At 39.1% G+C, this 72,089-nt stretch overlaps 2 long non-coding RNA genes across 3 annotated transcripts, besides 3 other annotated features; one reads left to right on the forward strand and one right to left on the reverse strand.

Moving 5' to 3' along the window:
- The first annotated feature begins 229 nt into the window (after window positions 1-229).
- On the forward strand, window positions 230-28,482 carry LOC107985408 (uncharacterized). The gene is made up of 4 exons (XR_001737795.1): window positions 230-329; window positions 5,133-5,276; window positions 26,309-26,484; window positions 28,449-28,482. It is a non-coding gene; the product is annotated as an uncharacterized LOC107985408 (long non-coding RNA).
- Window positions 26,203-28,786, reverse strand: LOC105378835 (uncharacterized). Of its 2 annotated transcripts, none has more exons than XR_947567.2 (3): window positions 28,332-28,441; window positions 27,162-27,261; window positions 26,203-26,380 (listed from the first exon to the last, which is right to left on the reverse strand). It is a non-coding gene; the product is annotated as an uncharacterized LOC105378835 (long non-coding RNA). The 2 variants fall into 2 exon arrangements; XR_947566.2 differs by lacking the exon at window positions 26,203-26,380 and adding an exon at window positions 26,624-27,037 and having other exon boundaries at window positions 28,332-28,786.
- Window positions 60,049-61,389: an enhancer, noted in NCBI's record as "VISTA enhancer hs1161". NCBI's record gives its function as "enhancer in: forebrain[6/7]" and the evidence as "EXISTENCE:transgenic organism evidence [ECO:0001131][PMID:17130149]".
- Window positions 60,049-61,522: a biological region, named in NCBI's record as "VISTA enhancer hs1161".
- Window positions 61,021-61,522: an enhancer, noted in NCBI's record as "NANOG hESC enhancer chr1:88026835-88027336 (GRCh37/hg19 assembly coordinates)". NCBI's record gives its function as "activates a minimal SCP1, AML or CMV promoter by ChIP-STARR-seq in naive H9 embryonic stem cells {active_cell/tissue: H9 hESC(naive)}" and the evidence as "EXISTENCE:reporter gene assay evidence [ECO:0000049][PMID:30033119]".

Genomic DNA, 72,089 nt, shown 5'->3' on the forward strand with positions numbered 1-72,089 from the left:
GTTAAATGGTAGCAGCCTGATATATGGCAGGTCCTGTTGCCATAACGAAATAAGATGATATATATAAGTTGCCAGGTACAGGGCCTGGCCCATGTTTGGCACTCAATAAAATTTAATTCCCTTTGATACAATGAATACATCACAAGCATTTCTTGTTTTCATTTTTACTCAGAGTAAAGTTTTCTCAAGGGCAAGGACTAATTTTTTTTTTCAAACTTTTCAGTTTGTGTGAATTAATGTTCCATCCTCTGTATTTTGGGAGGTATTCTGCATATCTCTCAGGAAATCCAGATGGAACTGAGTGCCTGCTGCCCACATCAGCAACCCAGGTAAGGCACTTTTTTGTTGGGTCTTCTTTGTTTCTCTTCTTACTCTCCCTATTCTCTCCAATCCTGGGATCACCTTCCAAATAGACTACAGGTATCCAAACCCTTGTCTCAAGCTCTACTATTGGAGGAACCCAAACTAAGTAAGGAAAAGATTCAAATGACAGAGAAAGACAATAGTGTGCAAAATAGCAGAAGAACTTTCAGAGCTGTCCAAGGCAGCTAAGACAGGAAAATGTCAATGGAATAGGACAAGAATAGAATTCATTCATTCACTTATAAAAAAAAGGTACTTACTGAGCACCTAGTATGTACTGAACATTCTTAGGCCTTACGGATATGGTAGTGATCAAAACTGGCAAGGCATTTATATTGTAGTGAGGGAACATGCAATGAACAAGCAAATCAACATGCAAAATCATATCAGGGAGTGAGAAGAGCTTTGACAGCAAATGGCATAGTAAGAGACTGTGTGCAGGAAAGGTAGCTATTTAAGACAGTGTAATCTATTTAGAGTGAATAAAGGCCTATCTGGGAGGGTGATACTGGAACAGAAACCTGGTCAACATGAGAATGACCCACCTTTTGTCCACTGCCTACCTTCTCCTGAAGTGCAAGCAGAAAAAATCATGTGTGCTAGCCTGGGTATGGATAATAAGACAGGATCAAAATGCTGCTAGTTAGAAAAATGGGATGCACATATTTCTCAGTGTCCATTTTTCCAGGCTGAGTGCTGGGCTACTCCAAAATGGACCTTAGGACCAGACATATGCCTACAGCTCTTGGTAAGGCCTTTCTGTAGGAATACCTGGGGGGATTTCATCATTTTATCCTTCATTAAAAAAAAAACTTTTCTCCTGTCTTTCTTGTTCACGGCATCTTTTTCTTCAGTTTCTCAGATGAAAAGAATGCCTTTATTTATATAAGACTTTATTTATATAAGACTTTATCCCATTTGATTCCCACACAACTTTGTCCATTAAGTATTTTTATTCTTTTTTATAGATGAGGAAACTGGGACTTGGGGGCTTTGCTTGAGAGAGCTGGGACACAAACTGAGTCTCTTGGCTTCAAGTCCATGATTCATTTCAATGCTGAGTCCACTGGCCCCTTAACCAATCTTCATCCTTTCCCTGCCACCCCCATTGATGGCAACAGGATTTTATAAGCTGATGATCTTCACCTACAGGATCCCATTCCTCTGATATTTCATCAGTGGGCACAGGATCAGATCTCAGTAAAACTAGAAGATTAGAACTGGAAAGTCTGAGGATAATTCTATCATGAGATCTTATGTATTTAATGTTCTAACTTAGTCCAAGTGCTGTACTTGATAGTATTTTCTCAGTGCCACGTTAAGATAACAAGGATTTTCTTAAATGTAATATTGAACTTTAAGTATGTACTAAAGTGGCTGATTCTTAATGCTCCTCCTTTTGAGAAAACTTAAGGTAAAATTGAACATAATTGCTCCTGATCCATTTCACTCCACCTAGTGGGCCTTTTGTTCGTTTGCTTTTCTTCCAGGACATCCCACTTGATTCTGAGTCTGTAAGACTCCTTCCCTCAGTGATGGATCCTCACTTCTGGGGGAAATCATAGACAATTTCTTCTGTAGGGCTAACTCTACTATACAGTTTATGATGTCAGGGTGAATACTTCCTTTGGGTTGCTGTCAGAAACTGTAGATTTTTAAAAATTTAAATTTCATTATTCTATGTCAGTATTCCAAAGTATATACAGAAAGCTATTGCACTGTTAAGGAGATGGCACTTAACATTTTGGAAATTCAAGGTGATGAAGGTCCATATAAGACTATCTCTCCTGGTATAAATGTTGACAATGCAGAACATTTTTAAAGGTTCTTTTTGATATACAAAGTGCACCAATGAGTACTTTTTAATTCTTACAATAATTCTGGGCGAGGTAGGTATTTTTCCAATTCCCATTTTATGCTTCAGTAGCCCTTTGTACTTCTCCTTCAAAACACTTTGCTCACTTGTAATTATTTAATAAATTAGTTGTAATTATTTGTTTAATGTGCAGGAGTTACAAAAGGCGAGCTTTAGAACAAGACAGACCTGGTTATGATTCCTGGCTCTGAAAGCTGTATACCCTGTAACCCTAGACAGGTGTTTTCATGCCTCGCTGCCTCTGTTTCTTCCTCTGTAAAATGTGAACGATAACAGTATTGGCCTCATGCTTTTTTCTGAGTTTTAAAAGTAATAATGTGGACAAAGATCAGTGCAGTGCCTGGCATGCTGAACCCATTCCATGACTGTTAGATGTAGTTGTTATGATTTGTATTAATCCATTTTTACACTGCTATAAGGAACTACCTGAGACTGGGTAATTTATAAAGAAAAGGGATTTAATTGACTCACAGTTCCGCATGGCTGGGGAGGCCTCAGGAAACTTACAATCATGGCAGAAGGGGAAGCAAGGCACTTCTTACATGGCGGCAGGAGAGAAAGAGAGAGAGTGAATGGGGAAGTGCCACACACTTCCAAACAACCATATCTTGTGATTAATTAAAAAGTACTCATTGGTGTGCCTTGTATATAAAAAAATATGCACTCACTATCACGAGAACAGCAAGGAGGGAGTCCGCCCCCAACATTCAATCACCTCCCACTAGACCCCTCCCCTGACACATAGGGATTACAATTCAAGATGAGATTTGGGTGGGGACACAGAGTCAAACCATATCATGATTGTTCTATAATAAAGAGATGGCCACATGTGTTTCATCAGGGACAGTGCTAATTAACCAGTTGTCCTGCCATAATTATTAATAGTATTCCAATTGCTTTCAAAAGTATCCTAGTTTGCAAAAAGTATAGAAATGGAGGACAGATTAGTGGTTGCCCAAGATTGGAAAAGGGTAAGGGTAAAGGGTGCAGAGGTGGATGTGGTTTTAAAAGGCAACATGAGAGATCCTTGTAGTGAAGGAACTGTTTAATATCTCCACTGTGGTGGTGGATACCTGAACCTAAACATGAGAAAAATTGCATAAAACCAAACACACACACAAATGAGTACAAGTTAAGTTTGGAAAATCCAAATAAGATTTGTACATTGTATCAATAGGTATATCTTGATTATGATATTGTACTATTGTTTTGCAAGATGGTACTATTCAAGGAAACTGGGTAGAGGATACATGAGATTTCTCTGTATTATTTCTTATAACTCCATGTGAATCTGCAAGGATCTCAGGATTAAGAAAGATAGCCTAGTTTGGAAGATAAACATTATATCCCAGTAGTAATGTCCATTGTCCCACCAGGACCTAACTACCTTCTATAAAAAGAAGTGCTGTTGTTCCCCTCAAGTTCCTTTATTTGGTTTTATTCTTCTTCGCAGTACCTACCTCCACTTGGCAGATTAGATTTATTTTTTCATCTTTCAACAGCTATTTGCTGAATACCTACTAGATGCCAGGCTTGAGATCTAGCAATGAACAAGAGCTCTGTGAAACTTACATTCCAGTAGGAGAAATAAATAATAAACCAAAAATATAATCGATAAATTATTTAATATGCTGGGAAGCAATATGTATAATGGAACAAAGATGTAGAGTGATGGATTAGGGTTCTCCAGAGAAGCAGAACCAACAATTGACTCATGTGATTATGGAGGCTAAGAAGTCTCAAGATCACAGTTAGCAAGTTGGAGATGTAGGAGAGCCCCTGGTATGCTTCTGATTTGAGTCCAAAGGCCTGAGAACCAGGAGAGATGATAGTGTGGTTACAGTTCAAAAGCTGGCAGTCTTGAGGCCCAAGAAGAGCCAGTGTTGCAGTTCAATTCCAAAGGCAGGGAAAGGCCGATATCTCAGCTGAAGCAATCAGGCAGAAGGAGCTCTCTGTTACTCATGGGCAGGTCAGACTTTTGGTTCTATTCAGGCCTTTAAGTGATTGATTGAGGATCATCTACTGGGGAAAGAAATAAGCTTTATTCAGTGTACTGATTCAAATGTTAATCTCATCCAAAACCATGCTCACACACACCCAGCATAATGTTTGACCAAGTATCTGGGCACCTTGTGGTTCAGTCAAATTAACACATATTAACTATCTTAGCAAGATGAAAAGCAATGAATGCAGCATGGTGGTTGAAATTTTAAATAGGGTGGTCATATAGTGTCATTGAAAAAGGAATATTTGAGTGAAGACTTGAAGGGGTGGGAGAATAGGCCATTTATTTGCTTATTGACTGTCTCACTCCATCAGAACGAAAGCTTCATGAAGCCAGAGACTTAATTTTTACCTGTTATATCCCTAGTGCCTGGTGCAGGGTAGGTGCTCAAAAATATTTGTTGGGTGAATGGGTAATGATTGAGGATGGGGATTGGTTTGTGTCTGGTTATATCTCTTGTCCTTGGCACAGTACCTGGCACATCCTAAGCCATCAAAAAGTGTTGGTTATATGATTGTCTTTGAATTCTGATTGTTTATAATATACAATAAACTTCACTGAGGACACCGACTCACTTGCTTTGTTTGATATTGTGGCCCCAGCACCGCAGCACTTAGAACAGTGCCTAGAAAATACATAATAGTTAGTCAATAATTGTTATTGACCAAACGGGCACAGATAAGGAGACTGAGGCTCGGAAATGTTAAATGAGTTGAAAATGGTCTCACAGCCAGGAATAAACAAAGCATGGGGCTTAACTTTGTCTTTTTAATTCTCAAATTACAATATTTCATCTATATCAAACTGCTTTAAAAATTGTCCTGGGGTCTCTTGTTTGGCCATGGCCTTTCTTTCACCTACACCACCTCTCTTCTTTGTCCACTCCAGGCTGTGTTGTGTGGCCATGTCTCCCTGAGTGACAAGCAGGCTGGTTATGTGGAGTTGTCAGCACACAGGCCTCCCAGAGGACGGCCTTCTCCTCCAGGTGCCACAGTGTCAGGGGACACTCTCTCACATTAGGACAAGCAGAAGGTAATGCAACCTTTTGGCGACCATCGACTTTGTCAGACAATAGTGCCGTTCAGTTTGAAAGACTCCACCGGGAAGTTGCAGACTTTTAAAACTAATTTGGTGTTTATTCAACTTTGCAATCACTTCTATGTACTATCTGTGTTTCACACACCGTGAAACGGCGCTACACTGTGCAATTGAATTAGTTGTACAGTGACTCAAAGGCATTAAACAATGACTTTGATATTTTAAGTACTGACTAGGAGGGATTTTTAATTCCTTCCTCATAATGAAAGCAGCAAAAAAACCCAGTTACACAACCCTGGAACACTTATTCTCTTTTCTATTCTGGGTGGACCCCACTGAGACAGAAAGAAACCTCCAAGCATTTAGTTTGCTTAATGGCAGAAGAAAAATTAAACAAGCATAGACGTGCAACCTTAATGACACCGAGCAACACTAGAATAACAGTTCCCAGCTTCTAAAACCTGTTATTTAATATAATGGGTAAATCTTGTGGGAGCTTTTCAGGTGCTGCTGAGTCTGAAAAAACAGCTACTTTGTGAGGAGGGGTGGGGGAAGAGGCAGGGAGAGTGTCTTGCTTGTGCTCACTTGCCTAGGAGGGTCTCAGTGCAGAAGCCAAGCCAGAGGGGTGCAGGCGAAATACAGCACTGGCAGGAGAGTCCCTGAAGGCTGTGACCCTTCTGCGGACAACAGCATCACTATGCTAGGCACAAATGTGTCAGTTCTGCCAGAAACAATAAGGGACTTTTCATACAGTGCCCTTCTGGAGATGGTACTGACAGAAAGGAAGAAGGTGGGGGGGCGGTGGGGGGGAACAACGCTACAAAAAACGAAAACCATAGCAAGTGAATTAGTACCATGAAACTATGAGCATTAACTGGTAATAGTTCAGGGCAAAGCACCTAAGTGATGATTCACATCTGACAATAAAAACATGAATAGCTGTTGAAAGCTTGTTTGATTTTCACAAAGAGGTTTAAACAAACATTTGTTTGTTCATTAGTCTTAAGCAAGACTTTTACGGCAGGGGATGCATTAAACCTAACGTATGTCTGCGACCAAGATACTTGGTTGTTTTAAAGATGAAGACACAAAGCCGTGCATATAGTTTATGCAGAGCGGCCTTGAACTACCTGTAATGGAGTGAGATACAGTTATTATGTATTAATGCTGTGAATCTTCATCCAGAGAGAGAAAACAAACAGGGAAAGAATGCAGCATCTTTGAAGATAAAGACTTAGAGGGCCCCATTCTGCAATTGGTATTGAGTTTGCATAAACTCATTTTGTTGTTGTTGTTGTTGCATAATTTTTAAAAACGCAACTGGTTTAAATCTGTTCCCTGAGGTAATTTATGCTAAAGCAGCATTCTAACACCATAGATTCCCTGCTTATGGCAATCTCTGCTTGGGTGTCAGGTCGGTGTAGGTTACTGAGCAAATGGCCGCTTCAAAATTTTTAGGGTAATTGCCTCTATAACTCGTTTAGCATAGGCCCTGTCAGGAAATCTCTAATTGTAATTGACGCCTCTGCTTCCTTTTCTCCTCCTTCTTTTTAACCACATTGTTGTATCAAAAGCTTCACTCTCCAGTGCAGAAGAGCACGGGGCTTTTCATCTTCTGTAGCACTTGGATTTTGTCCTTATTAAAGCCTTCCCTCATGAAAACGTGATGTCACCCCTGACGGGGTCCAGAAGGTGGTGGTTGGTTGGGTGTACCTCTGCCCCAGCCCAATCTCTATCCTTGCATAGGAAACCTTCAGTCCAGAGAAGGCAGATCTTGATGGGGTTGGGATAAAATGAAGAGCAAATTACCACTACTCCAATTCTCCTAAGTTTTGTATGAATGCTGGGTTGGCTGCTGATTTCTACCAGAATGGTGTGAGCAAGGTCAACAGCATACTTCTCTCTCTTCTCTCAGCTCATGTGTATGGGCATGATGCCTTGGTAGGAAGGGTATCATTGGGATTGTGTATTACAATATTCATGGCCAGGAGCTTCTGTTGATTTGTGTCTACATATGGGGATTTTTCATCAAATTGCATAAAGTATGTTAAATAATCAACTCCAAAATCCAATTCATTAATTATCTTGCTTAAAATATACTTCAAATATATCACATTTGACATCTTATGTCATTGATAGTAGAAGGAAATGATAACACTTAAAATCAATAAGTGTTTTTAATTTATTTTACTTATTATGGTTGTCATAATATTTTGACATGGAGGGCTGACATGTCAACCACACTGTTATCAGGAGGTAAGGCAATGGCATTAAACTGTCTCACCATCCGTGCTACTGTTTCAGCATAAAGTGGGCCCAGGGGGAAAATATAGCTAAAATCTCCAAGGAAGTATCTGCTTATGAAGTCAATACAGGTCATCACTGAATAAAGCAGCCTGAGCTCAAAACAAAAGCTGAGGGAAAGAAGTCTACACTCTAATCTGTTATCTTTTCTCCCAAAGGATTTAACAATAATAAGAGCACTAAAAATGTGTGAGTGCTGTGTGCCAGACTTGTGCAAAGTGTTCCACATATTTTATCTCGTCTCCTTTAAGAGGTGAGGTACTTTTACATAGCAAAACCCAGGTTTGAATGAGAGTCTGTGTGATTCCATGCCTGGCTCTGTTCTCGGATACCAAAGCCATCACTATTCTGTATGGTTTGGAACGAAAATGGATTCTGACTTCTGGATCCCACTTTCCGCCCAGAATCGTGCCTTAGTCCTAAGTCCTGGTCACCTCCTACTGCTGGATGGTATTGGAGTAGGACTTGCATGTGGACAGTGGGTTGTTACAACATGCTTTTGTACGCCTGGAGAGGGTAGGCTTGAAGGCAACTAATGCTCTTCTCTTTGTCTCTAAGCATTAGAGATTAAAGGCAGATTCAAAAGAAATTGTAAGAAAGGAGGACTTGAGAGCATGTGTTTTTCTGCTATTTAGGACACAGGCAAAGCCAAATTTTTTTTTAAAGGCTAAATGTAGGTTTGACCCTGCTTGAAGTAAGCACCAAAGCAATGAGTAATAGATGAGACTTGGAATCTGATAGCAGCAGCATTCTCTATGCCCAGCTAATTAAAGGCCAGTAAAGAGCTCCTGGTGGGCAGGGCTGATGTCTTCTATACTGTAGTCCCTGTTTTGTACAGAACGGGTGCCCAACCAGGATTTGTTGAATGTAGTTTTTCATCCATAGCCAAGAATCAGCAGCTTGTTCTTATCTTAACTCCTCTTTTCTTGGCTATTGGTTTGCTTATAAAATGTTTTTGCTTTTCCTGAAGACTTAAGAATTAGCCTTGAGGACAAAAAGGTAGTCATTTTTTAACATAATATTTATGTAATGTTATTTTTATGGACAAGGCTCTGTGTTAGGCACTAGGGATAAAGCAGCAGTGGGGCCGGGTACAGTGGCTCACGCCTGTAATCCCAGCACTTTGGAAGGCCGAGGCGGGCAGATCACTTGAGGTCAGGAGTTCAAGACCAGCCTGGCCAACATGGTGAAACCCCCGTCTCTACTAAAAATACAAAAATTGCTGGACGTGGTGGTGGGCACCTGTAATCCCAGCTACTCAGAGGCTGAGGCTTAAGAATTGCTCAAACCTAGGAGGTGGAGGGTGCAGTGAACCAAGATCATGTTACTGCACTCCAGCCTGGGCGACAAGAGCGTGAAACTCCATCTCAAAAAAAAAAAAAAAAAAAAAGCAGCAATGAACAAGATGGTCAAGCATGGAAGGTAGACATCAGTCAACTTATCAGACAATTATCTGATTACCATGGTGATAAATCTTATGAAAAAGTATAGATTGTTATGGGTGTTTAGGAGAACTTGACCTAAATTAAGAGATCTGTGAAGGCCTTCTTGGAGAAATGACGTTTGAGCTGAACTATTTATTAAGGATGAACAAGAATTAATCAGGGCAAGTGGAGTAGGGAAATGGCAGGAGGGAGGGTGGTAAACAAACAATGCAAGGAGAGAGAGCGCATTGGTGAGAATGCTTCATCAGAAGGAGCTTAGTAGGGTTCTAAAATACAAATCAGATTAGTGTGGCTGAAATGCAGGGTGGAGAACCATGCAGCAAGATGAGACTTAAAAAAACAGTTAAGACTTTTTGGTTGCAAACATAAAGGAATTTATTGGCTCAATAAACAGAATGCTTCAGAGGTAGCTTGGCTCTACTCATAACTTTAACAAGAGCTCTTTATTGCTCTCTAGTTTTCTTGGCCCTATCTCCCCCACATATTGACTTGTGTCTCCTAAGGTAGCGAAGTAACTGCAGCAGCTCCAGCTTTCATACCTGCCTTCCATACCATCCAGAAGAGAAAGAAACTTGTTATGGTATTCCTAGTACGAGGCCTGAGAATCACCCTGATTGGAGCAGTGGAGGTCACATGCCCTGTCTTGAACCATGCACCGTGTTGAGGAGGCAGGAATGGCCTGCTTAGCCTGGCCTGGGCCAGATGGTCTATCTCAGGAGCTTCGGGAAGAGTCAGCTTCCCTGGAATCACAGAGATTACAAAACAGAAATCAGGGCTGCTAGGAAGTGCAGAATGGATGATGGTGGGGCCACAGTGATCACTGCAAGGTTGAAAAGGTGAAGACAGGCCTGTGCTATAGGATTTGGGACTTCTTAAAATGACAGGAAGTCATTAAAGGATTTTCAGTAGGTCAGTAATGTCTTTGGTTATTCAAAAACATCATTGTGAACTCTACCTTGATGTGTCTGTAGTTTCTTTTTTTTTTTTTTTTTTTGAAACGGAGTTTCACTCTGTCACCCAGGCTGGAGCGCAGTGGCAAGATCTTGGCTCACTGCAACCTCTGCCTCCCTGGTTCAAGTGATTCTCCTGCCTCGGCCTCCCGAGTAGCTGGCCCGCCACCACGCCTGGCTAATTTTTGTATTTTTTAGCAGAGACGGAGTTTCACCATGTTGGCCAGGCTAGTCTCGAACTCCTGACCTCAGGTGATCCACCTGCTTTGGCTTCCCAAAGTGCTGAGATTACAGGCGTGAGCCACCACGCCCGACTGATGTGTCTGTAGTTTCTAAGAAAACCATTGTCAGATAAATAAATCATTATGTTAAGAGCAAAATGCAACTCATTTTCTAGTTTTCCTAATAATAATAATAATTCTTATTAGTCTTCTAATGTTAATAACAGGCTAATAATAGTAATAAGCCCGCCACAGTGAAAAGAGATTTACAAGCATTATCTCATACAATCTTGACTATAATCCTGGGAAGTAAGCCTGATTATTATCCCCATGTTAGTGACAGGGAAGCTGAGGTATGGGGAGATCAGGTGATTTACCCAGGGTTACATAGCTAGTAAATAGCCAGACAATAGCTGTGTGAATCAACATATTGTGTTATTCCCACTAAACTCTGTGATGTCATGGGGGTGGGGAAAACTTTTTATTTACAGTTGCTCCTTGATAAATTGATTCCAGGATGCCCACGGATACCAAAATCCTCAGGATGCTCAAGTCCTTTGTATAAAATGACTTAAGATTTATGTAATACCAGCCGGGCACAGTGGCTCACTCCTGTAATCCCAGCACTTTGGGAGGCCGAGGCGGGGGGATCACGAGGTCAGGAGATCGAGACCATCCTGGCTAACACAGTGAAACCCCGTCTTCACTAAAAATAAAAAAAATTAGCCCGGCATGATGGCTAGCGCCTGTAGTCTCAGGTACTAGGGAGGCTGAGGCAGGAGAATGGCGTGAACCCGGGAGGCGGAGCTTGCAGTGAGCGGAGATCGCGCCACTGCACTCCAGCCTGGGCTACAGAGCGAGACTCCGTCTCAAAAAAAAAAAAAAATTTGTGTACTACCTATGTACCTCCTCCTGGATACTTTAAATCATCTCTACATTACTTGTAATACCTAATACAGTGGAAATGCTATGTAAATAGTTGCTATATTGTATTTTTTATTTGTATTATTTTTATTGTTGTAATGCTAGTTTTTATTATTTCCCAAATATTTTTTATCTGAGGTTGGGTGAATCCCCTATGTGGAACTCATAGGGATAGGGAGGGTCGACTGTGTTTGACAAACAATTATTGGACAAAGCCTTGTGCTAGGAATCAAAAGTATCAACTGGGCAGTCAGATTGCATAGAATCTGCCAGAATTTAAAAAAAAATTTAGTAAAATATACATACCGTAACATTTGCCATTTTAACAATTTTTAAGTGAGTGATTAAGTGGCATTAATTACATTTACAATGTTGTGCAATCATCACCATCATCTATTTCCAAAACTTTTGCATCACCCCAAACAAAAACTCTGTAACCATTAAGCAAAACCTCCTCCCCCTAACCCTTGGTAAACTCTAATCTACTTTTTGTCTTTATGAATTTGCCTATTCTAGATATTTTAAGTGGAATCATACAATATTTGTTCTTTTCTGTCTGGTTTATTTCACTTAGCATAATGTTTTCAAGGTTTATTCACGTTGTTGCTTGTATCAGAACTTCATTCCTCTTCATGGTTCAGTAATCTGCTAGAAATTTGAAAAAACTATTTTTGTCAGTTCAGTGATTACAAAATATTTGAAGTTGAATAACTATAATTTTAAGCAAGGATTGCACTCTAGTTTTCTACTATCCCTATGATACCCTATTGTCTTAAAATTAGTAGCCTGCTTGCACTTATTAACACTGTCTAGCCCAATTCAGAAGGCATCTGTGGTTGCAACAATCATCCCTGTGATTTGGACTGACAAGCTCTTCGAGATTAATTACACTGAGTCCTCTCCTAAAGAAGGTAGAAACTTGTCTTTGTACTTCTTTTTGCCATCACCTATTAGCACTGTGCTTTCTATAATAGATGCTTACTAAATATTTGTGAATACAAATTTAAATTCAGTTTATCAAATCTGTATCAAGTATTTATAACGTTCTAGGCACTGTGCTAATGGTTAGGGTTACAATAAGGAGGTAGTTCCTGTCCTCTTGGACACTATGCTACAGGTGGACAATAATGATGATGAGAGCCAGCCATCTTAAAAATAGCAGTGTCTTCAATTTTTATAGGTTTTTGTTTCTAAACATATATTAGCCCATTTATTGCTATGATGTTTGGCATACATTTACTTTTGAAAACTAGTGGCTATTTTTTAGTTTATTCCAAATGGAACAAGTTGGAAGAGATTATTGGTTAACCACAAGATTTTGAGGTTTGATTTCACGGGGTAGTAAATGATGAATTAATTCTTTAAGAAAAAGGTTTCTTTAAGTCTAAAAATAGTTCTTATAAGGTCATTGTTTCTCAACTAAGTTGGAAGATGTGCCAATTTATGCTATGCTCTAAGAATCTTTAACTTTCCTGCCATTTCATGAACTTAACTCTTTTGATAGCTCCAGGATTTAAGTCTTAAAGGCAGCTTAAAACAAAGCCCCGAGCACATTGCCCTTGTCTTTTCATGTGTACAACTGTCTGTCCCTAGGTCAGTGAACGATAGTTGTGAAGGTTCTTAGAGAGTGAACAGAGTTTCAGAGCTTTCTTGAGTAGGTGTCCTGAGTTCACCAGACTTGCTGTCATCTGGAACTGTTCTACTTATTTGGTTGTCAACAGCATCCTAGTGGAAAAGAGGATAATGCAACCATAGCTGCCACACAGCCCTCAGGAACTTTCCATCTTGCTATGTAGCTGAAAGTGTTGGTCTCTGTCTTCATTTGTCATGAGCCTCCCAACTCTGGAGATCAGTGGAAAGGCCATAAATGGAAAGAGCCAGCATTTAGTCAGTAAGGTGGCAGAGATGAGATGGTGTCTTTCAGAATTTTCTATTAAGCAGTTAGTCCTGTGTCATTACCAAGTAAGGATTAAAGAGGCCTATGAAAAGCCACAGACTAGCATCGTTTAAAGGATCCAAATGCAAACCATAGTTACAAATGTGCTTTTTGTCAAACATTAGGAAAGAAAATGTACGACACTACTAAGAAAATGGTGCAGAAGGCAGAGAAGACTCTTGGATTGGGAGGAAATTCCAGTTCAGTCTGGTTTATAGAAACTTCAACCACAAGCTCTTTTCAAAAGGATATCAGGATTCAAGCATTACATCATCTAAATAAATTCTCATTGGATGTTCAGTCCCTGACTGGCTGGAATCGGGTTCCCTTTATTTAACCCTTTCCCAGCCAAGACATAGCCTGTCCTAACTTTGAGAATGTATCTTTCCTGTTATTTGCAGCAGCATTTAGCATTTGAGCAGAACGCATGTGAAGAAAGTTGCTTTCTATAAACCCCCCACCTCAGTTTAAGTTTTTATACTTAGTATGTCAAAAAAGTTATTTCAAATGCTTTGTTGCTATGTAATTGCAAAAGCAGCATTACTGAGAGAAATGCTTCAATAAAGCCTTTGGAAAATAGAGAACGTCAAGCCATTATATGATTACGTTTCCTACACCCCAGTCCTCTTTCTCTTATAGTTACACTCCTACCCTCTGGTTCAACATTTTTGTCAGATTATGTGTTTTACCTGGTCATTATGGATGGATATTAAAATTACAGGCTTATAACTAAGCAACCATTTGCAAAAAATGAAGTAACATACCATGGCCACCAAAGAGACATGTAAGTGTTTTGGCTAAAGGGTGACAATTTTATTTGGGTATTTCACACTTTATTGAGGAAAGAGTGTTGATATAGTTAATGATTTCAAAAGTATACCACTCCGGAATCGTCCTGCAGTCTTCCTGTCTTTTCACTGGATGCATAAATGGAATCAGAGAGACACAGACAGTAATTGTGGGTCAGACTGATAAAATGACTCATAATAGCTTTGGAGTTGTGAAACTTAGGGCTGTTATCTTGAGTTCATATCACTTTCCCTCCCTTTTAAGAGTGTTATCGGAAATATCCATTTCTCAGTTAATAAATTAAAAATCCTCTCTATTTCAATCATTTTTGGTTTTTATAACATCCCTGGAGATAAATGGAGACAACCCCAGGTATTGCAAAACCAGAACAAGAATCACAGGTTTAGAGGCATGAAGAATTGTACAGGATGGAAGAACACAGGGAGGAGAACATGGGCATTCTGAGCTCACACCTGTTTGCGGGAGGGCTGGATGCTTAGATATAACTGTGCCAGCCAGGACAGAAGGGAGGAAGGAGCTGCATCTTGGATTTGTCAAACATGTGCTTACTCTCCCTCCTGGCTTCATTACTACACAAAAGATGATAAGACTTGACACCACCAGTCAGGATTTTGTCTTCAAAGATATCAAGAGGAGAGTGGGAGAGTGAAACCCCCAGGGCTGACCTTCAGAGGAGATGAGAAACTCAAAGAGTGAGTATGAAAGGGTAGAAAAATTAGAGTGGTTGGGGAGTATTAGCAGTTTCTTTACCTTTTCTGATACAGGGCCTCACACGTCAACTGATGCAGAATTGGCAGGGGGCTCAGGATGATACCGTGTTTAATACTGTAAAATTAAGTGTGTTTGAAAGAGCAAAGTTTATATATTCTTTACCTGGCTCAACAAAATTCCCTTGTCACCTCTGAAAACCATTTTCTAGAATGCAGGCTCCCTCTAGCCCAAAGCTTAAAATTATCAGTCATATTGAAAAGAAGAATGAAAACAAGTCCTCACACTGCTGTGTATTTGATTCTGGTTTAGAAATCCATTATCTTTAAAATATACCCATGTTGTCAGTCAGGTTCCTCAGGAAGAAGTTTCTGGGAGAGCACTGGGTAGTGAGTGCCCTCGCTTTGCAGGGAAGGAAGGGAACAGGACTCAGGAGAGCGAGAAGTCAAATAGTGATGCAGTTACAAAAAGCCTAGGCATCTTGTGGCCCTGCTCCTTTGGGGACCTCTGGAGCTGGGATAGCTCTGCAGAGTTGCCCTGTATTGGGGCTAGGGGATCACATTGACTCATCATGAGATGTGGGTGGCCCTAGGGGATGGGGTATCATCCTAGGTAAGGTGGCTATCTAAGGCAACTCCTAGAGAGCGACTCAGCTGAGCACTATGTATGGTCAACCCTTTTGGTGGCCGAGGGAATGAGTCTTAGTCTCAGTAGGGTGGATATGGGCAGCACACCACAGCATCCACTACAATGAAGATAAAGGGTCTCAGCAAAATTCTGGGATTATTCAAAATTATCTAAGATTATTAAAAACTCTAAGATTTTTCAGTCTTTTCAAAAATTGCCAAAGTAAGCCCAGGGTGCCAAATTGCCAGTGTAATCTCTGAGCCATTGAAGTTTTCTTTATCTTTGAAGATAAAGCAAATTGATATGTAGCACTCCATTGCATCTTTAAAGAAAACCTCAGTGGCCCAGAGAGATGGCATATTTCTTAGAAAATATAAGGAAAGGCTTTTGTTTGGAACCTTTCTACACATCAAATGAATAGCTTTTCCATAAAATAGATAGTAGTAAGAATACAGGGGCTCTTCTGGGTTTTGATCTGCAGGATGGTGTGGGACAGGGGTAGGGGTGTAGTGGCTCCATCACAATTTGCTTGGAAGAATGAAAGTGGTTGGCTTAGGCTTCACTACTCCAGCTTGAGTCCACATTCTTAGGGGATGAGCTAAAGGCTGCATTCTGGATCTTTCTGTGTAAGAAGTGGAGAAATCCGCTGCCAAGTATGGGAGCACTGGAGCCTTAAAATGGAATCCAAATACTGGTTGTGGATTTGGAACAGTGCCTTATATGGCATCATTGTTCAGAGCCACTTCAAGGAGTTAGGGTATCATTGTGGCATTGCCTACAATGCCACAATCAAGGGCTGTCTGAGATTCAGGAGATGAAGCAAGGAGATATCTGTGCCTAATGTTGAAGAAAAGCATTTTTATGTCTGTTAACATTTATGGTGTCCGATTGAGTGGGTTAGCAAAATAAAGACAGATGGCAACAGATTAATGTGAACACTTACAATACCTACAATATTGCGCCCACTCCAGCTGAAGCTCTCCAGCTCAACTTCCTCCACGACTCACAGTCAAATGTCACTTAGTGACCCCGAAGAGAAGAACAATTTATGATGGATCAGGAATCAGGATTAACCATACATTTATCATGGAATAAGGAATCAGAAACTTCATTTAATGTATAACTGTGATGTTTGTCTGGGGCTGGTGGATCATTACTTTGCAATCACTCCTTGTGTTAGGAAGCAGGAATTGATTAGCCCAGGGTCATTAAGTCCATCCCCTGCCTCCAGGCTGTACAGTTTGTGTAAATGGTTCCAGCTGGATGTGCCTTTATGCTATTCTTAAGGAGCTCCTGAAGAGGAAATTACAAGATGTCCCAGAGGGGCACATTGTGAGGGTCTCACAGCCTTAAGCGCCAAGAAGTTCTTTTCCATATTTGAGGAGCATTGGACCAGGGAGTCATGAAACCTGGGCTCCCCATCAATTCAGATATTTAGTAGTGGTTAAACCTCGGAGTAACTGTTCTTTGACTTGGTTTTCTTTTTCATATGTAAGATGAGAATAAAAGCATTTCTCTTGATACCCACATGAGACTGTTGGAAGGATCAAAGGAGACAGTGATATGTAGAGCACCATTGCATTTCTAAATTAGATTGCGATTTACCAACTTAAAGGTACAAATTGAGATCAATTAGATACAATTAAAGACCGATGAGGCCCAAGGAGAAGCAGAGTGATTAAGAGTGGAAAGCCTCAGTGCATTTAGATTGAGAGAACAGGTATAAGATGGAGTCTATCATGCTTAAGGTTGGACATTAGGTGCATTTGACTTGGTCATGTTCAAGCCTACTGTCTTCATCACAATGTGATACCAAAAGTTAAGTTATATAATATGGCTGTCTCAATTGTCATTGTTGGGTTTAAGTACTCCTTGGAATGATTTTTGCTTCTAGTTTAAGATGCTGTATGACCCAGAATGCACTATCCCATATTTGGCTGAATCCAATTACTAGTAAGATAGTGTGGGTGTTTTGGTGTTGAACCAGAAACCCATCCACTCATTGCACATGTGTTTCCATATCACATAATGAAAAATACATTGTAACTCCAAGCCTTTGATGAATGATGGTCAATTTTTTCCAACACTGGAATTTTTCTAATGCCTGATAAATGTCTTTCATAATTCACTGAAGCCTTTTGAGTACAAGAGAACATCCATTATAAAGCAGAGATATGAATTTTCCCTGGATATACCGTCTGACATGACCCACCTTTGCTTTGCTGGCATTTGAGTTGGGGCCGTTTTGTTGCTGCCCAGTGGGCTATGCTGCTGCAGTGGAAGAGTTGTGACCCTCTCTCCTTCGATACTTGGACACAATTTGTCCTGTCTCTTTCACCCTTGGAGAGCCTCACTGCTCGTCTGCATGATACCCGGTATCATTTTTATGATAAATGAAGGCCTTTCTTCAAGTACGGTATCTCTGCCCTGCTATGGTGTGGTAGTTTGGGGGAGGGGCGTAGGGGTCCTGGCAGAGGAGATATTCAAAAAACAACATAAAAATGCAAAAAACTCCTATACTGTCAATACAGTGTATGGGTGTTGTTTGTCAACTTTGACATGACCTATTGGGCAGGAAGTGTTGATAAAGAGGTTGTAAATGGAAGGAGCTGGAGAGTAAAGGCAATTTGGGAGCATGAATAAGGAGGCCCAGGCCAGATTCCAAGGCAAGGGTTTTAAGCAGTCATAGAACATATGAAATGTACTGGAGTAAGGGAACAAGAGCAATGCAAAGAGGAACAGGGAGCAAGGGAGAGCTGTCCTGGGAGGATAAGAGAAGGGTGTGCCGAAAGAGCATCTCAAGACTGAATTTTGTGTGGAGTGAGCTCTGCTTGCTCTCCTTCTAGAGATTAAAACAGCTACTATTTCACTCTGCCAAATCAAATTTTACTTTTTTTGAACTCAAGCCAAAAGCATTTGCTCATCCATTTACTCAACAAATGTTTATTGAGTGCTTACTATACGTCAGGTAATGTTCCATTGTGCTGGGCGTATAGCAGTAAACCAAACAGGCAAAGTTCCCTGCCCCACTGGGGCTTCCATTCCTATGATATGTCATGGCTCTGGGCTACCCATCACAGACAAATAAGCATCTATGCTCATTCTTCGGATCATGGCTACTACTCTGTTAAAAGCCAAAATTCTGAACCAACAAGACAATCCCTTCTCTGAAAAAGCTCATCATCCAATAAAGTGATTTATGCATGCACAATTAGTGATAAAAGGACAATATAGCACATGGGAAAAGATTTGAAAGAATGAGAATTACTCCCTCCTAATTTTGTTTGACCCCCTACTTTGAGCTCTTGCCCTTAAACCATATAATTATATAATGCCTAACAGATCACAAACTGCATTTGACATCTATTATCTGACTGCATTCCCTGAACAATTACTTATCTTAGATAAAACAGGCATTATTGTTTGCAAATTTGAGAATATAAATGCTCAAATGTGAATGGTACTTTTAAAAAAAATGCAGAATTCTGTATTTCCCTTTCCATTTCATGTCAGACCACATGCCCTGACTTTCCTAACCTCTCCTCGCCATTGGGAGACTAAACTATTGAGTGTAAGAGACTAGGTAAGCCAGTGGCAGTGAGCTGGCTCTGAGAGGTTACTAATCATGGCTAACCAAGTGGGTGCAAAGGGAAGTATGGTGTGGTGGGTGCTGGAGAGGCATTTTGTGCTGTAATTGGCCATGCATGCCCAATTTATGTGTAATGCAATGTGGGGAGGAGTGTTATAAGATATTAAACATTTCTAGTGAACATTTTTTTCCCCTCCACCTACGGACAACCTTTAATGTGCACAGATGTATGGCTTTTTCCTGTCAAGCAGATCCTACCAAAGGAAGGCTGAACAGTGAAAATGGAAGGCAGCCAGAAAGAAAGAGGGCAGGTTTCTTTGCAGTCCTCTTTTGGGAAGTTCTTTCTCCTTTCCCAAAATGCGGGGGCAGGAGGACTAGTTCTCCTCGGATGCTCTCAGGACAGATGCAAGAAATCACTGCAGTCCAAAATCAGGAAGACTGCTGAACAAAGACAGGTTTTCCCCAGCAATATGCGTTTAGAAGTTTGTCAGTCCTTTTTATCCTTACCATCATCCTGAGAGTCGGGGATAGGGTGAGGTACTGCTAGCCCCACTTTATAGACAAGAAAACTAAAACCGAGATCTTAAAAGAGTCTGCAGAGATTACAAATGAGTTACAAGTAAAGTGGAGATTTGAATTCAAGTGTCTTGACATTTAAGCCACAGGTTTCTTTTTCTATGCTACAGTTTTTCCCCCATGAATAAAAAGTGAAGAGGAATTGATGGTTAAATTAAACTTGGTAACTAGTTATATACATGTGTAAATTCAATTATTTGGAAGCCAGCATGAAGTTTACTCACAGTATTATTTTTGTTCTTCTCAACTAATTGTAGTTCTCCAAGTCTTAGGGTAACAGTTTTCAACCTTGCTGCACATCTGGAACTTCTCAAAAACATGGATGTGTGCGTATGTGCGTCCATGTACATGTGCATGTGCTTTTGTGTGTGTGTGTGTGTGGGTGGGTGTGTGTAGGAGGTTGCAATGGGTAACCAGGTTTGGAAACTACTATCAGGTTTGGTGCTTAAGCAGAGTTTAGCTTTAATGTATGGCTTGACCAGGTCTCCCCAAATGGTGTCCCAACAGTGATCAGGCTCTTAGCTTACCAAGGCCCGTATTTGGTTGGCATACATAGAACAACCTACCTCTAGTAGGCAGAATTTTGTAATGACCCTCAATGACCCATGTCCTGTATATTCCTCTCCCCTTTAGATCTGTGAATATGATGGTGATATAATCTCTTGATTGGTTTACATGAATAACAAAAGATCAGTGAATTTTGCAGACTCAACTAAAGCCTCCAATCAGTTGACTTCAATTTAATCAAAAGGAAAATTATTGTGAGTGGGTCTGACCTAGCTAAATGGGCCATTTAAAAGAGGATCTACAAGTCAGAGTCAGAAGAAGCAACAGAGATGTTGGCCTGTTAGCTGTGAATAAACAAACTACTATGTTGTGGATAGAGTCACACAGTTAGGAAGGGCAGGTGGCCTCTGGGAGCTGAAGTCTTCAGTCCTACAACCTCAAGAAATAGAATTTTACAGAATCAGTGAACTTGGAAAAAGACTCTGAGACCCAGATGAGAACAGATGACGTCTTGATTTCAGCCTGTGAGACACTGAGCAGAGAACCCGAATAGCCAGTGCCTGGACTCCTGACCCATGGGAACTGTGAGATAATAAAGTTGTGTTTTTTCTGGTCTCAAAGTTTGTAGTAATTTGTTACACAGCAGTTAAAAAAAAATCCAAATACATTACCAAAATCAAAATAAAGATCTTCTAGGACAATGGCTAATAAATTGCAAACATCTTGGAACTATTTCAGTGCTTTTTAAAAAAACGTCAAAATTCTAGGCAAAAAAGAACCACATGGTAAAAAAAGTCTGAAGGTTAGACATACTTGCATCCAAATCTTCACTCACTTCTAACCCACGTGTGTGTGTGTGTGTGTGTGTGTGTGTATGAAATATGGATAAGCAATATTTTATTAAAAAACACAATTTACATATCACTAAATTCATTCCTTTAAAATGTACAGTCAACTAATTTTTAGTATATTCACAAGGCTGTGTATCTATCATCACTATCTAGCTCCAGAATATTTTAATTCCCCCAAAGGAAGCTCTCAACCCCTTAGCAATCATTCTCCATTTCTCCTTCTTCCTAACCCTTGCAACCACGTATCTACTTTCTATCTCTATGATTTGCCTATTCTGGATAGTTAATATAAATGGAATCATAGAATATGTGGGGTTTTTTTTTGGTCTGCTTCTTTAATTTGGCCTAATGTTTTCAAGTTTCATTTATTATATAATAAACAAAATATGTTATACCTATTCTAGGAATATTATTTAGCCATAAAAAGGAATGAAGTACCTTTTGATTTATGGATTTCATCTTTTGGTTGTTAGGTACATATATGTTTGTATTATATCCTCTTGATAGATTGACACTTTCATTATTCTAAAATGTCCTTTGTCTATAGTAACCACTTCTAACTTAAAGTCAATTTTGACTGATATTGGTATAAGCCACTCCAACTCTCTCCCGTTTACTATTTGCATATTGTATTTTTTCTATGGTTTTACTTTCAATCTATCTTCATCTTTGAATCTAAATATGTCACTTGTAGACAGTATATAGTTGTCATTATAGTACTTTTGTTAAGATATGTATCAGCCTAGTGTACTGACGTAGAAGCCTGGCTCTCCTCAACATTTGTGCTTCCTCTTCTAGAGTATAGAGTTGTTGAAAGGAAGTTATTTTTCAGCAGAGACTGTATCTTCAGCTTCATCTCTCTTATATCTAAGGGATCATCTAATTGGTTTTCACCAATGTATTGTAAGCACTGTGTTGATGCTGAGTCAAAGAGGTTAAGAAATAAGTGTGCTTCTCTTTCTTCATTTCTCAGTTTGATGCAAAAGAGCACATTGATTTTGGGAGCCATGTGTTTGAACATAGTGAAGGTACAAGATGGAAGGAGTCTGGGAGCCTGGATGATACTTGGAAGAACATCTACTTTGGTGTTTTTGAGTGAGAAGTAAATTTTTGTTGTATTTTATCCATTAAGGCATTTTGTTAGAGCAGATAGGATCACCCTAATACAAAAGATGGTCTGATGAAAGCACTGGTACTACAGGATAAGACTAACATCTGCTCAATACATGATCCTCTATGTGGTAGTGACACTTTTGGTAAAATTATTTCCCTGAATCATGTGTATTTGAGGATCTCAGAGTAGGATCTCTACTGTATAGTCAGACAATCTGGGCATACATGGACCTGTCTATCTGGGCTGGTATAATGATCTGGTAAAACTCTTTTGGATAGCAGGGAGAATTCACAGCTGTCAGGTTGGGGCTGATGACTTGCTTCCCGAGGAGAAGACCCTCCCAAGAACAAATGGCTAGGCTTTAACTTCCTAGCTAATACGTTAGACTGAGGAACAATGGATTCCTTTTATGTAGGTCCAGGAAAGCTTCTCTAGGCCAAGGTCAGACTCTTAAAAGAGACTATGTTAAGATGGAAATATCTGGCTAGAGGATTGATGTCAGTTTTCACATCTGGAGAGTCATTCTGGGAGTCAGGAATGTCAGAGAAAGTTGAGAAAATGCTATGAGGTGGGAGCAGAGGACACTTGCAGTGATTTGGGACACATGTGAGACACACCAGGGACCCCTTGAATCAGAGAGATATGGGCTAGGGAGTCTCGAGATTTTTCCAGTGAGGGTTACGTAAGGGGCACCTCTTTTGTTGCTTTATTGTGACATACATTTCTGATTGAACCGTCAGGCTTTTGAAACCTGAGGAAATGTGGCCTATACATATGCTATGATGAGCTGGGTTATGCAGCTTATAGTGGAGGCAGAAAAAGATGCTGTGATTTGCGTCTATTCTTTGCTCATTCTCTTTCATTGTCTGAAGTCCACTTTTTCCCTAATTGTATGACCACTGGGACTAGAGACCCCATGGACGGAGTTCTGAGCAATCTAGGGGAATGCTGTAATAAGAAGCTGCTTCCTATTGATCTCCCCCTCCCAGTAAGCTCTGTATTTGGATTGCTTTGGATGTGGGGGGGAGTGGGGTGAGGGCAAACATCCAGGAACTTACATTTCCAAGAGCTTTGTGGCTTATACTCAGAAACTCAGTGAACTGATAATGATGGCAAGCAGAGGTTAAATCCCCATCTCATCATCAAACTGGGAAGAATAAAGGATTTGTATTCAGTCACACAATGTGGAATGAGGGCAGCTCTTAAAATGATTGCTTAGGGTGCTTTTTTCTCATAGCCTCTATCTGTATGTGATAAAATTTGCTCAAAAAGAAAATTTTGACTAGATATATAATAAATGAGAAATGCCCTTGGGAAAAGGGAAACACCTGTTTTTCCCGCACTCTGTTCAATTCCTACCAGTTAATTCCTCAGGAATATTTAGGTGGCAGACATCAACAATACAGCACCCTGCCTTCCCTAGCCCCTCCCCAACACAAGTCCCTTTGGCATTTTAAATTAAGAGTTATTTTTTCTTCTTTAGCAGACCAGTTTGCCTTTATACTGCCTCCATGGGGCCATGGGAGTACCCTGTCCCTGAATGTACACAAACCCATTTGGAAAACCTGATGTGGAAATGATCCATACAAACAAGAGAATGCCTTTGCTTTTGACCATACATGGATCTTGGCACTGTGTGTGGGGAATTTTCCTGGGCTGTTACACAGCCTCTGCCCTGTGCCCTTGGTGGGGAGGCGGCTGTGCTTTCTTTAGCATGGGTGCTTTTAGAGGGTGACCGCTCAAAAACCTCAGATACTTTCCCCTCACAACAGAAGGGGCCTGCCCCGGGATTTCAGCCAGCACAGAAATGACCCAAAGGGAGATGTTTCTGAACATTCTCTTCCTTGAAATCCATTTCTATTCCTCACCATAGCTTTGCAAGAACTTCTTTTACGACAGCCTCCTGCAGAAGTTTAAAACATTTTCTTTTCCACTTAATTTACTTTCCAATGTCTTACTCATACTTGGCTTCTGTCTTTATTTTACTTCTTTGAGAGTTGAAGGTACTAATATTATTTAATAGCCATATATACACCTTCCCACACAGGGGCTACATCCTTGTTATATTACAAGCCCGCAGCTCCTCATTTTATTCCTCGAAATCAAGAGGAAAACCCCCAACAGAGCGTGCTAGATAATTAGCTTGACTACTGTTTGCTGCAGAACACATTTTTGGTTGGCTTTGGCCTTCAGGCCTCAGTGGAGGGGGCAGTCAGAATGACGGCAGCCTGCTGCAGCCAGATCCAGCTACCTCACCACAGCCCGTAATTGTTTATGAATTAAGCTTTTGCCAAACAAATCTACACGTTGTCTAAACCTTCCATCCCCAGGGTGCATTCCAGCCCACCCACGAAAGCGCAGCGTGGGGCTGCACTTTGAAACGTCTTATTCCATCCTTGACAGAGTTGGTTGGGATTCAAACTTTTTGGTTTTTATCTTTATTGGCAGCATCAGCTAAATCTGGGATTGTTTCTGATCGCCTTTAAATGGTGGCACAGGTGTCACATGTCAAAACTGAGTTCACATCTCTTTACGCCATAACCTATCCCCTGAGAACGGTGTCCCTTTCTGCTCCACAGCTAGTCCCCCGCCCTGCAAGACAGGAAAGCCCTAGTGGAAAGTCCTCCCTCACACACAGTGGATAGAGTAATCCAGCAGGAATAAGCCAACAGTTGCTGCTTGGTATTTGAACATCATTTAATGAGTGCCTAGAATTCATCTGTAAATGCACATTGTTAATTTAGGGCCTGCTCTTCATTAATTAGGGGTTTAGTGGCAAGTGCCATTGAGCTATCTGCAATGTTTAAGGTTACATCAAGCCCTAGTAAACGGCTTGCTGATAACAAGATGCATCCATCTTCATTACTCGGCCACTCCTGTCTGACTTTGCTCAGCATCTTCGAAGGGCTATGCCTCTTGGAACTGAAGAATTAAACTTTTATCCAAACCAGACTCTGCTCTTTCACCTCTTCTGATTCCTTGAGTACTTCCCATTTATTCTGCCTAAATGACATCTGATTACCTAACATGGAGTGGAGCAGGGTCTTAACCTAAAGCAGTCTGCAGATCTCAGTTCTCAGCTGGAAAGTTCCAGCGGGTTAACGCTAAGGAAGCCCTCACATTTCCATTTCATCTGATACTGGGCTCAGTGTAAAAGAAATAGTTTCGAATTTTTCTTCTCATAAGGTTGCAGTTCCAATACAATTTTTTTCTTAAGCCAGAGAAGTACAGGAAATTAATTTTAAACCTGAAGAATAAATGTCCCTATTGGTTCGAGTTTACTTCTGCAGCGTTTCTCTCTCTCAAAGTATGTATTATTTGAGGCAATCATGGTGCCAAATGAAATAATTCCAACCACCTAAAGAGCCTTACATGTTGAGTCTCAGCTGTACAAACGTAGTCATGTTGGAGGTACACACTCAGTCACCAGAGGGGCTCCAAACCTGGACTCCTTTTCCATTTCTAGGCCCGCAGTTGAAGCAGGCAGTGAGAACCAACATTTAGAGGGAACTGCTCTTAAAGAAAATTGTGTAAGTGCAAGTTTGTTTATCCTTCAAATGCTGGGTTAGAGGACTTGCATAAAAACTTCCATTGACAGAGGGTCTCTGTAAGTAGCTGATTCCAAGAAAGGAGACAGCTACCTGGCATGGCTGTTTAACACATTAGGGTGCTTGCAGGGAGAGCCTACTGCTCCCCTGAACCATGGTTCAATTTTAAGCATCACTGACTAGGATGGGTTATTGTAACTATGTTGAGAACTGAGCTTGGAGAGCCTGATGCTCAGTGTATGTGAGGGAGAGGGGAGGAGGAGGAGGAGCTGCCTACTGGAATGATAGCCCAAGGGAGGGTATCTGAAAACCTTTGCACCACTGAGCTGGCACACTTATCACAGGGTGACAGTCTATACCAGGGGCCTGCAGTGCATTGCTGTTTGTGGTGCATGCTGCCAACTGGCTTAGAAAATGCAGATTCCCCTCTCAGATAGAGAGAGTAGGAGGCAAAATGTCAGTTGACTGACATTCTCAACAATAAGTCTTTCTCCGCTCAGCATGCTGGAGTGTGGATCTGTGGATCCCAGCCTGGTCGGCTGGGCTGGAGTAGGAGGTAGCTCTTCCCAGAGAAGGCTCCCCTCTCTGTTGTTACCATGAGCCCACCAGGGGCTAGCATTCAGCTGGCAGGCCCCCATCACTTCTCACAGGTTAGCAACAATGCCATCTTGTTTTCTCTCCTTTCAGTTTTTGTAATTAAATTCCACAAACACTAAGGTTAAAAAAAAAAAAACATGAGTTGTATCTGCAGAGCATCTTCTTGTTATACATCTTACTAAACACAAAATAGAGACTATGGTGAGAAAAAAAGCAAAGCAAACAAACGGCTTGGTTTATAATGTTTAGTCATGAAGTTACCCACATTATATGTGATTGAAAGAGACGATCTTAAGCCGAGGATTTCTTAATTTACCAGAATGATGCGCTGGACACTTGAAGTAAGAGCCCTTTGAAGCTGACGTGCTGCAGGATAAAACACACTCTTTCTCTGGAAAAGAGAAAGCCAAGATACTGTGGGGGCACAAGGAACAATGGAGCCAATGAAACGGAGGTCAGAGCTGAAGGTTTCTGCTACAAGCAAGCTATATACAGGTATTTTAATTTTTTTTCATTCAGCCAGAAATTCTGCTGTACGACCCAGAGCACTGCATGCAGACTGAGAGTCAGAAAAGCACTCAATTGTTCAATTTTTATCATTCAATATTATATTAAAAATTTTTAGGCTCTTCGGGTCAAGGCGACTTTTAAAAGGTTAAAAGCTATTCAAAAGGGTTACCATATCCATAAAAGCAAATGAGATTAAGCCTAAAGACTGATGGAGAAAAAACAGTAATTTAGATAAACTGCCACCGCCTCAAAAATGTTTTGACTTTTACCAGGGAAAGGGAATTCAAAGATTCTTGGATTGGTTGTCATATTAAAGAAAGATTCATTAAATGTGAAGCAATTATTTTAGTGCCTTTTATTGTTTGGTGTGTTTTAGACTGGGTTCCACCTTTCTTCTGTTACATTCTTTATAATGGTTTGGGAGGTGTAATTGCATGGCTTCAACGTCCATCTGTCAACTATTGACCTCACTGGTTGTACATCTGTAACATCAGACACTGTTGTCATGGAAAGAATTACGATGTTTCAATCCAATGTACTGCAAAGTTAGCAAACCCATAACATGGTCGGGATCACATGGAAGGGTTTAGAAAATCTGTTTCAGAGGGCTCAGAGAAAAGTGAATAGGATATTCCCCATTAACTCTTATCTCCACTACTTACCATTGTTGAGAAAGTTATTCCATGACAACAGAAGACCTCAATTTGAACCTTGAACACTTCTGAAGAGAGTACTCCAAACCAAAATGTTGGGGTTCAGTAACTGAGACAAAAACCATTACATGCTTTCAATATGAAGTTACATTTGTATCATTGATTGACTTGGTGGAAACTATGGAATGTCTGTCCTTATGGGGCGTCTTTAATTTTTGCTCAAAGTACTTAAAAGTGTGCTTTAGTCTGGCTTTTGTCCTGATCTCAAAAAACTGAACCTGCTAGAAAGCAGGTCTCTTAGAGCTGGTAGACCAGCCAGAGGAGATTACAGCAATCAGAGTTAGGTGATATTTGCTCAAAAGTCTATGGATATAGAATAACAAATTTTCTCAACATAAAAGTGAAAAGTCGATATAAAAATTTAATTTGATCTGCTGAGAAAAGTTGGTCTGGCCTGATAAAATTAAATGGATAGAAATAATATTTTGGAGACTTAAATTTTATTTTCATTGTCTTGCGACTGAACAAATAAGTACTCTAAGTAAGAAGAAGGGCTAAAATTCCCATTTCATGAGAAATATTCTCTAACAAAGAGTTTTTGGGCTACATATTTTTCACTTTCATAAATTCTAAAAGGAGAATAGTTGATGTGGACATTAAAATAATTGGCTTTCTTGGATCACAAAATGACAAAGCAAAGCTGATCTATCTAAGAGTTTAAAAAGCAATGTGGTTGGCCCTGCCTGAAGAAAATGTACTATGTGAAACCAAAAATTTACAGATGAATAAACTAAGGGATGATTATTCATACTGTAAAAGAGTCTTTAAAGAATTCCCCTAGGATTCTTTTAAAGGCTGAGTTCCACTAGTTCATGAAAGTGTTTGTATGCAGATCATTAACTATTTGACAGGCAGACTGGAAATGCAGGTAGCGAGAACCAAGGGGGAAGGGAGTTCAAGTGGCAGAGGAATAACTGACACCTGAGGATCATCAAATCTCTAAATAAACATTGATAAAACAATCATGAAAGTCAAAGCAAAAAATAGGATATTTACTTACAAGACATGCTTTATATACTAGAGCTGTTGGAGGCACACTATTTGGGTTCAAATGCTAGCACTGCCACCTGTTTAGCTGTATGACCTTGGATAGGTTACACAAGCTCTCTGAATACCAACCTTCTGTGTCTGGAATTGGTGGGTTCTTGGTCTCACTGATTCAAGAATGAAGCCGCGGACCCTGGCGGTGAGTGTTACAGTTCTTAGAGATGGTGTGTCCGGGGTTTGTTCCTTCAGGTGTTCAGATGTGTCCGGAGTTTCTTCCTTCTGGTGGGTTTGCGGTTTCGCTGACTTCAAGAGTGAAGCTGCAGACCTTCGCGTTGAGTGTTACAGCTCTTAAAGGCCGCGCGTCTGGAGTTGTTCGTTCCTCCTGATGAGTTCGTGGTCTCCCTGGCTTCAGGTGTAAAGCTGCAGACCTTCGCGGTGAGTGTTACAGCTCATAAAGGTGGTGCAGACCCAAAAAGTGAGCAGCAGCAAGATTTACTGCAAAGAGCAAAGCACAAAGAGTCCACAGCATGGAAATGGATCCCAGCAGTTTGCCGCTCCTGGCTTGGGAGGCCTGCTTTCGTTCCCTTATCTGGCCCCACCCACATCCTACTGCTTGGTCCATTTTATAGAGAGCTGATTGGTCCATTTTACAGAGAGCTGATTGGTCCGTTTTACAGAGAGCTGATGGGTCCGTTTTGACAAAGCACTGATTGGTGCGTTTACAAACCTTCAGCTAGACAGAAACGTTCTTCAGGTCCTCACCTGACCCAGAAGCCTAGCCGGCTTCACTTCTCAATGGCAGTCGCTATAGGACTTTGCAGCACCTAGCCCAGGCACTCTGGCAGCCCAGAGGGAACTCATCTCCTGATCAAGCCCAGCAGGCACCGGCTGGCTGCGCTGAGCGCGGGGCCTTCTGAGCCCGGCCCACCCGAACCCGCGCAGGCCCCTGAGTGCCGCTTGCGGCCCTGGCTCCCAGACGTTCCTCTCCCTCCACACCTCCCCGTGAGCAGAGGGAGCCGGCTCCTGCCTCGGCCAGCCCCAGAGAGGGGCCCCCACAGCGCAGCAGCGGGTTGAAGGGCTCCTCAAGCGCGTCCAGAGCCATTGGACTCTGAGGCCGAGAAGGCGCCGAGAGCGAGTGAGGGCTGCTAGCACGTTGTCACCTCCCACTTCTAGGTTGTATAAGGATTACATGAGTCAATATATATAAAACATTTGAACAGTGGTCTGGCACATAGTAATTGCTACACACGTTTCTAAGGTGATTCTGGACAAGCTATTACAAAATATCTGTTCTTTACCAAAGTAGAGCTTATTAGCACAATCATGAGACTGGATATAATTTCACAACATCAAAATAATTTCTAGCCCCAAAAGAAAAAACAAACCAAAAACACTGAGAAATAAATTCTGCTTTCTCATTGAGTTTCTAAGGAAGTCAATCTGAAGTTTAACTTTCTTTAAAATTATTGTTCTAACTTCAGTTTTCTAGGAGTTTGACAAAATTTTTAAGTTTGAGAAGTACATAGAGGCAGTCAGCAATCTAGTATCTGTTAATTTTTCTATGTTAAAAGGCTTCGATTCACCTATTATTACATTTGTCATCTTAAGAACAATAGTGCACGGGTTGAAATAAAACATTCTTATTTGTGGGAAAGAAAACCTTTTGCTTGGTTAATTTTACTTGGTTCACACAAGAATGGACACGTTCTTTGTATTCTACTCAATGTCACTACTTATATGTAGCTTTCAGCTTGAAAGGACATTAATTGATGTTTTCCAAAGGAACAACCGGTTACAAGGTGTCCACATTTGCTCTCTTAGTCTGATGAAATGGTTGCATAAAACAGGTTGCCAAACCAGAAATATCAAAAATGGGCATGAAGGTAGGGGTGTGTGTGCAGCGAGTATGGCACTAGGAAGCTGAGCTGGGTGAACAGGAGGAAGCTCACAGGCTTGCTGTGGCTGAGGGAGCCCGCTCTGGGATCCTGCAGTCCACAGTTGGCTATATCATGTTCAGTCCTGACATGGCACACGAGAAGGCCCAGACTGTTGTAAGGGCCAGAAATGACACTTTTTAAAGATTATAAACGGTCTCCTAATTACTCAATGGATTCTTCCTTTGTGTTCCCTGAAACTCCTCTTCCACTCAGAACAAGTTTCCTTATCTGGCCAGCCCTCTTCTTGTGTCATAAGACCCTCAACTATGGCACACGCTAGCCCATATCTTGGTTGGATACAGGTTAAATGAAAATATGCTTTCTGCTTCTCACACTTAGTTTATGTGAGTGAAAGCTGATAGAAATGCGTAAGTAAATAGTTTTTAAGTGCAGGAGATCAAATTACCTCCTTCACAACTTGAAGTTCTTGACAGCTCTGGCAATACTATGCTTTTTTCAAATGTTAAAGTGGGGTGATCTTTACCTACTCTCACAGCAGATTGCCAAATTGTCAGCTTTCAGTGTATTATTTTTTTGAAAAAAAATTAAGTGATTTGATTCATTTTGAGGGAAAATTTCTCAAGTTCAGAAAACTTAAAACCATGAAATTCTATAAATGCTTTTATTTCTGACTTGAGTTATATAGAATAAGGGACAGAACTTCGTTTAAGTGGGAGCTAATTTAGTTGCCTTTAGTTAAACAACTGTCTCTTACTGCAATGGTCCCCAACCCCAGGCCATGGATGGGTACCTATCAGAAACCAGGCTGCAGAGCAGGAGATGAGTGGCCAGCAAGCCAGCGATGCTTCATGTGTAGTTACAGCCACTGCCCATCACTCACATTACTGCCTGAGCTCCGCCTCCTGTCAGACCAGCCACAGCATTACATTCTCAAAGGAGCACAAACCCTATTGTGAACTGCACAGGTGAGGGTTCTAGGTTGTGTGCTCCTTATGAGAATCTAATGCCTGATGATCTGCCACTGTCTCCCATCACCCTCAGAAGGGACTGTTTAGTTGCACGAAAACAAGCTCAGGGCTCCCACTGATTCTACTTTATGATGAGTTGTATAATTATTTCATTATATATTACAATGTAATAATAATAGAAATAAAGTGCACAATCAATGTAATGTGCTTGAATCATCCCAAAACCATCCTCCCTGCCCCTGGGTCTGAGGAAAAATTGTCTTCCATGAAACCGGTCCCTGGTGCCAAAAAGGTCAGGGACCACTTTCTTACTGTGTATTCCCTTTTTGTCCAATGGCTGTTATATGTTAGTACCAAAAAAGCAGATTTTGTTACACTTGCATACAAATCTCCCAAAGCAATCTGTCAGGCTTATGTTCCCCTGTTATATTTTCTCATGATACATTTAACCTTCCCAACACTTGACACAAGTATAACTGAACAATTTATTTACATAATTATTTGTTTAATGTTTGTCTTTATAGATAGACAATAAGCTCTCTCATGATAGGAGCATGTCTGTCTGATTCAATATAGACCAAGGATCACACAAATAGTAGGTGCTCATAAAATTTATTTAATAAAAAACAGACACTAGTAAATATTTTGTGCTTATTCCACTTCATGTTAATTAAGTATCTACATCATGTAAGTCCCACTGAAATTCTTTTTTATTTAAAAATTTTAACTTTTTTTCAATTTTATTTATTTTGTATTGCTACATATTATATGTATATATTTTTAGGGTACATGTGATAACTTGATCCATTCAAAAATCAAATTAGGGTAACTGGGATACCCATCACCTTAAACATTTATCTTTTCTTTAAGCTAGGTACATTCAAATTATTTTCTTCTAGGTATTTTGGAATGTACAATTGATTAATGTTAACTGTAGTCACCCTACCAATTTATTGAACATTACATCTCATTTCTTTTATCTAAGTGTATATTTGTACCCATTAATCAACCTCTCTTCATCCCCCTCTGTCCCCTACTGTTCCCAACCTCTAACCAATATGTATCCGTTAAAATATTCAAACGTGTATAGAAGGGGAATGAATGAAAAGTAAAATTTATCTTTACTGCCTCCTACTGATCTGTAAAGATTTCCAAAGATAATGATTTTAACTGCTTCTTTTTTTAGCATTCTGACATTTACCATCCTATCTCTAAATCGTATGTTGTATTCTTGATTTTCTTAAGATTTGAGATCATATCTGTTGATTTCCAAACAAAAGGTAAGTTTTATGTACTTATACTCTTGCCTTTCTTCTCATTTCCCTTCCAAGTTCTGATTTTTTTGTTGGTTATTTTTGGAGGTAGTGTGTTAGTTTTTATATTGGCTCTCTTTATCACTTAATATTATCCTTAACCTATGTTTTTCAATCACCAGTTTTAGACTGCCTCTATTTTCGCCATACTAGGTGAGCTGAGAAAATCAGCTCACCTAACCTTTCTTTCTTTTCTTCTTTCCCCCTGCTGACTTTTGTCAGTGGAATCGTTATATTTTTACATTTTTTTAAGTTTAAAGCAACTTACATGTAAACAGAATTATAATAATTTACACTTACATATTGATATTTTTATATTTGTGTCACTTATAGTTTGGTTTGAAAGTATAAAAAAGTCTTTCACATATTGTCTATAGGTTGATTTAAAAACATAAAAATCTGAAATATGTAAAAATTATAATGATATAAATATTACTCTCTGTAAAACCATGTCGTATGATTAGGCACATGGAGAAAGCAGTATAATTTCATATCATTCCAAACACCAACTAAAAAGGATTTATATATATATGTTTACATAATATGCTGTCTTTATAATATTTATGTATATTACAACAATTGCTCAAAATGTCATATTTTACTTTCCTTTATATTTCACCATGAATTTATTTTACATCCATTTTCTCATGTACATTACCATCCTCAATATCCTTAACTCACCTCCAATTAATATAAAAAGATTTTTTTTTATAAAGTCCTCTAGTCTCCTTCTAATTTGTCCTCATTACTTTCTTGATGTACTGTTCATTCTGAGATTTCTTTCATTGTACCTCTGGGTCAGGTTACACTGTCTTTGTATTCCTTTTCTTCTTCTTGGTTATTTTTTCATATTGCTGGAGTATATCTTCAAAATATTTTCTTTAGAAAAGGGATGAGAAGTAAACTTTCTAAGTTCTTTCATGTCTGAAAATGCCTTTATTTTTTCGCTTAAATTTTGTCTACAACTGCACTTCATATAGAATTATATGTTTAACATTGCTTTATAGTCTTTTTGTATATCGTGTTGTGTGTTGTTCATAGGACATTTGTGTTAATCTGATGCTCATTTCTTTTTGGTTAATCACTTTTTTTCCCTCTCTGAACTTTTTTTTTTTTTTTTTGAGACGGAATCTCACTCTGTCACCCCCAGGCTGGAGTGCGGTGGCACAATCTCGGCTCACTGCAAGCTCCACCTCCCAGGTTCATGCCATTCTCCTGCGTCAGCCTCCCGAGTACCTGGGACTACAGGTGCCCGCCACCACGCTTGGCTAATTTTTTTGTATTTTTAGTAAAGACGGGGTTTCACCATGTTAGCCAGGATGGTCTTGATCTCCTGACCTCACGATCTGCCCGCCTCAGCCTCCCAAAGTGCTGGGATTACAGGTGTGAGCCACCGCACCCGGCCCCCATCTGAAAGTTTTTACAATTTTTCTCTTCATGCTTGCTGTTCTGAAATTTTACAATGATGTATTTAGTGCATATATTTTCCACTGAACATTTGGTGGGATTTGTCAATAACTGAATTTATATTTTTTCCAGCTGATGGAAAATTTAAGCTATTTTCTTTTATTATTTCTTTGATTATTTCAACTCTTTTATTGTTTACATTGTCTCATTCTAAAACACCTCTACAGATAGGTATAGGATATTCTGGATCTGCGCTCTAGATCATTGCTTTTCAAATTTTAATGCATTAAAAAATAGAAACTCTTTTTTATTTCTAAGAACTCATAGCAGCCTCTTTTTAAATTATAAATACAATATATTCTTGAATTTCTGAGGACACTAATTAGGATTTTTAATGTTTTATTTTATTCCTTGCATTATTACTGATTCTTCTGGGGTCAGTTTTTCTATTTATTCACTTTTGTCTTTCTTTTTCTTCTACTTGGTTCCCCTTAAACATCTGGTCTTGGCTGACTACTAATTTTTGTGCATAAAGGACTACATTCATCAATGTAGAGGGCTGGCATGGGTAATTTTTGAAGTTAAACAGACCATTTCACCCAAAAGGCCACTGCCCTGAATGGAAGGACTGCCAAGCCCTGTGTCAAAGGGTGAAACTTATTGATAAGTGGCTTTTTTATTTTATTTTATTTATTTATTTTGAGATGGAGTCTCATTCTGTCGCCCAGGCTGGAGTGCAGTGGCACGATCTCGGCTCACTGCAAGCTCTGCCTTCCAGGTTCACACCATTCTCCTGCCTCAGCCTCCCAAGTAGCTGGGACTACAAGTGCCTGCCACCACACCTGGCTAATTTTTTTTTGTATTTTTAGTAGAGACAGGGTTTCACCATGTTAGCCAGGATGGTCTTGACCTCCTGACCTCATGATCCACCCGCCTTGGCCTCCCAAAGTGCTGGGATTACAGGCATAAGCCACCACACCCGGCCAATAAGTGGCTTTTTATTTTTAGTATATGAACAGGCCTGGGGCACAACAAGTGTCAAATAAGTAAAATGCTTCATACATGAAGGAAGAAGACAAGCTACCTAAGTCCAGATTTCTGAAGATGATCTTCCAGTTACAAACCCTTATGGCTGCCCCTTAGCCACTCCTGTCTGTATGTGCTTGGAGACTCACCAGAGATCTTTTAAGGAAAATGATTCCTAACTCCACTATATCTTTTTTGGGTTGTAATTTACTCTACTAGAGTTTATTTAGCAATATAATCCAATCTGTCTCCTGTCTTCCAAGACTTCATCAAACTTTCTGGCCTGCTAATATCACCTTCTTTCCCCTCCCTTTTTTTGGTTTTGTTTCAAGTCCTGCTAAGGATTTATTTATTCATTTTCATACAGATATTGTCATTTCGATGAGTGTTTAGAAATGAAGAAGAGGCAACTGCAGGTCTGTCCACCATCTCAAACTAGGAAACTATATAGCTATCTTAGAATTGCTCTACATTGTTATCCGAACTTGGGTAAAACTCTTCTGGCTGCTCACAAATAGACCTAACTGTAAATAGGTAAATTCCCATATAATTTCCCCCAGACCTTGATAATTATTCTTCACGGATCAAGTAGGATTTAATAGTGTTAAGGGCTTTGGATAATTCTAAATTGTTCCCTGAGCCTCTTGGCAGTTTCATATGTGTATAGAAGAGTGTGATAACAAAACAAAGTAACTATAGAGATGTACATAAAAGAAGAAGGCTAAAACAAAAACTAAAGTTAAAGCAGAATTTGAAGCAACTTGGAATTTACTTTGGGGTGTTACATATTTTTATGCTAGTTGGGCTTGACCAACTCTATCTTGGATTTGCCAAGAAAATAATTGATGTGATCATGGAGCCAAGAATGATAACGTGAAGATCTGTGGAGGATTGGCAGGACCCCAGATCACTGGGAAAAAGCCAAAGGAGTACCTATTTTTAAAAGGCAATAAAAAGTTGCTTGAGAATAAATGACCTTTTACATAGACAAAAAGCAGTGCATACTGATTAACTCAAATAAGCTTTAGACAGTCTTATAGAGTAATGGCAGTAATGAGTAGAGGAAAAATATATTCATATATTGTATCAACATAACATTAAATATCCAAAACTGAATAAAAGTTTTTAAATGAAAAAATATTTATTTATTATCACCATTTTATTAGGATTTTAATTTGTATCTTGTTAAGCATATAGATAATTTAAGACATCTGGATTTCGGCCACATTTCTTCATTTTTGTCCAAATTATATGTTGTCATTTAGATGCTTCTAATAACACAGAAATGTGATGTTAAATTGAAAATTTTGAGTCATTGTTCAGATGCCAATTTCTTTCTTGATATGTATGCAGGATATACGTTAAAAATTTGCATATATGACTGAAACCTGGTGGTGGCTGTCTTACTCTAGAATTTAAAATTAAATTTAAAATAAATTCAATAGACTAAGTAATTGTTCTAAAATCAAATCAAATAAAATGGAACACGTGCTGATATAAGATGTTTTAATTAAGAAGGAAAAAAGTATGTCCATAAATTAGAAGTTGGGAAGAACTATTAGGTAATCAGAAGTCTCTCAGAGTCCCTAAGCATTATTATCCACTGACTCAATAATTTTTGATGGGATCTTTCACACCTATGCTGATCTTTATATATAAAGCTTTCACTTCTGGGATCTACTTTTGTTTTTTTTTTTTTTGAAACAGAGTCTTCCTCTGTTGCCCAGACTAGAGTGTAGTGGTGTAATCTTGACTCACCACAACCTCTGCCTCCCGGATTCAAGAGATTCTCCTGCCTCAGCCTCCTGAGTAGCTGGGATTACAGGTGTCTGCCACCACGCCGGGCTAATTTTTGGATTTTTAGTAGAGACGGGGTTTCACCATCTTGGCCAGGCTGGTCTCGAACTCCTGACCTCGTGATCCACCTACCTCGGCCTCCCAAAGTGCTGGGATTATAGGCATGAGCCACCATGCCTGGTCAGGATCCACTTCTTTTTCCATCCTTATCTTGAAAATTATCTACTCATCCTTCAAGTCTGAACCCTGTGAAAACTTCCTTGCCTCATATTTTGAGTTAATTTCTCTGTGTTCTTGTTTCTTTGGTATTTTATACACTCAGGTGCAACCCACATTTATTGTACACCTATTACTTACCAGGTACTGCACCAAGAAATGATAACTATATGGTAGGGGCACAACCTCACTGTGATGACCCTTATTTAACCAGTTGAGGAAGCCCAAGTCCCAAGAAAGTACATGAATTGCCCAAAGTTACACAACTAGCAAGTAGCAAATACAGATACAGATTTACATTACATAATTATTTATAGTTCTTTCTCCATCACTGGTCTTTAAATCCTTCAAAGGGAGAAAAATATCTTATTCATCCCTTGATCCTAGTAGCTGCACAGTGCCTGGCACATGGTCGAAACATATTTGCTGAACAAATAAATTAATGAATAAACAATGTAGTGAACTTGCATTAAAGGCAAGCTGCACTCCAGTAAAGTGTAAATAATTTACTTTTCTCATTTCTTAAAAAGTTGGCATTCAGTAGATATTCATTAACATTCCCATCTCTATGCTTTACCAGATTTTGATTTTGGTAGAAGCATAATGAGTGGTGATGAAAATATGGACAATAAAAACAGTTAAAAGAACTAGGTATGCTTAAGGTAGAAGCACCATGCTGATGGTTTGGTTCAAGCCCCAAACAATGTTGAAAAATAATCAGTTCATTTTTTATTAGAGATGTGTTTATATTTAATGTGTATAAGGCACTTCATCAGTCATCATGGGAGTAGTAAAGTGTATACACACAGCCCCTTACTTCAAGTTCCTAACTTCTGTATAAGACAGCATATAAGAGATATGTGTTCATAATGACAAGATAAGTTACACTGTTTCATGACTCCAGTGCAACTGGAAACTGAGGAAAGTTTCTATAAAGTGTTTAGACATAAGATAAGCCTTAGACAGAGCCTATTAAGTAGTAGGTGCATAATGTTTGTTAAATGTTTAATGGCATTTTGAATGTTGAAGTTTAGGGAATGCTGTGGTTTGAAAGCATCCCCCAAATTTTATGTGCTGGAAATTTAATCCTCAAATTCATGTGTTGGCATTTGGAAGTGGGGCCTTTCAGAGATATTTAGGATTAGATAAGGTCATCAGGATGGGGACCCTATAATGAGACCAGTGACTTTATAAGAAGAAGAAGAGAGACCTGAGCTGGTACACTCTTGCTCTCACCAAATGATGCCTTCTTCTATGTTACAGTTCAGCAAGAAGGCTGTCAGCAGATACCAGTGCTGTGATCATGGACTTCCCAGCCTCCGGAATCATGGGAGAAATAAACTTCTATTCTTTATAAATTACCTAGTCTCAGGTATTCTTGGATAGTAACAGAAAACAGACTAAAATAGTACATTGGTACTAAGAGGTAGGTCTATGGCTAATAATGAATATATGAGCTTTAGAACTGGATAATGGATACAAACTGGAACAGGTTTGTTGAATGCTGGAAAATAAAAAAAGCCTTTATTGCCATAAATGGAGAATTAAGGGCAATTCCGGTGGAGGGCTTAGAAGAAGACTAAGGAAAAGTCTGGAGCTTTTCAGAGATTACCTAAGTGGTCATGACCAGTATCTTAATAGAAATGTAAACAGTAAAGACCATTCTGATAATGTCTCAAATGGAACTGAGGCACAAGATACCAGAAAATGAAATAAAGACCACCTTTGTTGTAAAGTTGCAAAACATTGCTACATTGTGTGCATGCCCTAGGATTTTGTGGAATGCAGAATTTAAGAGCAATGAACTAGAATATCTGCTGGAAAAAATTTCTAAGTAGCAAAGCATTCAGGCTTCTGCATGGCTACTTCTAACTGCTTACAGTGAAATAAGAGAGCAAAGAGATGACTGAAAGATAGAATATATAATTAAAAGGGAAACAAAGTGGAAAGACTTGGAAAATTATCAGCCTTGCTGTGTGGCAGAGAATGAAAGGGCATTTTCAGGAGACGAAACCAAAGGTGTGCTCCAGTGACCATTTGCTAAGGAGATTAGATAGAAAGGATAATCAAGACAATGGGAGAAAAACCCTGAAGGCATTTCAGAGATCCTTGAGACTGCCCCTTCCATCACATGCCCAGAGCCCTAGGAAGGGAGAATGATTTTGGAGAACAGGCTGCTTCCCAGGGCCACATCAGGACTATGCTCCCCACACACATTTGGGCACAGTACTTTTAGCTGCCCCAGTTGTGGCTCAATGGCTCTAGGTGTGGCTCAACCTGCTGCTCCAGGAGACACAAGCCATAAGCCTTCGTGGCATCCATGTGGTGCCAGTTCTGTAGGTTCACAGAAAGCAAGAGCTGTGGAGACATGGCAACTTTCACCTAGTTTTCAAAGGATGTATCAGATAGCCTGGAGGCCTAGGTAGAGCTTTGTCATAGGGGTGGAGCCACTGCTGAGAGCCCCTATTTAGGGCAATGTCAAATGAAATATGAGGTTGAAGCTGCCACAGAAAGTCCCCACCAGGGCAAGGCCTATTCAAGCCATGGGAATAGGACCACCACTGAGACTCCAAAGCTGTAGAGCTACCAAAATGCAACACCAGCCTGAAAGAACTGAAGCATAGGCTAAGCCCAGCAAAGCTATACAGGCAAGGCTGCCTGAAGCTTTGTGGTCCCAATGCCAACAGCAGTGTGTCCAGGGGATAAAAGATTATTCTGGAGTCTTAAGATTTAATGTCTGCACTATTGGGTTTTGGACTTGCTTGGGGACATATTTTTGCTAAATTCTTGCCTATTTCTCCCTTTTTGGAATGAGAAGTCTGTCTTATGCCTGTCCCAACATTGTATTTTTGAAGTAGATGACTGGTTGATTTTACAGATTTACACCTGGAAGGAATTTGCCTCAGGATGAAGCATGCCTTGAATTTCATTCTTTTTTTTTTTGTTTTGAGACGGAGTCTTGCTCTGTTGCCCAGGCTGGAGTACAGTGGCGCTATCTCGGCTCACTGCAAGCTCCACCTCCCGGGTTCATGCCATTCTCCTGCCTCAGCCTCCCGAGTAGCTGGGACTACAGGCATCTGCTACCATGCCCGGCTAATTTTTTTGTATTTTTAGTAGAGACGGGGTTTCACCACGTTAGCTAGGTTCGTCTCGATGTCTTGACCTCATGATCCACCCACCTCGGCCTCCCAAAGTGCTAGGTTTACAGGCGTCAGCCACCGCGCCCAGCCAAATCTCATTCTTAACTAATTTAGATAAGACTTTGAACTCTGGAGTTGGTGCTGGAATGAGTTAAAACTTCAGGGCTGTTGGGATAGAATAAATGTATTTTGCATGTGAGAAAGACATGAATTTTGGGGGCTAGGGTTAGAATGCTACCATTTGAATGTGTCCCCCTAATTTCATGTGTTGGAATCTTAATCATCAAATTCATATGTTGATGGCATTTGGAGGTGGGGCTTTTGGGAAGTAATTAGGATTAGATAAGGTCAACAGGATGGGGCCCTTATGAGAGGACTGGTGGCTTTATAAGAAAGGTAAGAGAAACCTGAACTTTCATGCTGTTGCACTCTTGCCAGGTGATGCCCTTCACCATGTTATGATGCAGTAAAAATGCCCTCACCAGATGTGACCCCTCAACCTTGGACTTCTCAAACTCCAGAATTATAAAAAATATTTTTTAATTGTTTTTGAAATAAATTAGCCAACCTCAGGTATTTTGTTATAATATTCCCACTACTACTTCCCAGCCTCTGGTATCCATCATTTTATCCTCTATCTGCACGAGTTCAATTGTTTTAATTTTTAGGCCCCCCTAAGTGAGAACATGCAAAGTTTGTCTTTCTATTCCTGGCTTATTTCATTTAATGTAATGTCTTCAAGTTTCATCCATGTTGTTGCAAATAACAGGATCTCATTCTTTTTTTATGTCTGAATAGTACTCTATTGTATACATATACCACATTTTCTTTATCCATTTGTCTGTTGATGGATGCTTAGGTTGCTTCTAAATCTTGGCTATTGTGAATAATAATGCAATAAACATGGGAGTGCAGATATCTCTTTAATGTATCGATTTTCTTTCTTTGGGGTATATGACTAGCAGTGGCATTGCTGAATCACATGGTAGCTCTATTTTCAGTTTTTTGAGGAACCTCCAAACTGCTCTCTATAGTGGTTGTAAATTAGTACAACCACTAATGTACTTATTTACATTCCCATCAATGGCTTGCAAGGGTTCCCTTTTCATCCTCACCAGCATTTCTTATTCCCTGATAAAAGCCATTTTACTGGGGTGAGATGATACTTCATTGTGGTTTTGATTTGCATTGTCTGATTATCACTGATGTTTAGCACTTTTTCATATACTTGTTTGCCACTTGTATACCTTCTTTTAAGAAATATCTATTCAGATCCTTTGCTCAGTTTTTAATCAGATGAGTAGATTTTTTTCCTATTGTTTCAGCTACTTATATATTCTGATTATTAATCCCCTGTCAGATGGGTAGTTTACAAATATTTTCTCCTAATCTATGGGTTGTCTCTTCATTTTGTTGATTGTTTCTGTTGCTGTGCAGAAGCTATTTAACTTGATGTGGCCCTGTTTGTCAATTTTTGCTTTGGTTATTTGTGCTTGTAGGGTATTACCTGAGAGATTTCTGCCCAGACCAATGTCCTGGAGAGTTTTCTTAAAGTTTTCTTTTAGTAGTTTCATAGCTTCAGGTGTTAGACTTAAGTTTTTAATCCATTTGTTTTCATTTTTGTATGTAGTGAGAGATAGGGACCTAGTTTCATTCCTTTGCATATGGTTATCCAGTTTTTTCCAGTACCATTTATTGAAGAAACTGTCCTTTCCCCAATGTATGTTCTTGACACCTTTGTCAAAAATGAGTTCACTGTAGATGTATGGATTTGTTTCTGGGTTCTCTATCCTGTTCCATTGGTCTTTGTGTCTGTTTTTATGTCAGGACCATGCTGTTTCAGTTACTATAGCTCTGTAGTATACCTGAAGTCAAGTAATGTGATTTCTCCAGTTTTGTTCTCTCTGTTCAGGATAGTTTTGAGTATTCTGGATCTTTTGTGGTTCTGTATAAGTCTTAGGATTTTTTTTTTTTTTGTAGTTTTGTGAAGAATGTCATTGGTATTTTGATAGGGAATGCATTGAATCTGTAGATTGCTTTGGGTAGTATGGACATTTTAATGATATTGAGTCTTTCAATCCATGAACATGAAATATCTTTCCATTTTTTGTGTCCTCTTCAATTTCTTTCATCAATGTTTTATAGCTTCCATTGTAGATATCTTTAATTTCTTTGGTTAATTATCACATATTCTATTTTATTCATCGCTATTGTAAATATAATTACTTTCTTGATTTCTTTTTCAGATTGTTCACTGTTGGCATATAGAAATATTACTGATTTTTGCATGTTGATTTTGTATCCTGAAACTTTACTGAATTCATTTATAATTTTTAATAGTTTTTTTTTGGTGGAGTCTTTAGGTTTTTCCAAATATAAGATCATATCATCTGCAAACAAAGATAATTTGACTTATTCCTTTCCAATTTGGGTGCCCTTTATTTCGTTCTCTTGTCTAATTGCTCTAGCTAGGACTTCCAGTGCTATGTTGAATTAAAAGTGGTGAAAGTGGGCATCCCTCTCTTGGTCCATATTTTAGAGGAAAGACTTTCAGTTATTTCCCATCCAGTACAATACTAGTCATGTGTCTGTCATATATGGCTTTTATTGTGTTGAAGTATGTTCCTTCTATACTGTTTTTTGAGGTTTTTTAAATCATGAAGGGATGTTGAATTTTATCAAATGCATTTTCAGCTGCAATTGAAATGTTCATATGGTTTTTGTCCTTCATTCTATTGATACGATGTATCACATTGACAGATTTGCATATGTTGAACCATCCTTGCATTCCTGGGATAAATCGCACTTGGCCATGATGAATGATCTTTCTAATATATTGCTGAATTTGGTTTGCTAGTATTTTGTTCAGGATGTTTGCATCAATATTTTTCAGAGATATTGGCCTGTAGTTTTCTTTTTTTGATGTGTCTTTTTCTGGTTTTAATATCAGGGTAATGGTCCTGCAGAATGAGTTTGGAAGTATTCCCTCCTCTATTTGTTGAAGTAGTTTGAGTGGGATTGGTATTAGTTCTTCAAATGTTTGGTCAAATTCAGCATTGAAACCATCAGGTCCTGGGTTTTCTTTGCTGGGAGATTTTTTTTATTACTGCTTCAATCTCATTACGTGTTGTTAGTCTGTTCAAGTTTTGGATTTCTTCATGTTTCAATCTTGGTAGGCTGTATGTGTCTAGCAATTGATCCATTTCTTCTAGGTTTTCTAATTTATTGGCACATAGTTACTCATAGTAGCCACTAATGATCCTTTGAATTTCTGTGATATCAGTTGTAATGTCTCTTTTTTTGTGTCTGATATTATTTATTTGGGTCTTCTCTCTTTTTTTCTTAGTCTGGCTAAAGGTTTGTCAACTTTGTTTATCTTTTCAAAAAAACCACCCTTTCATTTCCTTGATCTTTTGCATTTTTTAAATTTCAATTTCACTTATTTCTGCTCTGATCTTCATTCTTCTACTAATTTTGGGTTTGGTTGGCTCTTGCTTTTCTAGTTCTTTAAGATGTGTTGTTAGGTTATTTGAATTTTTTGTACTTTTTTGATATAGGCCATTGTAGCTAAAAACTTTCCTTTTAGTACTGCTTTTGCTGTATCCCATAAGTCTTGGTATGTTGTGTTTCCAGTATCATTTGTTTCTAGAAATTTTTCAATTTCCTTCTTAATTTCTTCATTGACCCATTGGTCATTCAAGAGCATATTGTTTAATTTTCATGTATTTGTATGGTTTCCAAAATTCCTCATGTTATCAATTTCTAGTTTTATTCCATTGTGGTCAGAGAAGATATTTGATACAATTTCAATTTTGTCAAATTTTTTAGGACTTGTTTTGTGGCCTAACGTAGGGTCTATCCTTGAGAATGATCCATGTGCTGAGAAAAATATGTATTCTGCAGCCATTGGATAAAATGTTCTGTAAATATCTATCAGGTCCATTTGATCTATAGTTCAGACAAAGGCCAGCGTTTCTTTGTTGGTTTTCTGTCTAGATGATCTTTCCAATGCTGAAAGTGGGGTGTTGAAGTATACAGTTATTACTGCATCAGGCTCAGTCTTTCTCTTCTGCTCTAATAGTATTTACTTTTTATATCTGAGTGCTTCCGTGTTGGGTGCATATATATTTACAATCGTTACAGCCTCTTGCTGAATCGACACCTTTTTCATTATGTAATGACCTTCTTCATCTGTTTTCATAGTTTTTGTCTTGAAATCTACTTTGTCTGTTATAAGTACAGCTACTCTTGCTCTTTTTGGTTTCCATTTGCATGTAATATTTTTCCATCCTATTATTTTCAGTCGATGTGTGTCTTTAGAGGTAAAGTGGTGTTTCTTGTAGGCAATAGATCATTGGGTCTTGTTTGTTTTTAATCCTTTCAGCCATTCCATCGTTTAATTGGTGAGTTTAATCCACCACTTACATTCAATGTTATTATTGGTAAGTTAGGACTTACTCCTGCCATTTTGTTATTTGTTTTCTGGTTGTTTTGTAGTCTTCTCTTCCTTCTTTCCTTCCTTCCTGTCTTCCTTTTAGTGAAGATGATTTTTTTTTTCTGGTGGCATGTTTTAGTTTCTTGCTTTTTATTTTTTGTGCATCTCTTGTATTTTTTTAATTTGAGGTGAACAGGAGGCTTGCAAATAATATCTTATAGCCCATTATTTTAAACTGATGATAACAATGATTGCATAAACAAACAAATAAACAAAGAGAAAACTAATAAAACCTTTACACTTTAACTTTGTCCCCCTGCTTTTTAACTTTTTGGTTTTTTCTATTTATATCTTATTGTACTATGTCTTGAAAAGTAGTAGTTGTTGTTGTTATTTTTGATTGGCTCATCATTTAGTCTTTCTACTTAGAATAAGAGTAGTTTACACACCACAGTTATAGCACCATAACATTCTGTGGTTTTCTGTGTAGTTACTCTTACCAGTGAGCTTCGTACCTTCAGATGATTTTTATTGCTCATTAATCTCCTTTTCTTTCAGATTGAAGAAATGCCTTTACCATTTCTTGTAGTATAGGTCTGGTGTTGATGAAATCCCTCAGCTTTTGTTTATCTGGGAAAGTCTTTATTTCTCCTATGTTTGATGGGTATTTTCACTGGATATGCTATTCTAGGTTAAAAGTTTTTTCCCTTCAGCACTTTAAATATGTTATGTCACTCTCTCCTTGCCTGTAAGGTTTCCACGGAGATGTCTGCTGCCAGACATATTGGAGCCTCTTTGTATGTTATTTGTTTCTTTTCTCTTGCTGTTTTTAGAATTCTTTCTTTATCCTTTATCTGTGGGAGTTTGATTACTAAATATCTTGAGGTAGCCTTATTTGGGTTAAATCTCCTTGACATTTAATAACCTTCTTGTATTTGAATATTGATATCTTTCTCTAGGCTTGGGAAGTTCTCTGTTATTATCCCTTTGAATAAACTTTCTACCCTGAGCTCTCTCTACTTCCTCTTTAAGGACAATAAATCTTAGGTTTGCCCTTTGGAGGCTGTTTTTGAGGTCTTGTAGGCAGGCATCATTCTTTTTTATTCTTTTTTCCTTTGTCTCCTCTGACTGTGTGTTTTCAAATACCCTGTCTCACAAAACTCTTTCTTCTTCATGATCAATTCTGCTCTTAAAAGACTCTGATGCATTCTTTACTATGTCAATTGCATTTTTCAACTCCAGAATTTCTGCTTGATTCCTTTTAATTATTTCAATATCCTTGTTAGAGTTATCTGATAGGATTCTGAATTTCTTTTCTTGAATTTTGTTATCTTGAATTTTGTTGAGTTTCCCCCAGACAGCTATTTTGAATTCTTTGTCTGAAGGGTCACATAATTCTGTCTCTTCAGGATTGGTCCCTGGTGTCTTATTTATTTCATTTAGTAAGGTCATGTTTTTCTGGATGGTCTTGATGCTTGTGGATGTTCCTTGGTGTCTGGGAATTGAAGAGTTAAATATTTATTATAGTCTTCATTGTTTGGGCTTGTGTGTACCTGTTCTTAGGAAGGCTTTCCAGGTATTCAAAATGACTTGGGTGTTGTGATCTGAGTTTTTAGTCACTGCAGCTGTATCTGCATTAGGGAGCACTCCAAGCCCAGTAACACTGTGGCTCTTGCAGATTTGTAGAGTTATCACCTTGGTGGTCTTGGATAAGATTTGGAAGAATTCTCTGGGTTACCAGGCAGACAGTCTTGTTCTTTTCCCTTTCTCCCAGGCAAATGGAGTCTCTCTCTCTGTGCTGAGCTTCCTGGAGCTGGGGGAGGGGTGACACAGGCACCCCTGTGGCCAGTACCATGAGGCTATGCTGGGTCAGACTTGAAGTCAGCACAGCACTGGGTCTTGCCCAAGGCCTGTTGTAATCACTGCCTAGTTACTGTCTAACTTTGCTCAAGGCCCTAACACTCTACAATCATCAGGTGGTAAAGCCAGCCAGGCTTTTGTCCTTCTCTTTAGGGAGGTAGGTTACCTCCAGTCCTGGGAAGGTCCAGAGATGCCATCTGGGAGCCAGGGCTTACAGTTGAAAACCTTAGGATTCCATCTGGTGCTCTATTCTACTATGGCTGGGCTGACACCCAAGTCACAAGACAAAGTCTTTTCCACTCTTCTCTACCCTTTCCACAATCAGAGGAGTCTCTTCCCATAGCCACCACTGCTCTAGACCTGTGACGAGTACTTCCTGACTACCTCCAATGTTCATTCTAGGCCCAAGGGCTCTTCATTCAGCTTGTTGTGAATGCTGCCAGGCCTGGGACTCTCCCTTCAGGTCAGTGGGCTCCCTTCTTGCTCTGGGCTAGTCCAGAAATGATATCTACAAGCCAAGGCCTGGACTCAGGGACCCCAAGAATCAGCACAGTGCTCTACACAACTGTGTCCAAATTAATACCTAATCTGCAAGACAAAGTTCCCTGTATTCTTCCTTCCCCTTTCCTCAAGCAAGAGTCTCTCTCCATAGTCACCACAGCTGGGAATGCACCTGGCCACACCTGAAGCCAGCATGGTCTTGTATCTCACCCAAGGCCCATGGCAAGTACTGCCTGGATACCACTGCTGATTATTCAGGGCCCAAGGGTTATTTAGTCAATAGATGATGAATCCTGCCAGGACTGGGTCCTTCCCTTCAAGACAGCTGGTTCTTTTCTGGGCCAGGGTGTCTAGTAATGTCATCTGGGAGCTAGGGTCTGGAATGGTGCCCTTTCTTGCTATAGCTGAGCTGGTATCCAACTTGCAAGACAAAATTCTCTTTGCTTCCCCATCTCCTCTCCTCAAATGGAGGGAAGGCGTCTCACCCACAGCTGCAAGCTGTGCTGTCTGGGCTTTGGAGAGGGATCGTGCAAACACTCTCTTGGCCACCCTGGCTGGTGTCTCACTAGCTTGTGTGTCTATCAAGTAAACTGGCTCTGAGCTTAGCCCAGCACCAGGAATTGCCCCAGAATTGCAATCTTTGTGGCCTAGACTTCCTTTCAAGTTTTTATAGGGTCCCAGAGCACTTTAGCCCTCAGTGACGAGGCTTGCCACAACTCAGACTCCAACTACTGGGATAAGTGATTATCCTCTGGCTAGGATGGCTGTAAATGCTCCCTCCATGGTCACTGGCTGAGTTCTGCCTGGTGTTGCTTTCTGCTGTGACAGGCAGCACTGGGTTCCAATGCAAAGTCCCACAGTCACTGTCCTCTCCCTCTTCCAAGCACACAGATTCTCTCTCCATGCCACACAACTGCTGCTGGGGGATGGGGGAAGCGTGGGATCAGCAATTCAAGACTCTTTCCTACTCTCTTCAGTACCTCTTTCAGTGATAGGAAGTTAAAACCAGGTACTATGATCACTCAGCTGAGAGTGGATAGTTGTTCAATTTGTGTTCAATTTGGTGTTTCTGTAGGGAGGATGATTGGTGGAGGCTTCTATTTGGCCATCTTTCGCTGCATCCTCTTCCCTAATTTTTAAATTTTTTGTAGAGAAAGGATCTTGCTATATTGCCCAGGCTGATCTCGAACTCCTAGCCTCAAACAATGCTCTTACCTTGGCCTCCCAACATGCTGAGATTACAGGCATGAGCCACCATGTATGGCTGCATTATATATTTTGTTTGTTTTCTTTCTTTTTTTTTTTTTTTTGAGACGAAGTTTCACTCTTGTTGCCCAGACTGTAGTGCAATGGCGCAATCTCGGCTCACTGCAACCTTCACCTCCCAGGTTCAAGCAATTCTCCTGCCTCAGCCCCTCAAGTAGCTGGGATTATAGGTGCCCACCACCACTCCTGGCTAATTTTTTGTATATTTAGTAGAGACAGGGTTTCACCATGTTGACCAGGCTGGTCTTGAACTTCTGACCTCAGGTGATCCACCGCCCTCGACCTCCCAAAGTGCTGGGATTACAGGCGTGAGGCACTGTGCCCAGCTGGCTGCATTATATTCTTTTTTTTTTCTTTTTCTTGTTATTTATGTATTTTTTTCTTTTTCTTTTTTTAAATTTTTTTATTTTTTATTATTATTATTATACTTTATGTTTTAGGGTACATGTGCACAATGTGCAGATTTGTTACATATGTATACATGTGCCATGTTGGTGTGCTGCACCCATTAACTCGTCATTTAGCATTAGGTATATCTCCAAATACTATTCCTCCCCCCTCCCCCCACCCCACAACAGTCCCTGGAGTGTGATGTTCCCCTTCCTGTGTCCATGTGTTCTCATTGTTCAGTTCCCACCTATGAGTGAGAACATGCGGTGTTTGGTTTTTTGTCCTTGTGATAGTTTGCTGAGAATGATGGTTTCCAGATTCATCCATGTCTCTATAAAGGATATGAACTCATCATTTTTTACGGCTGCATAGTATTCCATGGTGTATATGTGCCACATTTTCTTAATCCAGTCTATCGTTATTGGACATTTGGGTTGGTTCCAAGTCTTTGCTATTGTGAATAGTGCCACAATAAACATACGTGTGCATGTGTCTTTATAGCAGCATGATTTATAATCCTTTGGGTATATACCCAGTAATGGGATGGCTGGGTCAAATGGTATTTCTAGTTCTAGATCCCTGAGGAATCGCCACACTGACATCCACAATGGTTGAACTAGTTTATAGTCCCACCAACAGTGTAAAAGTGTTCCTATTTCTCCACATCCTCTCCGGCACCTGTTGTTTCCTGACTTTTTAATGATCGCCATTCTAACTGGTGCGAGATGGTATTCTTAAAGAAGAATAAAATCTCAGAGTTGGGAAGGAATTTTAAAGGTCTTAAGAACTACCTAGTCTTCAGTTCTAATGTCTGTAATAGTGGTAACTACCAGAGGTTTAATATAAATGTTAGATTTTAAGCATATATTCTTCACTTTGTTTTTAGAAAATTTACCAAAACAGCAATAAAAGGAAAACACATATGTAACCTAGGTGCTTTCATGGTTCCAGCTCCTGACAAACCACCGTAACTGAGGAATTAAAGCTGTAACAAATGATTGAACAGCTGTATAGTAAGAAATAAATTGACAATTAGTTCAGAGAAATTTTTGTTCTTGATATTAGATCTTAGCTACTCACATGTCAGGATTTGGTAAATAATTTAAAAAGAATGATCATATTGAGAGAATTTGAAAAATGTTACAAACTACCTACTAGGTAGCCCAAGACAGTGTTAAAATAATCACGACCATAGCATTCATCAACTCTAGGCATTCCCTGACTGGATATGAGAATGACTGGCTGAATATGAGAAGGTCCCATTCTGTGTACCAAGATGACTTTCTCAAACACTGTTTCAAAATAGAAAACCTGGATGGGATAGAAAGTTCCCACAGGTTCTGAAACTCTCACCAAGAGCTCTTGCAAAATTTGGCAAGAATCATAATTTACATTTACTTAACCGTTCTCTGCCAATAGAGCTGTAGTCTCTGCTGTTGATGTTGGAAATAAACACTCTAAAGTAATTTCTTTTTACCATCAACATTTGTAAAAGAGAGAGAGACTCAAATGCCTCAAAACAATGCTTATCTAACAAAAATTATTTTGTAGAATAAATGTTTGCTTCTAGACTGAAAACCTGCCACATTTCATGTTAGCCTAATATGTCTTCAAAGTGACAAACTACTTGACAATTGACAAATGATTAACAAGAAGAAAAAAGTGTACTGAAACACTCATCTGTGGAGATTTTAAAAGGGGAGGAATGGATAGATAAAGACCCAGGTTGAACTGTTTGTCTTGCCTTTCAGAATAATTGTATTAATTATTTTGGGAACACTTGAGGGAAAACACTGAAAGGCAGAGTCCAGTTGGCTTCATTTCTCATTAAATTCTTTAAAGACCTGCGCAATTAATCTTCCAGTTGCTCTCTTCATTCTGTGTGCATTTCTTCTCTCTTTTTACCAGGATAGCTGGTTCTGAGTGCTACCCTAGCCCAGGCCTCCCTTTCCCACCAGCACATCTAGGAGGCTGTGTCTTTTTCTTACTCCAATATCCAGAAAAGAGAAGCTCATTGCTTATGCTGCAATTTTGATAACCTAACTGGCAGAACAGTTATTCAAATTTTAAGCTTCTGAATGCAGCAAGATCAACCTGGCCTATCCACATAAATAATTTTGACATGATAAGTATGCGAGAGCGATGATAACCGATAAGTGAAGCAATTACCTTGCTTTTTTGGATTATATTAAATGAAGATTCTGATAGAGTAATGAAAAGAGACAAAGCAGACAAAAAGTCGGCTGCAGAGCTTTTGGGCACTGTGTTATCTCTATTATTCCATATTGAAATAGAGAAGCTATCACCAATCATGCATTTCTATGTAACTTCTGGCTTCTAACGGTGAACAATGAATAAATTGTCACAAGACAGTAACTGATAAATTGGGATTGGCAGTGCTTTTTAAAAAGCATAAATAAATTTACTGGTCACCTTTTTCTTTTTCAAAGCAGTTTTTAAGGGGCTGTTGGAGGTGGGTGGGTGGGCAGAATCTATTACAACTTATGCCTATTTCCTACCCTTATCATAGCCCCTTCTCTGACACTATTCTTTGTTTAGTAATCAATTTTAAGGAATCAAGAATGTATCCTGGCATTATTAACACATTTCACCAATCTATGGCCCTCTTAATTGGGTATGTGGCTTGAGTGTCTGGAATTCACAACATTAAGTTAGTGTAAAAAGTTTGTTTTTGGGAAAGCAAGTCTTTCAAATAAAGGTAAGTATAAAATATGGACACTTATTTCCATGAGCCTTGGGTTCCAGCAGAAAGAAAGTTGTTTAACAGCCTACAAATGCTTTCATGATGGCCCAGTCCTGTATTTGCACATAGTTTGGAAATAATATTCCCCTTGTCGGAGAAGGTAGCAATAGCCACTTCTATCATCATAAACCTCTTAAATTACAGAGACCCATATATATGAGTAAATGAAGTTTTCCAATTCAAATAATTCCAACTCAATATCCTGGCAAAGTCTGTTCACCCAGCAAGTTTGCAGGTTTAATGGTGACTTGTTTATTTATTTATATTTTCTTTTTCAGATGGTCTGTGGCATCATGAGAGGGCTGGGTTTAGGAATGAATAGGATTCAGTTCTTTTCTCAATTACAACCTGGACTGCCTAAGCTAGTTATATTAACACACTATCCACCATGGTGTGGAGGAGGGAGCTTGAATATGGAGGTGGAAGGGCAGTGTTCAAGTCTCAATGCTACCACTTACTTGTGGGAACTGAGTTTTACTCTAAGTGTCTCATCTGTGAAATGGGACTAATACACTTTGAAGGAAAGTATGGTAGTGACAGTGTATTCTAAACAATTAAGTACTGTTCAAATGTTAGTATTTATCCGGCTGGTGAATACTGTCTTAGTTTGTTTTATGTTGCTATAAAAGAATACCTGAGGCTGGGTCATTTATAAAGAAAAGAGGTTTATTTAGCTCACCATTCTGCAGGCTGGAAAGTGCAAGAAACATGGTGCCAGCATCTGCTCAGCTTCTGGTAAGGGCCATGTGCTAGGTCAAAACATGGTGGAGAAGGTCAAAGGGGTTGTGGACCTGTGCAAAGAAAGAAAACCCAAGGGGTTCTGGCTTTCTAACAACCCACTCTCAAGGAAGCTAATCCATTACTGAGGGAACTAATCCAGTCTCGCCAGGGTGAGAACTCACTCACTACCTGGAGAAGGGCACAAACCATTCATGAGGGATCCACCCCTGTGACCCAAATACCTCCCACAAATCTCACCTCCCAAAAATGCCACATTGGGGATCAAATTCAACCTGAGTTTTGGTGGGGACAAACAAACCATTTACAAACCATAGCAAATGCCACATCTCGAGGTATAAAGGAAAGACCAGTTCCAATGTTGCCATTGGCTTTATCAAGAAAGTTGGAGTTTCAGGCCAGTCAGTTGTAATGGCAGGGTGGGCTGACAGTTCCATGAAACAAAGAGAGTGGGAATAAGTATCATTAGTCTTCTGCTCCTACAAGTAAGATCATTTACGTTTTCTCTCATTAAAAACAGAAAAAGAAAACCATGCCCATGGTCACTTTTCAAAATGAAAGGGCCAATAAAGAATTTATTTAAAGCAAATCACATTTGATTAAATTATTATCATTATGGTGTTTGAAATAACATTTGTTCTGTTTATCAGTCTCCAGTCTTACTGCATCAGCAAAGAATTTGCCTTTGAAGACCAGGAAAACAACAACATGGAAATGCAGCCCAGTGCCTGCACCAGACTGGATCCTTGATTGTTTTTCGCTAGTTCTTTACTACATGCCTGCAATTCTAGAGCTCAAACTTCTAGACCTCAAGTTATGCAAGTTAATGAGAGCTAGGCTGAGAGAATCAGAGGATATAGGGGAGAAATGGAAGGATGAGAAAAGGAAATATTGACATTGTTAACCCCAATGCAAAGTCTGGTTTTACATTTGCTTGGCAGTTGTTTCATTTTAAGAACACATTTAGAAAGCTGACTTCATAAAACTATTTGTTACCCATCCTGGTGTCTTGAATGTATAATTTCTTCCCTGCAATAAAAAAGATTGGTTGTTGGTGTTACTTGAAATAAAGGCAAAGATTTTTTTGTCAATTTGTACATAACTACCACTAGCCTTATCCTCAAATTTGAGAAATCAGCAATCTTAAAGTATAATTTGACTATGATTGGTCACAATGAGAGAGGTAGGTATTCATCAGAGGGACACAGGTAACCAAAGAGGTAGGTATTCATTAGAGGGGCACAGGTGTGCCCCTATGGCACAATGCCAATTGTGGTGCTTTGTCAAGAGCAGAAACCAGGAGCCCCCAAAGGACTCCCCCTACCCACACCATCCTGGCCACTGTAGAACCCCATGCCTCCTCCAGAGCTCCCTGCCACCCAACAACTAAAGGTTAATGATGGGCACACCTGGGGTCTCCATGTGTCCATTCTGATTGGTCATTACCTGTTTCCTACTTGTTATTAATTATATAAACATCATGGATATCTATTTAGTACTACAAAGTCAAGTGCAAAGAACAGACATCTATATTTCGGCCTACAGAAATGAACTTTTGTCTGTTGCCTTTAAAAGAAGTCGAGATAAGCCTAATAGAATCCACAAAGGCAAACTTAGGGACATTTAATACTTTCAGTCTGTGTATTTTATGGGCTACTCTGGGTATGTTTGATAAGGATTCAGAAGCTTACCACTTGAATGGGTATTATACACATGGAGAAAACCATAATCATAGGATTTTTGCACCCACTGACAAAGATCCTTTAATAAGCCAAATATCCTGCAGCCCTTTTTTATGGTATTATGGCTTTGACAACTAACCTTAAAAATATGCAGTAGATCCAAAAGAATTAAGGTTGAACCTGTCCACACCATTTAGAAGAGCATTGATGTACTTACAAGATCTGAAAAAAATCTACGTCAGGCTTGTACATGTCCCAGAACATAAGTAGGGTTTCCATAAAATCTAGACAGTATTCCAGGACAGTCTAGGATCCCAATCAGTAACTGTACTTACAGATTATGTACTTTGTGAACATTTTGTATTGAAAGAGGAATACAAATAAGAACTTCTGATGAGGTAACCATGGATCAACCTGGCCACTACTGAATCAGTGCATCCTGAAGTCTGAGGATGTGTCTCCGTGCAGCCCAGGAGATGCAGCTGGCTCACACCTTCACTGAGTTCATCCACACTGATTTGGTCACATGGAAGGTGATAGCTGTGGTGTGGGTAGGACACAGTAAGTTAGGAAGAGGTAAGGATATTTTTTCCCACTAGGGAGAGTATAAATATAAGGATACCATCTTTCCTTCTCCCTCAAGGGTCCATATTCCTTATTCCCATTGTCTAGCCCACAGCAAACATTCAACATTTGTTGAAAACATAAGTATTCTTGGAGATGAAATGTTAAGTCTTTTTTTCGTACTGCATGCTGTTTCTACTTCTTGAGATGATCTTTTTCTCATTCCCTTTATGCCAACTCCTTCTTCTTCTTCATTATTTATTCATCAAATATTTATTGAGTGCTTAGTGTAAGCCAGGAACTGTGTAAGGAACTGGGATAGTGCTCTGAACTAGACCTGGCTCAAATATCACCACCTCTGGGAAGCTTTCCCTGAGTTTCTTGGGCAGGAGTTGCCCCATGATAATTTGTTATAATACTTATTACATTCCATTTTAATTCGTGGTGTCTGGTTCTTTCCCCAACTCTAAACTGTGGTTTTCTTGAAGGTGAAGAGTGGATCTTGATTATCACTGTATCCTCATAGCTGAAAATGAGTGTACATATAGCAACCCATCAAAACATTACTGGTGATTGTGGTACGTTGATTGCAAAAATGACCAAGATTCTTTTTTTTCTTCTTTCCAACTTTTATTTTAGGTTCAAGGGGTACATGTGCAGATTTGTTACATGCATAAAATGCATGTCATAGGGGTTTGATGTAAAGATAAGTTTGTCACCCAGGTAATCAGCATAATACCCAATAGGTTGTTTTTTCTATCTTTATTCTCCTTTTACCCTTCATCCTCAAGCAGGCCATGGTGTCTATTGTTCCCTTCTTTGTGTCCATATGCACTCAATGTTTAGCTCCCACTTATAAGTGAGAACATGTAGTATTTGGTTTTCTGTTCCTGTGTTAATTTGCTTAGGATAATGGCCTCCAGCTCCATCTATGTTGCTGCAAAGAACATGATTTCATTCTTTCTTGTGGCTGTGTAGTATTTCATGGTGTATATGTACCACATTTTCTTTATCCAGTCCACCACTGATGGACATTTAGGTTGATTCCATGAAAAATGACCATGATTCTTCACCTCTCCCTGCAGCCATGACCTTGTCATATAACCTGGTAGGTCCTTCCTACAAGAGTAGAGCTTTATTTTCCCACTTCTGGCATCTGGGTTGGTATTGTGACATGTTCTGGCCAATAGAAGATCGCAACAATGATAGTGTGCCAATTCTGAGCCTACACCTCAAGAAGGAGCAAGTCTGATCTAGCCTGGTGATTGATGAGAGATCCATGGCTTGGTTACCTTTGCTTCCCCAGTTAACAGCCAGCCAAATGCCATACATGAGTAAGGCTATTCTAAGCTAGCAGCCCTCAGTCAACTCAACAGCTGGACACAAACAAATAAGAATGCACCACTAAGATATGCTGAGCCAGGCACAGATTAGCCAACTATCTGTTTGATCTGTAAACTCATGAAAAGTAATAAATGCTTATTGTTTGAAGCCAGTTTTGGTGTGATTTGTTATGCAGCAACGTCTAACTAGTACGGTGCTTTTTCTTCTTCTAATTTTTTTTCTTCCTCCTACTTAAAAAAGAAAAAAAGATTGTGTATACTCTTGACTAGAAAGCTTAGCATTTCATATGGGGAAAAGCATTCAAGTGTTTGTCTTAGGCTAGCCACTGCTGATCTTGGCCCTTATAAAAATCATGAACCTACTGAATATTAGAGCTGCCAATGAGCTATTTGTCATCTTAACATGACAATTCTTGAAAAGGAAACTGAGTCAAAAGAATTGGTGTAAGTTACTCAAGGTTGCCCAGCCAATTAAGTAGTGCAGACTCTATCACAGTTTATTTTGATGAGGTACCAGAGAAGAACCACTGGCCTCCATAGCTATGGCACATTTCTCACTTCCCTACCAAGCTTTGATCACTAAAGTCTTTCATTTATCCTCTTTTTTTTAAAGGTGCAGGTGGCACAAACTGTTCATAAACATAGTCCTAGATGCTATAAGTATCCAAGAATGAGGTTACCAAATTACTCCATTACTAAAGAAATGCAGTATGTATATTTTCTTCTGCCTCATTTATGGTGTTTTTGGATCCTCACTGCAGACTACTCTGATGCCAAGACTTCCCCAACAGACAGATATGTGCACATGTATGCCTCCTCATCTCCAAACTTATTAGTGTAACAAAACATCAATTCCTCAATTGGCCGAATGATGATTAAATTCTGACTCAGAGGTCATGATCACTCTCCTGTTTTGTTTGCCAGAGGAATTTCATTTGCTGCTGGATCATGTGATTCTTGGGTGACCAAAATCAAACAGAACTCAAGCCCAAGACCTCTTCAAGGATAGTTATTTTTCTTAGTAAGAAGCTAAGACCTTCATCCGAAAGATATTCTGGGACCTAACACTTTTGTATACGACTTAGTTGAATATAATGGAAACAACCTTTGCTGAGTAGGTAAAAGAGTGATGGGCTGGAGGTTGGCAGGAAAGAGCTGAGAGTTGTAGGCGAAGCATGTTAATGTCGATACATTTTTTTCCCAATGCAAGTCAATGGTGAGGAAGCTAGTATGTATACTTAGTCAACATTTATAATCGACGGCAGCTATGAAGGAAAAGCATTTGGTATTGATCTTCTCTTAATCAGAAATCAGAATGAATTTTATCTCATGACAAGGTAAAATTAACTATTTTGTTAATTACTATAATTATCTTTCCCACATTTATTTTGACAGCAGTGTCAGGGATAGAAAACTATCTCCTTATATTGCCTCTTGCCTATTATGAATTACAAATTCTTACAATTTTGATAAATGATTTCATTCTCTCCTTTACACTTGCTTTGGGGCCTTTTGCAATACATGATTTTTCAGAGAAATGCCTTGGTGATTAAAAAGTAAAGAAATTCAAAGAAAGGTCATATCAAAAAGACTACTACATGGAGAGGCCTTGGAACTGCCTGCCAATGACAAGAAGTCTCATTTTTCCTTGCCTTTTCACTCTAAGGGTGTTCCAGAACTCAGGAATGCTGGAAGCAAAAATTAAGAGATCGTTGTGATTGGTTAAGGATTTTTCCACCCAGGATTACTGTAAATGTGACTTTTAGCTAAGGCTTAAATTTTCTTGATGATACGTGATAGTTAAGACCCATTCTTAAGTAAGTAGAAGAAAATTTTCAGGTCACCATGAACAGTCAAACCTAGGAATAAATCTTGGTACATTGTTCAGGCAAATCTCCACCAGTTTTCATAGGGACCTCAGACCTCCCTGACTCTACGGTTGTTCCTCTCTTGGGCTTTACAGACCATCCTTCACTTCCCTCTTCTGGTACCTTCAGAAGGCAAAGAGCTTGGATAAGAGAAAGAGCCATGAACTCTGTCAGGACCAAAAGGAAAGATACTGTTTGTTAATGTAAACACTTTATTATCCAGGTAGGCATGACTTCTCTGAGGGTCATGCTGGCAGCATTTTGCCAAAGAACAAATTCTTCACTAAAATGCTAATCCTCTGAAATGGGCTTGTTTCATCCAGCTTGTGAAGCAGGTAGAGTAAAGGTAAATGTCAAGCTAGCTGTTATTTTTATCGTGATGGTCAGAATATAATGAAACGTATTCATGCATGCATTTATTCACTTATCAAACAGTTATTAGGCACCTACTATGTGCTGGGCATGATGGCAGGTATTAGGGGGATCCACATTTTGCCTTGTGAGACTCTCAGACCATTAGGGGAAGCAGGCACATAAACAGAAGATTACAGAACATTGGCAAGAACATTTTTTTCAGCTCTTATTGGCTCCCTTTTAGTAAAACTAATTTCTGTGACTTACTTGGTATTCATGGGAAGATGGATAAAGTTTGCTTAGGAAACCTATAGGTTGGAGGGAATGCCCACAAAAACATAAAGAGATAAGCAGGAGGCAAGCCCATGTTGCCACAAGAGAACATCAAGATGCACCTCATCCATATTTGGGAGTAGCAGGAGGTAAGAGCAGAAAAGGCTGGCTGAAAGAGATGACTCCTGGAATAAATCTTAATATAAATGTGAATTGATTTCCAAAGCAGTACCACTAACACAGAGAATATTAGAGAGAGACTAATGTTGCGTCTTCATGGAACCTCTGTCCTTATTAAGCAACTCTACATATAAGAGCATCAGGGTCAACTGAAACATGTTTCAGGGTTGTCCATTTTATACTCTGGCAAGTCCATGGAGAATTTTCTGTAGACTGTTCAACTTGTTCATGCTGGCAAGTCAATGAACTAATCTGGCCTATTCAAATGGGAGTATAAAGTGGTTTATATTGTGTTTTGTGGTTAGTTTTCATTTCTATTATTATTATTATTATTATTAGTGTTCTCTCTTACAGATGCTTGAGTGAAAAATTTTTTTTGTTTCCTCCCTAATGGCTCAAGACAAAAGAGAATTTTACAAACAAATAAAAAAACTTTAAATTGCCCAACCCACAGAAAATGTAGAAAGGCCTGTTCCCTGATAAACACATTGGCATTTTCATCTGGAAGATTCTTGTTTTCTAAAGAATGGCTTTCTTGTTGTTCCCAAGTAGTTCTACAGTACTTTACAATATCACACAAAAGACTGAAAAGATAGGTAATTTTCTCAGTTAAAATGAGACTTTAAAATTTCCTTGGACTTTTTAGTGATTTTTCTTGCAGATTTTGCACATTTTATACATTTTACATTTAATATACTCACGAAGGCAGTTCTGGCTTATCTATGAGTAACTAGGCTCTACCTTGGCTCAGACATTCCTAAATCCATCTATTTTAAGAATTTTAAAGTACCTCTTATCATTTCAGAATTCAGATTCAAAGTCAGAGAAGGGAAGAGAGATATTTGTTCTTGGCTTCAGTCCCATTCTGAACAATATGAGGTTGATATGGAAGCTTAGAGAACGAATTTGGGATGTGTATAGATTTTATTTTAAAACGACTTACATTTACTTACATTTCCTTTTTCATGAACAAGCAAATGGTGGTTTTGCAACAGTCCTCAACTAAGAACACATCTATCGTGAAAAAAACACTCTCTTAGCTCTTAGTGGTCTCTTTTAATAAAATAAAACTGTGTCTTGCTTGTTTGTGGGAAGATTAAGATACCTTGCTTAGAAGTTTTCTTGTATGGAGAGACAGTAAAACACATGAAGCCATTTGTCTCATGACTACTTGGAAAGTTGGGTACCTGGAGAAGCGAAGCACAGCATCAAGTCCTGTTTCCAGGTCAGAACTAAAATGCGCTGGGCACATTAAAGCTGCCAGGCTCCTTCGTCTCTGAAAAATCTAACAGGAATCCTTAAAATTACCAATTTGGCTCTCTATTTTGGAGTTTTACCATTTCTAGAAATAACTAAAATGATTCTACGGAAAGATTATACTTCTGGGGGCTGGGCTTGGTGGCTCACGCCTGTAATCCCAGCACTTTGGAAGGCCGAGGGGGGCGGATCACGAGGTCAGGAGATCCAGACCCTCCTGGGTAACACGGTGAAACCCCGCCGCTACTAAAAATACAAAAAATTAGCCTGGGGTGGTGGCAGGTGCCTGTAGTTCCAGCTACTCGTGAGGCTGAGGCAGGAGAATTGCTTGAACGCGGGAGGCGGAGCTTGCAGTGAGCCGAGAATGAGCCACTGCACTCCAGCCTGGGCAACACAGCGAGACTCCATCTCAGGAAAAAAAAAAAAAAAAAAGATTATACTTCTTATTCTTAGACCACGTTGTTTGACCGCCGCAGCTCGTGTCTTCCTCTGCAGTAAGAGGTAGTAAGGTAAAGAAAGGGCTTGTGGCGTTTCCTCACTTCATGCCTAATGTTAACCTGAGAGCATGTCTTAAAAGTTAGTCCTACCAAGGAAGTGTCCATGAGTGTTTCTCAGGTCTCCCTTTGTGTGTCCTGTGGCTGAATCCTGTTGGATCTCACAGCGCCTGTGGACCCCTCTTCCCAGCAAAGCTGCACTTGCTAACATCCTAATAATTTCTTTCATGGTCAGGCTTTTTTATTTCATTAAGGCTCTTCCTCCACAGGCTCTTGTTTTCAATAAAGTTTTTCTTCAGTGAGACGTGAGAAAGTGTCCTTTCGTTTTCTCTGTTGTTTGTACTTCTCTTCACCATCACCATGGGGCCATTTCAAACTATCATTTTTAAAGGTCACTTGTTTTGTTCCATATGCAGTTGAGCCTGACAATGGGTTAATGACACCCTAATAAGCTGTATTAAAATTATATCCTATATGATCATAAACAACTATTGAGTCAAAGGAGAAGAAAGCAAACAAACTCCTTCCAAGAAATCAACACTGAAGATATTAGTTAGAATGTTAAAGTATATTAGCCAATTACATAAAATCCTTTTATATTGCCTTGCTTCATTTCAAACATGGCATGGGCTATTTTGTCTGTGAACTCAAGTGGAACAAAAAGCTACAGAATGCAATTTGTGTCAGGAGCTGGACTACAGAAGGACAACTAATTCTAATTAGTACGAATTCCCCATAGGCCAGAGGGAGGCCAAGTGCAGGAACCAACTGCCTAATGCTGTTTCTATCTTGCAACAGGTGGGCCAAGGCCTTCTAAAGGTTGTCATGGCAATAGCTAATGGTAGACCTTTAGCCGGACACCAGTAATTAATTGCAGGCATGTCCAGCCTTTGAATGTGATATCTTTTAATACATTGCTGAAATAAAAGAAGATTGGCTCTTCTAATTGGTTAAAATTAAAACAGCAGAAGCCTTTGCCAAGAAGGACTGCAAAATAATGCAAGTCTGATTTCAGCCTCTCAAACTTAGATTCTTTGCCTATCGCTACATGAAGGAGTAAAGAGAAAGGTATTTACTTCTGATAACACTAATATTCTGTCAAATGTAGGCTCACCAGCAAAATATTCATGTAATGCACTGTTAGATGATGCCTGAGACCTTTAAGAAGCATGTCTTCAAAATTCTGACAAATTATCAGAAATGTTTATCTGATTTCCCAGTCATGGGTGTTTATAGCCTACAGAGAAGATATCACACACTTGGTAGTGATTCTATGTGATGGTCCTATGCTTGAGGGGTGACCTCCTGAGCACTGTTTAGTTTGGGGATGTGGCCAAGGACTGGGGAGTGAGGGAGCTTCTTGTAGGGTGAGGGGCCTGAAAGAAGGCACTGCACCGTGTGCTACACAGGAGTCTGCCGATGCCCAGCTGCAGGCTTAAACACCACTCATGGCCTGCACTGGCTAGCCATTTGAGAAACAGGGCATGGCGCAGTTTTAACAAAGTGCCTGAGAATAGAGTGAAAAGAAAGAATACTCTTTTCCATTTGGGTTGTGAATTGTGCTGTTCCATATTCTGGAATTATAAAATAAAAATAACCATAGCAGGAATAATAGCTAAAATGTATTGAATCTTACTGTGTGCCAGGCATTGTGCTGAGTACTTTGCATGCGTTATGTTATTTGATTTTCATAATGACTTTAGAAAGTAAGTACTATTATTATTCCAGCTTTAAAGGTTAAGAAACTGGGATTAGAGAAGCTGACTTGCCCATTGTCTTCCAGATGTTAAGGAACAGAATCAGGATTTGAATCCAGGCCTGACCCAAGTCTTGAGCTGTTAACAAAAGAGAAGGCCATTAAAAAACGAGTTGAGTTGTGTTATTTATTATAGAAAATAACCAAACTCCCTTTTAAATCATTCAAACTAAAACATATTATGTAATCTTTGAACTCTTAGTTATGAATCCTGAAACTGAGTTCCTGAACTATGGTCCAACTTATTGAAATTATTTTTTCAAGATACCTTTTCTTAAATGCTTATATTTCTAATTACAGATCCATTCCTCCTTCTTCCCTTTCTGTTGAACATAATGGGAAATGCAATTATTCTTTTCCCTTGTTCTAATGGTAAAAAAGTAAATAAATGAGGAAAGCTCTGTCCCCCTCTTCATTATCAGCCAAAAAACACATTTGAAAATTTCCAGCCACTTTCTTTTATGTCTGATATTTCAAAAAATAAAAGTTTTAGTGAAAACAAAGTCAAATTTAACCCATTTTGAGAAACTGATGTTTTTAAAGTATGAGGTTCTAAGCAAAATGATGCTGAATTATATATTTATGGGGATTAACTTGTTTTCGTGTATAGTACAACTTTCCTGAGTAAACAATTTCCTTTTGGCTCCTTTGGATGACAAAAATATACGTAGCAGTATTTTTTTTAGAGATCTCACTTCTTTAGGTGAGCACTTGAGTTGGAAATATTTATTCTTACTACTCTCCAAATACAAGTGAATACAAAGTATAAGTGGAAAAGTAAAATTAAGGCATCTTTGGTAGTTCAATTCCCCGAAAAAATGTCTTAGCACAGTTCTTTGGCCACCTTATTATGACACGTTAAGTGGGCAACAGCTTCTGCACTATGCAGGACATGTCCCCTATATTGGTATATGTATGCGTTCATGCATATCACCTTTACTTACACATGTTCAAAACACAACAGTTTTTTGTTCATTGTAGCAGATGGAAAATTTCTGGGCTGTGGACTTCAAAAGGAGAAAGACTTTGAAGTGTTACTGCTTTAATACTGTTCCTTCATTAGCCCCTACTGCTTGGTAAATAAGGCAGCCATTGGGTTATCAATGGGTTTACTTTTACCAAACAATTGGACTGAAAATACTCCAGAGAGTTATGGCCTCCCTTACCCTGTTACTAGAATCATTGTATTAATAAAATGCTTCTAACATGACCTCCCAAGATTTTTTGACTTATTGCTTGGGTGGCACTAGAGGCTAAAATGGGGCTCCTTTTAATAACACATTTGCATAAGTTGATCTGAAAGATCCCCATGCGATTACATGACTCCAGGGTTGGCCTGTCATCTCAGAAAAGCCTGAGGTACTCGTCCCAAAGAGATCAAAACTTAAGAATTAACTAGTCTTCATAAAATGAGAACATCTCTAGGAGCAGTAAAACAAATGATTATCATTTCTTTTTGGCGTTGGACTATGCCAAGCTAGAGAAAAACAGAGCTTTCAAACGTTGACAATCTGGTATATTGAAGTATGACCATTATTTTTTATTTTCCACATTTTTGGTCCAAAGACAGTTCTGAGTAATTGATTCCCATAATGAGCTATGGTTCGTTAGTCAATTTAATTTATAATTGAATTGGATGGATGTAACTCTGTGTAAAATTGTCTCTGAAGAATCTGTTTTGTTCGTCTGTTCAACTTCTGACAGGGATGGAAGAAAATCTAAATTATTCCCTCCTGCAAGGGGGAAAAATTCAGAGTCTCAGCCTCCCTGGTGAAATTAAGAGAAAAAATATTTTTAATAGTTGCCATGCAAAAATATTATGGCTTTACTAAAATTTATACAAGCATGTCAATTAACACATTCATGGCAAGGATGGTGGATTCAGGAATCTGAGTAAATGCCTTGAGGCAAAGACCTTTTCTGAGTACTGGGAAGGATTTCTCATTATTAGAATGAACACCAGGTCTCTCTGCACTTATTTTTATCAGTTATTGACAAAGATTGTCTTATTGCTACATAAATATGCCCAGAAAACAATAGCTCTAATTCTCCAGGTGTTTTGCAATCATCACAACTTGTATTTCCTATACATTTCCAATAATGGCATAATTTGGGGAACAATTATTAAAATAATCACTTAGAGCTTTTTTTAAGTTTTGAAAGACTGTCAGAAAATTTTTTAACTTTAATTGTTAACAACAGGCTTTCATTTTTGCTCAAAGATTTTCTCTTATTCCCGAAGCCCTTCACATTTAAAACTTTTACAACCATCTTAGCACACACTCAAAACAAAGCCATAATTATGTAAAAAGAAATGTTTTACAGTTAATGCCATCTAAGACACTCACCAAGTGCCAAAATGCATAGGATTTTGGTAAAAGGCAATCTGTTCTTTGAGGATAATGCATGCAAACTACTCTTGTGCAAAACCTGAGGCAGGAATAGTATACTGCCTTAGATCACACCTATGGAGCTGACTTTGATACTATGCCCAGAAGTGGGTTACAGGCTGTGATTTGAATGAAGTTTAATCATTTTTAGAAGCGAAGGGCCTTTAGGGTACTCTTGTTCCATAAGACTTATTATATCTAAGAAAGACAAAGGCGTAGGCTTTATTCTTCCTTGTTAACAATGGTAATACAGTAATGATCTTTAATGATGGACTGTTGTATGAAATAGACTGACTGGGAAGAAAAGCTAGATGAAAACAGCTGTCATTTTATATCGCCAAACCCTGTTCTCACATGGACAAAGAGAGATCATGAATTCATGTCCCATAATGTGATGGAGAGGTATTATATCACTGTATGTCCACTGCCATTTCTATGCACTTTCATCTAATCCCCTGCAAATGTTAAAAATATATATTTTAGTTAGTTACAATGAAATGAATAAATGAGGTCGAATTAAGGCAGGTCAGGATATAAAGTTCAAATGTTACAGTTCTCAAGGGACAAATCTTTTACAGTTTCTCTCTGCTCACATACACCTGGCTGTTCCCATTTCCTGAACTTTGCAAGATTTTAACCAGTGTTTTTTTTCTTTTTAAAAAATTTCTGACATGGAAAACAAAGATATTTCATTTGGAAAAATACTCCCTAAATGAGCTAGGCTGAACAAAGCAGGAATTAGCTTTACCAGGTGAACAAAATCACCAGAGATCACTTACATTCATAATTGTTACATTTCTCCTGAAGAATTTTGAGTAGCACTCATCTTTTATGTAAGTCAGCTATGTAAAATAGATTGAAAGGTGAATCTAACAAAATATGCAAACCCACATCAATGATTCATACATAGCGCACAGTTCAATGAAGGCCGGCTCTGGAGCCCAGATAAGCAGTGTCACAGTAAGTTATGTTCTATGGCAGCAGAATCAGTTGTGATCAATCACATAGTAACCAGTGTGAGTTACATTTTTGCTTTAGTCCTTAAACTCTTTCGAGTGTACTTTGAAAAGTATTGTTTTTATCTAAAGTAGTAGATCAATACCTGTGATCAATAAGCATTCATTTCCAAGTAACAAGGACAATGGTGAGTGAATTCCTTTAAACATTTTCATAGCAAGGAATGTTGGGTTGAACAGTAGATCATTAATATGTCAAATTTTAGGGGGAGCTCTTAAAAATCTCTTGGAAGACAACTCTCAAAGAATGCCTCTATTCTTTGACAACTGTTCCATTTCTAAGATTTCCAGTAAAATCATCAAAACTTTGTATATTGATAGCTCCGGCAGTTTCCATCCGGATCCAATAAAATGTAATGCATTAATTAATGACAGTTTTGGCTTTTGTGAAATTTGATGACAACTTTTCTATGATGAAGTGAAAGCCCTTGAAATGGCACTAATGAATATCAGAGTGAAAAATATGGGGTGATATTCCTGAGCCCACCCTCACCTCCAGTCACCAGACCATTGAAGGGGCCTTGCTTACTTGTCTTGAAGTCAGGAAAAAGAAGGAAGATTTTGACACTACTGACCTGAGTTAATCTTTTACAATTCACATTGGTTTACACACTATCTTTTTAAACCAGTTCCTAGAGAGCAGGATTAGAGCTTATATTTTATTGTATTCAGGAATTGCTAGTGTATTTTTTCCACTAACAAAGATATTAAGGGAATAACCAGTGGAGATATTTCTCCAGTGTCTTAAAGGTTTTACTTAAAAGCTGCTTTCCATTAATTCGGCTTGACTTCTGCAACAGGGTTGCAGGGAGCAGAGGGTTGGCCTGGATGAGATGCATAAAACTGGCAGGCATCACAGAGTCGGATGAACCGTAAAGCAGCGTTGAAAGCAGTAGCAAGCTTCAGGCTTTGAGAGCGTTGGCAGGGACAGGGTGGAAAGTGGAATGGGGAAGAAGGAAGATACTTGTTCCTTCTCCATCAGTGTTCTTTAAAGCTCTTTTGACTGAGCACCCCTCAATTAAAAAAAAATCCTTCAAGCTACACCTATACACGTTTGTTTACAAATTATATACATGTGATGCTATCATCAGTTGACAAACCAAGGTGCAACACCCACACAAAATTTATCATTGATGATAATAAATGTAGTACTTAAAAAATGATTTTGATTACTTTTGGCCGACTTATTGTCACATAAAATTATATTGTCCTTAATTTGGTTAGAAATGTGGCTATTGAAGAGCTCTGCTAGGAAGAGTAACCAGCTTATACATTACTGGTATCATCACGGATCTGTGATATTTTTACAATCTGCATTAATTTCAATCTGTAGTTTTTGCAGCAATTTAAAAACATTAAATTATTGTACAGGATATAGACATTATGAAGTTAGTATCACTCAAGTTATGTAACAGGCTCTACAAATCCGTTATATTCATCCATGTAACCTGTGTTAACTGTGTGCTGTGTGTGTTATCACTTCCTGTCCAGGATCCAGTGCTTACCACACCACTCAAGGCTACCTGACACACACATCGAGGTGGGCACGAGCATCAGTCCATACAGCAAATGCTTGTAGGACTTCTTTTTATAGAAATGTAACTATAAATGAGCATTCAAATATTTCTTCCTGCATAACTAAAGGTTATCCTATATAGCCTATTTTGGAGACCACTGTGCTAGACTATAGAGAGAACATCCAACTGTTCTCTAGGGTGATTTCACCTGACATGAACACCATTGAGACTGAATTCTATACTCCCAACTAGGGGAAGGTAGGCTTCAAACAGACAAAAAGAATCACCTCTGCTTCCTCTCCCTTTATGTAATACATAGGAATAAGAATTTATTTATCCATTTATTAATTCCATAAATATTTACTGGGAACAATCTGTAAGCATGGCATCCAGTGTCTCTGTCCATATGGAATTTATGGCCTAATGGAGAATATGTAAGCAGAGAATTACATGTTGGAATAAGTGCACTGATGGCAGCAAGCACAGGTGCTCTGGCACAGCAGGGACAACTCACCAGGATGTGTAGGAACAGGAAAGGTTCCTTAGAGAAAGTGATATTGGAGTTGAAACCTTCAAAATAAGTAAGATTGGTCCTAAGACAAGAAGGAGCAAAAGTGCCCTTGATGGCTGATGTTTGGAATGTAGAGAGTGGGAAATTAGACTGAAAAGGTTAAAAGAGAGGTTAGATTAAGCAAAGTCTTATACGATCTGTTAAAGTGGGAACTTTATCCTGAGGGCAATGGAAAGCCAATGAAGACATGTCAACACAGGGCAGATATGATTAGAAAAAGTCCAGTAGAGGTAGTATTTATGATGATGCCTGGCATATGCTGAGCACTCAATAAGTGTAAGTTCTGATTAGCATTCTTATCAATATCAATATCATTATCAAATTTGATTTGTTATCCCTATTATTATCAGATTTGATTTGTGGAATGATCCTTTTAGTTGCAATTTGGCAAACAGATTGAAGGGACAAGACATTTTATCTGAGCCCTTTGTTCTTAAAAATTTCTTCTCTTCCTGAGATTTGTCCAGTCTATTTCGTTCTATGCTTTCTCTTTTAAAGACTTTTATACACCCATGCTCCTTGACTTAGGTGGTGTTACGTCCTAATAAACTCATTGTAAGTTGAAAATATCAAAAGTTAAAAGTATTGTTTTCAACTTATGACAGGTTTATCAGGATGTAACCCCTGATGTAACAACCCCATTGTAAGTCAAGGAGTGACCTGAATGAGTATTGCTTTTGCACGATGGTAAAGCTGAAAAATCCTAAACTGAATCATTGTAAGTTGGGGACTGTCCGTAATTTTACATTTTTTAATGTATTTATTTATTCTTGAAGTGGATTAAGTGGGAAGTGGCAAGAGGGAACCCTGGGGGAAATAGAAATGAGTGAGTTGCAGAAGTGTTATTGAAGAGCTTTCCTTGCAGAGAACCACATATTTCACGTGGAAAGCATTTCACACTGGGCCGGTTAGATACACATACTTAATAAATACTTGTTAACTGACATAGTTTTTCTTTTAACTTGAGGGACCTTCTCACTCTTGAATGACTTAGGTTTCAAACATGGATGACTGACTTTTTTATTATATGAAAATCCCTGTTTCATCCCCCTCTCCTTTGCGGCATGTGGTGTGTGTGTGTGTGTGTATGTGTGTGTGTGTGTGTTCGGTAAGTTTATACAATTGCATGGTCAGTTCCCTTGGCCTGCCTTCCTGGAGCAATTAAAAATAATTACCTTCTCTTTTAAAATTTGTGTGGAGCATATTAGACTATTATTGCATTAGCTTCATAAGTTATATCCCATTGAGGTAAATTCTTCATTGAGCACTGAGGATCAAACATTTCATTAGATTATGTAAATATTAACAAAGGTATTGTTAATGGTGTTGCTGATTGTTTTGAAGATAATTTCTCTTTGTGTCATCAACATCTGTGCAGGAAAATTTAAAGAGATTGTTTTTCTTTGATGCCTTTAGGCTGCCATTTTGTTAAAGGGAAGCAGCCCCAAATCTTTCTTTTGTGTGTTAGTCTCAGTCCAAAAGCTGTCCAAATGAATACAGATGTGGAGTTTCACATTCTTAGTGGGGAAGATGGGCTACAGAAAATTATCTTAGAAATGGTCAGGGGAATTGATAAAAAGTACCATTTTTTAAGGAACAGACACTGACTATTAAGGGGATAAAGGACTAGGCACAGTAAAAACCTAGCTGTGTTTTAGGCATTTCATCATACGAGGAAACAGGCAGCTTATTCCCATTTTTGGATACACTAATACCTGCTGTGCTGAAATTAAACATCGCATGAAACAGGTATTTAGAATGCCCATCAGAAAAAAAGATTAAAAACAGTAAATCTCAGGCCCATGAGGCCCAGACTAAATCTGGCAAGCAGCCTATTCTGCAACAGACTTCCTACTTTTGAAGACAGCAAACTTCAGCCTGGCCAGGCAAAGAACAAGCAAAAATACTGCAAAGGAATATTTTATTTTATTTTTCTTTCTTGCATGAAGGATACTGATGCCTCAGTCCTTGTCTTCGCTAAAATAGGATGCAGTCCCAAAGGAAAGAACTTAATTTCCTGAGACAAGAGTGTGAAAAACCTACCAAAGGAAATAATGTGCAAGCAAGATGAGCACCTCTTCAGATGATGTGGGGAAAGTCCACATGGAGATGTCCGAAGGCTCTAATCTGTATGTGCAGACGTCATCTCCATCTGTCCAAGTGTGCGGTTGTATGGTTGTACCACCTTCACTGACTTAACCACAATGAGAGATGATTTTCCACCAAATAAATAGCCAAACAAATATCAGATTGTAATTCTGCTTAAAAAGTCTGAAAATGCACAAGAAAGACAAACATAATTTAAAGTTGGCATTAGAAAGCTAAGGGTATATAATTTGGAATAGATGATTTTTTTGTGCACACTGTCAAGTTATAGTTTATCTCTGACTTTTATGCGTGCTTTCCCTTTTGGGTGCATTTTCATCCAATACTGTTCCAGATTTATATATGTAATATAACCTAGAGAATGATGTACAGTATGCAATACTGGGATTGTTGGCACTATCCATTTACAATAATAAAAACTTAGAAAGACAAAATGTGATGATAATAGTAAACAAAAAAAAATCAATGCTTTTCTAAAAGCTGTTTATTTCTAACTTTTCATTCTGTAACAGTTCTTCTAGTGGATAACAGTTGATTGTTTTAAATCCTTTCTCTTTTTGCCTTTGCTTCTATTTTTTCTTTCTTCTCATTGGGACCATTAGGTCCCTAACTCCTCAAACATTTCCTTTTGTTTTCATATTTATGATAAGCTTTAAAATTATTACTTTTTCATTGTTAAATCCTCAATTTTTCATATTTTTTGCTATTACCTTTAGTTTTGCTCTCCACATTTGCTGAATGCCTCCGAAGCTCGCAGTTCGTTATGCCTTTTCCTCTCGACTTCTTTCGTCAGCTTCCTATTCATTTCCCCCCTTTCTCCCTCCCTGACTCTCTTCTTCCTTTCCTTCTTCCTTTTTTTCCCTTCTTTCTACCAGTTTATTTCTACTACTTCCTTTTCTATTTATTTTCCTTAAAATGTACTCTATTGTAGAGATTAACCTGGAAATGCTACTAGCATAACATGTTTTTTCTTTGAATAATGAGAATGAGAAAAGTACAAGGTGGTTATAACGGAAATGAAAATAATATTATCCCTGCAAGAAGTATATTATGCAATATTAGAACAAAGCTTTGAATTGCAGTGATCGGCATCTTCTAAAAATGCATAGATACTGGACCACGAAACTGTACTTCTTCCAGGAACCCTTAGTTTGTAAACATGTCATTTTGTCTCAACCTATAAATATCTAAGAATGCTATTAGAATCTGCCAGCTATTATAAATTTAATAAATTTACTTACATTCACAAAATGTTGTGCTGTCTGAATTTGAAGGTTTTCTACTTGGGTTGCTGATGGCCTACTGGTCTTCAGACACCATAGGCACATATCAAAGGCAGCTATATATGTTAGAGCTGTGAAGTTAGCTCAGATGTAGAGTGGACATCGGGAATACTTGATGTCAACCCTGGAGTCTAAAATCGGACCCACTCAAGGCATTAGCAGAGGAATTGAGCAAATTGTTTTTCTTTTTTTTTAATTTGTGGTGCAGAGATGAGGGCAACCAAGAAGCCACTACTCCTAATTGCTAAATTTTAGCATTAAAATAATGTAGTTGGGGGAACAGAGATAGCAAAATCAAGGACAGACTACTGGATTTCTTTTGTCTCTTTTTCCTAAAGTTGGGTTGGTAGATCTACTGTGTTGACTCTTTTTATACTTTATTTCAGGGAAAAAGAAGTTGGGAAGTGTGTCTTAGCATGTAGAATGTGTGTGTGTGTGTGTGTGTGTATGAAGTTTACTTTTATTAGTATTATTTTTTCTTTGCAGAGTCAGAGTCTTGCTCTGTCACTCAGGCTGGAGTGCAGTGGCGCAGTCATAGCTCACGGTAACCTTGAACTACTGGGTTCAAACGATCCTCCCACCTCAGCCTCCTGAGGAGATGGGACTACAAGCACTCACCACCACACCTGGCTAATTTTTTTTTTTTTTTTTTTTTTTTTTTTTTTTTTTTTGAGATGGAGTCTCGCTCTGCCACCCAGGCTGGAGTGCAGTGGTGCGATCTCGGCTCACTGCAAGCTCCGTCTCCCGGGTTCATGCCATTCTCCTGCCTCAGCCTCCCGAGTAGCTGGGACTGCAGGCGCCCGCCACTGCGCCCAGCTAATTTTTTGTATTTTTAGTAGAGACAGGGTTTCACCGTTGTCTCGATCTCCTGACCTCGTGATCCTCCCGCCTCAGCCTCCCAAAGTGCTGGGATTACAGGTGTGAGCCACCGTGCCCGGCCACGCCTGGATAATTTTTAAAATTTTTGTAGAGATGTTATTTCATCATGTGGCCTGGGTTCAAGCAATCCTCCCGCCTCAGTTTCTCAAAGTGCTGGAATTATGGGCATGAACTACTGCATCGGGCTGTGAAGTTTATTCAAACTCACTGTGGCCTCTAACACTCCCTTGGTTTATAAACCCTTATGCAAGAACTAATGAGAGGTCTAGACTGTGGATGCTTTGGGGGCATGGGTCATAGTCCCTCTCCTAGTTCTTAGTTTGGAGGCGGGTGTATCCCTTTGGTAGTTGGCATGTCAGTCAGCTTTTATCAGAGGAGGTTCTCGCCACAGAAGCTTGTTTCTCACTCTGCTCTGGCTTTAAGACACATGACTGCTCCATAAGACTTCCTCATCTCAGCATCCAGAGTCAGAAGTAGCAGCCCCCATCTGGGATATTGCATTCTTCTGATGGAGAAAAAAAGAACAATAGAAAGATGTGAAAACACACGTGTCGACCCTTAAAGCTTTTACTCAGGTCAGGTATACCTGACATCTGCTTTTATTTCATTGGCCAAAGCAAGTCACATGACCAAACCTG

Source organism: Homo sapiens, chromosome 1, assembly GCF_000001405.40.
Source record: "Homo sapiens chromosome 1, GRCh38.p14 Primary Assembly".
NCBI classification, from domain to species: Eukaryota; Metazoa; Chordata; class Mammalia; order Primates; family Hominidae; genus Homo; species Homo sapiens.